The 58,077-nt window shown below is 57.2% G+C and overlaps 2 protein-coding genes and 1 long non-coding RNA gene across 7 annotated transcripts; 2 read left to right on the plus strand and 1 right to left on the minus strand.

The window, feature by feature from the left end:
• Positions 1–13,026: 13,026 nt before the first annotated feature.
• On the plus strand, positions 13,027–14,628 carry LOC100358922 (insulin growth factor-like family member 1). Of its 2 annotated transcripts, XM_002723591.5 has the most exons (4): positions 13,035–13,206; positions 13,613–13,666; positions 13,782–14,025; positions 14,282–14,628. In XM_002723591.5, exons 1-4 carry the CDS (start codon positions 13,182–13,184, stop codon positions 14,301–14,303), a joined length of 345 nt encoding a protein of 114 aa, XP_002723637.2. In that variant the 5' UTR covers positions 13,035–13,181; the 3' UTR covers positions 14,304–14,628. The 2 variants fall into 2 exon arrangements, with proteins under 2 accessions (XP_051693384.2, XP_002723637.2); XM_051837424.2 differs by lacking the exon at positions 13,613–13,666 and having other exon boundaries at positions 13,027–13,206.
• Positions 14,629–20,498: 5,870 nt separating this feature from the next.
• On the plus strand, positions 20,499–42,159 carry LOC138846584 (uncharacterized). The gene is made up of 3 exons (XR_011384112.1): positions 20,499–21,304; positions 28,950–29,116; positions 38,609–42,159. It is a non-coding gene; the product is annotated as an uncharacterized lncRNA (long non-coding RNA).
• Positions 21,462–37,943, minus strand: LOC100358137 (insulin growth factor-like family member 4). 4 transcript variants are annotated; one of them, XM_051837422.2, is made up of 5 exons: positions 37,742–37,862; positions 27,718–27,860; positions 27,318–27,368; positions 26,963–27,221; positions 26,260–26,347 (listed from the first exon to the last, which is right to left on the minus strand). In XM_051837422.2, the coding sequence occupies exons 2-5, from the start codon at positions 27,734–27,736 to the stop codon at positions 26,275–26,277; spliced, it is 402 nt and encodes a 133-aa protein (XP_051693382.2). In that variant the 5' UTR covers positions 27,737–27,860; positions 37,742–37,862; the 3' UTR covers positions 26,260–26,274. The 4 variants fall into 4 exon arrangements, with proteins under 4 accessions (XP_069918884.1, XP_069918885.1, XP_051693382.2 ...); XM_070062783.1 differs by lacking the exons at positions 26,260–26,347; positions 27,718–27,860 and adding an exon at positions 21,462–24,352 and having other exon boundaries at positions 37,742–37,870; XM_070062784.1 differs by lacking the exons at positions 26,260–26,347; positions 27,718–27,860 and adding an exon at positions 24,359–26,212 and having other exon boundaries at positions 37,742–37,912.
• Positions 42,160–58,077: the final 15,918 nt, after the last annotated feature.

The following is a 58,077-nucleotide window of genomic DNA, read 5'->3' on the forward strand; positions in this document are numbered from 1 at the left end:
GCAGCCCCACGATGTCACGTCGCTGGGAGAGAGAAGGACGTCACACTCCTCATGCAAGACCTAGTCAGGCAGCACTCTGTGCTTCTCACAGTGTTTGTGGAACATCCCGGACCTCCTGTTATGAAGCAGGTGCACCCGAAGGTTGACCGGAGGCAGGAGCCCGGGGGGAGGCTGCGGGGGCAGAGATGGCCGTGCAGTCCCCAGGGTGCTGTAGGTCCAGTCTGAGCCCGGGGCTGGGTTGTAGGCCACAGGCACCGCCCAGCCCCTATCTCTCCCTGCCTTCCCCCACCCCTTCTTGACAGCCACAGGATGGAGCAGGTGTGTCAGGACACTCGCCGGTGGGTGTGTCCCAGTGGGTATTTTTAAAATCAGACTGGAATAGTTGGAAAGTGGACAAGTGCTCACAGCACGGAAGCTTGTCAGCCATTGTGAAATTAACCTTGCTTGTGGCAGATGTCGTCACCACTCCGACGCCTCCTGTGGAGTCACGGCCACGGTTAAGGATCACAGGAAGGGAGCGGGCTCCTGGCCCACGCACAGCGCTGCCTCTGCCCCTGCAGCTGCCTCACCATCCTCCCCGCCTACGCTGTCCACGCTGGGTGGTCGCTGTCTCGGGGCAAGTCTTCCACCTCCGCTGGACCTAGAGCTCAGCGGGGCAGGAATCGGGGCCAGCCACATCAGTCACAGCCATGTCCCCTGCTACTGGGGACCCCGGGCCAGAGGATGCTCATGGGAAATGAGCGCTCAGCCAGCTGGTCCCCTCCACGCAAGGCAGACACTGGACAAGGCCCACTGCGGGTTGCCCAGCTCAGCGACCTGCACATACCCTGGCCCACACAGCCTAGGAAGGGTGAGCAGGCCTTGGGCTCAGGTACTTCTGGGCCAGTCCTGGTGAGGCTTCCGGGGCCTCCAGATGGAGCTGGGAGATCCGCACTCCTGGGCCGGGGAACACAGGGCGGGAACCTCGGGACTTCCCCTCCTCACCAGCACCAAATGAGACGCGTCCGCCCCCTGGCTGCAGCACCCGGCCGCAGGCAGGGGTTTGGTGGGAGTTCTGGGTTTCAGGAAGAATGGCAGGGATGCAGGACATTATGGTGCAGGGGAGGGGTCTCCCAGGCGTCACAGAGGCACCTCCCTACGGGTTGGGTGGGGCAGGGGCTCTCAGCTCCACCTGCACACTGCCAGCTCACAGACTGCTCCAGCCACGGGGTCTCGGGGTCCAGTACCTGCGTGGTCGGAGGATCCCCGCTGGCCTGCACCGCTACCCAGCGGCAGCAGTGGGAACAGCAGCCAAAGCGAGGCTGAGACCCACATGGGGAGGTTTCCTGCAGGGACCTGGTGCTGACCTGGGTTTCTCAGCCCTGCCCGGGAGGGGCCGTGGAGGCTGACACTGCTGCCCCGAGGTAAGGTTCTCCACCCCGGAAGTCTGAGAGCACCCTCTGTGCCCCCTGCAGGACACGGCACCTGCTCTGTGCCATGCACAGGTGCAGGGGGATCCCTTTGGTCTCTCCTGCACCTGCCACCTGCCCTGCCCAACAGGGGACAGTGCTGTGGAGCAAGCACAGAGGCACTGGCTCCCTGGCTCTGAGCTGATCTCTGGGGCTGGGGGACGGCCAGCTCTATGCCCACACAGTCCTGCATCAGGCCAGGTTCTGCCAGGCCATGGCTGGGTGACCCTGGGGAGGTGACTTTGCCTCGCTGAGCCCTGGGTTCCTTCCCGCTAAGTGGAGTGGAGCCTGCCCAGGTGATGCGTTGTCAGCAGGACTGACAGACATCATGTGTCTCAGGGCCTGGCCACGGAAGGTCACCGAGGACCACCACATGCCCAGGACTGGACCCTCTGGTAACAAGGACACCCGGCCAGTGGAGGACGAGAGAGACGGTGGTGCTGGCTGGAAAACAGCAGAGCAGACGATGGCGCCTCCTGCACTGAGGGCTGAGCTGTGTCACCTGTGACAACCCTGGAGGAACCTGAGGCTGGTGATGATGTCATCGCTATTTTTCCCACAGCGAGTCACAGCCAGCGCTCCTGCACTGGGGATTCTAGAAGGTTCCACCATCCTCCTCCTCGGCCAAGAGCCAAGACACAGCTGCCCTGTCACGTCTTCCCAAGAAGTTCCGGTTCTCAGGTTCTCGTTCCAGCATTTTTAGAGTTCTGGACTGGGGCCATGGGACAGGACATGCTGTCTCCCCCGGGGTTGGGGAGGCGGGCCTGACTGGAACCTGGGTGAGGCAGAGGCCCCGTGACCTGTGAGGGCTCCTGGCCGCCCTGCTGTGGAGGAGCCCGACCACACTGCAGACCCTGCATTCTGCTGTCTCAGGGCTGCTGGGGCAGACCAGGCTCAGTCCCCGCTGCTGCGGGCAGGGGCTCTGGGCTGGGGTGCGGGAGGGCGGCAGGCACAGCCCAGGCCTCCGTGGACGCTGACAGCCCAGACTCAGTGTCATGAGGCTTTGGGGTCAGAGAGCCCTGGGTCACATCCTGTCCCTGCCCCTTTTCACATGGCTAAAACGCTGCCCACACACTGCCCACTTCCTCCCCCAGCACCTCGAGCCCCTGCCCGATCCTGCCTGCTCTGGGGTCACTCTCTGGGGACAGGTCTGCCTTGCACACGGGCTCCAGCTCTGAGACTGTTGTTAGGTAGGAAGTCAGTTATGAGCTTATGTGTGTGTGACATAAAGGCCTAAATAGAAGACATCTATGTCCAGCATATGCTTCTGCATCTCAAAGTCATCCTGACAATGTTTCAGGGGCAGCCCGGTATTCGCGTCCTGCCCTGCCCCCTTCTACCTGATGACCTGCCAGGTGGAGATCCCCCCCACTTCTGCCTGACAAACCTTCCACAGTCTCCCAGGTGCAGTCCAGTATCTGCACTTCAAACACCCTGCTTCTCCGAATCCCTGTTCTCCAGGGGTCTTGCTCACCCTTCCTCTGAACCCAGAATGGTGCCAGCTAGGCTTCCTCCTGTCTGATACCTTCAGGGGAAAACTCAAATAGAAGTTTTTCTATTTACATCCAAAAAGCCCTTTGTTCCAAGAGGAGCAGAGGTGGGGAAGCAAGACCTATCTCCTTAAAAACCCTCGGCCTCAACTGGACTGTGCGCTCAGCCCTCTGCCTCTCTGCTGAGCCGCCCACCTGGTCTCGCCAGGTGTACTCTCTCTACTCAACCATGTAACCTGCCCCCCCCCACCCAGTCCGAGCGACTGTGCACTATCTCTCAGGTCCTGTCTGGAGAGGTGCCCATCCATCCTTACGGATGTCCCTTCCCTAATAAACCTTGCTATTTTACCTCCCACTACTCTCTGTCTTATATCTGAACTCTTTCTTGCGCGAAGACAAGAACCCTGCAGTTTCTCCGGTAACAAGACCAGGCCCCGGGCTGTGCTAGCTGCCATGGACTCTCAGGTCTTGGTCCCTGGCTGTCCCAGGAGTGAAGAAGGCCCTGTATTCCCAGATGGTCAATGTGAGATCCTGACCTTATATGGCCCTGGGTTTAATCCTCCATCTCTGGATGCCACCTAGACCCTGGCCGAGGTCCCACTGCTGGTCAGTGTCTCGGGCTGCACTGGAGCCCAGGGGCCTCCCAAAGCCTTGCAGGAGAGCCCTGCTCACAGACACCCCTGGAGGAGACCCAGGGAGGAGGTCCTCGGTCTCCTGGGTGGGGCTGGCAGAGCCAGGCTCCTGGGTGTGAATCTGGGTCAATGCAGACTCTGCCTGCTCCTACCTGCTCACCCTTCCCCCAGGAGGCAGCAGGAGTCCCCCTCCTGGTGGTGGGGCAGTTCTCTCCACCTGCCCCAGCGAGCCCCGCCCAGGGCCCAGGGAAGAATGTGCTGGGGAATGTCAGGTATGCAGCAGGAGGGGGAGGGCTCCCCAGGCCCAGGAGTGCCCTCCCCTCTGGCTGCCCAGGAGGAGGCCTTGTCAGTGTTTGCTCAGGCTCAAGGTCAGCATTTCAGGGACTGAAGAGCCTGCTGCCTGTGGAGCCTGGTGGTCAGGCTGGACCCCTGCCCTGGTTGTGTCCTCATAATGTGGTGAGGAAGGACCCCATGTCCCAGAGGGGCTGTGTCTCCAGGAACGAGGCCAGCACAACCTGCTGGGCTGTGACCCAGGACCCAGAGGCCACTGCTGCAGCCCCAGTGTCTTCTCAGCAGGTCAGGGCTGGTGGGGGTGAGCTGTGGAGACCCCGGTGTCCCCATGACTGTGCTGCCCAGAGCGGCAGAAGCACCTAGGACCCCAGCTTCAATAGCCCTGGTAGGGGTGTCCTAGGCTTCCAGCCTCTGTAGACAGGGAGGCCCTGACGGGTGTGGGCAGGGTGCCAAGTGCCACCCACCCCATCCTGCACACCCCCAGGGCTCCCTCTCCCCTCCTCATCACAACCCTGTCTCCTGCCTCACCCCAGCCACGTCATCGCCCTGCCATCTTCAGACTTCAGTCTCAATCTCACCCCCCTCCCATCCCCCATGAGGGCAGCCCAGGCTCAGATCAGACTCCTGTCAGTCCTGACAGCTCCCGCCCAGCTCTTGTCTCCCCTCTCTGTGGCTTTGCTGTCGGGGCCGACACTTGGGAGTCACGGGCGGCTGCGGATTTGATCGTCACTGAGAAGGGAACTACTTCAGTGCCCAGGGTGGTGCAGGGCTTTCCCTTCTTGAACCTGAACAAGTCGGTCAGCACCAGGGGCGTGGACAGCTCCTCTGCTCCGCCTGCTCCTCATGTCCCAGGATTTTACTTAATTTGTCTTTATGGGTCTGTATGTTTCTCTGTGTGTTTATGTGTGTGTACTTGTCAGTGTGTGCCTCTGTGTGTGTCTTATCTGTGTGTCTTTGTGTATATATGTGTGTGCATGTATGTGACTTTGTGTCTGTGTGCGAGTGTTCGTCTATATGCATGTATGTGTGTGTGCGTATGTCTGTGTTTATGTGTATGCATGTGTGTGCATGTCTGTGTCTGTGTGTATATATGTGAGTGTGTGTGTGCATGAGTCGGTATGCATGTGTGCATGCGTGTGGGTAGCTGTGTGTGTATCTGTGTGTGCATGTGTGAGTTGTGTTTCTGTGTGCATGTGCGAATGTGTGTGTGTGTGATAAAACACAGCCACAGAACGACACCTCACAAGGTGCCTTGTGTCTGGATCTGCAGTCAACACCGGGTCTGTGTTCTCAGGGTTCATCCCCGCGGTGGCCTCCATTGGGCTTCATTCCTCCTCATGACATTCCCTCACATGGATGTCGCATCTTCTGCCTTCCGGTCGGCAGTTGGTGGCCACCGGCGGTGTTTGCATTGTGGACATTGTGGCTGATGCGACTCTGACCACCAGCGTTTCTTTGAGCACCTGTTTTCCGCTCTCTGGGGGCACACGCTGCGGGAGCAGGGCCTGCTCAGGTGATGTCTGTCTAAGGGGGAACCACCTGTCTCCAACAGGGACTGCACCATCACACACTCCCGGCAACAAGGCACAAGGCTTGTGGCTTCTCCGCTTCCTGACCAGCTCCGTCCCACGTCCCCCAGCCCCAGTTTTGAAGCCTCACCCTCCCCGTGGTGCAAAGCGGCCGTTCCTTGTGGCTTTCAAGCAGTTTCAGTCCATGCAGGGTTCGCGATATTCCTCATGGATCTGGAAATCAGCGGAGACACTGCTGCACAAAGCAAGGGTGTGGGGCTCCCGGAGGGGCCGTGCTGGGTCTGTGGGTTGCGTTGGGGGTATCGCACTCTCAGTGACATTAGCTGTCCAAGGAGAGGTCACAAAGGTGTGTTCCTTGCTTACCCTGCCCTGAACCACTTCCCTACCCTGCACTTGATTCTGGCATTTCCTTGTAAAATGCATTGGCAATGACTTTGTTTTCTTTGTAGGGCTCTAATTGTGAGCGCTGTGTGGGATCTTTTTAGTAGGACAGAGTCACTGATGTGTGTGGGTGGATGCCGTGTCCCTGGTCTCCATCAGCTCCCTGGCCTGCCAGGACCAGCCCAGGACCCAGAACTCAGGGGCTGTCCATCAACAACCCTGGCTGCTGTCACTCAGGGGAAAGGCACCGTTGCGGCTGTGTCCACACGTGGGGAAATCCCAGTCTGAATGAACAGCCAACTGGGCGACCTCTGAGGACACTGCGGGCCTCGCTCACACACACTCACACACAGGACTGGGACTCTGATGCCCACCGTCAGGGCCCCGCTGTCCTCAATCCCGATCCCGGCTCCCCCTGGTGGTCAGTGGTGGGAGCGCACGCGCGCACTCAGCGCCGGGTGCGTGGACCCAGGGCAGGTGCTCATTCCTGGCCCAGAGCCCGCCCTGGGGGAGTCCCTGCTCTCATCCCGCACACGGGGGACGGGAAACGAAAAACAGAAAACCAGGCCTTGCGCTCGGGAAGCCCCCGCGGACGCCAGAGCCAGGGTCCTTCTCCGACTTTATTCGTCTCTGGGACTTCTGGGCAAAACCCGCACCCCCTGCACCCCACCAGACTCAGCCAGGGGACAGCGGGGTCTCCGCGGTGCTGGACCACGCTCCCAGGGGGCGGGGGGGCTGAGGGAGGCCGCCAGGACCAGGCTCCCAGGGGGCGGGAGGCTCCGAGGCCGCCAGGGCACGCTGGGCCCATGTACCTCTGCCTGCTTCTGCTGTGTGTGTCTCCTGATGACCTCATAGCTAACTTTGCTGGGAACTGCAGCCTCAGGGCAGGAACCCAGCACTGAGAAGGCTCTGAGCCCCGCCCCGCCCCGCCCCGCCCTCTCCTGCGGGGGCCCTGGAGCTCCTGGTGCCTGGGTCCCTGCAGCTCTGCACGGGGTTGGGTGAGCAGGGGAGGGGCCATGCCCAGGGCCCAGATGTTCCCCAGCTTCCCAGGGAGCCCGGGAGGTGCAGCCGCTGTGTCAGGGCAGGCAGGGTTGAGTCAGCACACGCGGAGCCAGGCCTGTCAACCATCCACTCCCTGCTCATGCCTGGAGTTGGACTCTGTGTTCATTGACGCTGGGCCACAGTGCACTTAGTGCCAGGCCTGCTTCTCTTCCCAGTGGAGACCTGGAGTGGGCGGGGCCGGGGCAGGGGCTTAGGGCACCAGGGAGGGCTTCCTGGAGGAGGGGACTTGGAGGGACCTGGGCAGCCCAGTTTTGTCCTCTCCTTTCTGGACTCTCAGGGTAGAATGCAGTGTTCTGAGCTACAGGGGAACCCAGCAAGGAGCCCCTCCCTGAGAGAGAGGTCCATGGCTCCCTGCTCGGGTGCCTCATGAGCGCCCATTCCCGCAGTGCAGCCTTGGAAGGGCGCTCAGGGTGGCCCTGAGGGAAGCAGGAAGTCCTGCGCTGGTCTCCGAGGTGTTGTGGGGGTGGTGGGTGGGCTCATTTCCCTCTTTAAGGAAACCTGTGGCTGCGGGCTGAGCCCAGTCCCATGCTCATCTTCCCAGAGAAGTTGATGCGTGTAGGGGCCGTGGAAGCGAAACAGCAGGGAAGCCCTGCTGTCGTGGTCATTTGGGTGCTGGTGATGAGGCCAGGTGCTGTGCTGAGCTGAGTGGTGACCCCGGCAGAACGGGCTCACAGCCCCGTGCAGCCGCCACACGCCATCAGGCTCATCCGACAAGCCCCGGCCACCGACCCGACAGCCCAGGACCCGCAGTCGCTGCTTCTTTGGCCGCACCTGGCAGTCCGGCTGCCTGCCCCGCCCGGAGGATGGGGTCTTGTGCAGGGGCGCAGGCCCCTGGCTCCCACGCCCAGCGTCTCCACATTATCTAGATGCAACAGCAAGGAGTTCCCAGCCTGGGGCCCTGCCTCCGTCTCTGGCATCGGCCTTGGTAAAGCCGTGGACAAACCATTCCCATGCAGCCCGCATCACAGCAGAGGGAGGACTGGACCTCACGAGTGTGGCAATGAAAACGCAGCAGGGCAAACCCGAGGGTGGCACAGGAGGCCGGCTGGGTGGTCCTGCAGACACATCAGTGGGGCTGGTGGTCGCAACAAGGGCATGGTGAGTTAAGCCCCCACCCCCTGCCTGGCAGCCCACACTGGAGCACAGGTTCAAGTCTCAGCGGCTTTGCTTCTGATCCAGTTCCCTGCTATTGTTCCAGAAAGGTAGCTGATGATGGCCCGAGTGCTTGAGTTTCTGCCACCCATGTGGGAGACCCGGATGGAATTCCAAACTCCAGTTCACAGCCATTGGGGCTATTTGGGGAATGAACCAGCAGGTGGAAGATTCTTCCTCTCTCTCTCTCTCTCTCTCTCTCTCTCTCTCTCTCTCTCTCTCTCTCTCCTCCCCCTCCTGCTGCCTATAACTCTGCCTTTCTACTTTAAAAAATCTTTAAAAAGGAGTTCCTAGGGGAGAGAAGGTCCTGCATCCCCACCAGGTGTGGGTAATTGGCCCCAGGCAGAGGGAGTGAAGAGCGGAGCTGGTGCAGGAGGGAGACCCAGAAAAGGAGGTGATGCCCCCTGGTGGACTGGAGGACTCTGCACCCACTCCTCTCCAGATTGAAACAAGGGTCACAGTGGGGCCTGGGGCTCCTCCACCTGCTGCCCAGGCACCGAGGCCTGGATTGCATGGATATTTCTCCCAGGGGCTTCATCTGGGTCTCCCACATGCATGCAGGGACCCAAGCCTTTGGGGACATCTTCTGCTGCTTTCCCAGGCACTTAGCAGGAAGCTAGATCAGAATTGGAGCAGCTGGGACTCACACGGGCTCCTATATGGGTAAACTTTTATTCATTTTATTTGAAAAGCAGAAAGAGAGAACACAGAGAGAGAGAGAGAGAGAGAGAGAGAGAGACAATGATCTTCCATCCACCAGTTCACTCCCTAAATGTGTGCAACAGTCAGGGCTGGGCCAGGCCGAAGCCAGACTACAAGAGCTCAGTGCAGGTCTCCCATGTGGGTGGCAGGGACCCAAGTATTAGAGCCGTCACCTGCTGCCTCCCAGGGTGCACACATTCCCAGGAAGCTAGAAATGAGAGCAGAGCTGAGGATGGAACCCAGGTACTCTGCTATGGGATGCGGGCAGCTCAAGTGGCACCCTGGGCTCTAGGCCAAACACACCCCTAAAATAGTGAACTTTATGTGAGTATTATAACACACACAGTCACACACATGCACACACACAGAGAGACACATGCACACAGAGACAGACACACATACACTCATGCACACACACACAATGGTAAGGTTAAACCTTCTGACATGCGGTGGGGAGGGTGGAGGTCAGAGCAGAGGAGCTGTCCACGCCCCTGGTGCTGACCGTCATGATCAGGTTCCATTGAATCTCGGTGATGATCAAATCCGCAGCCACCCCTGACTCCCAAGTGTCGGCCCCAACAGCAAAGACACAGAGAGGGGAGATAGGAGCTGGGCGGGAGCTGTCAGGACTGACAGGAGTCTGACCTCAGCCCTAGCCGCATTCCCAGTGATGAGGGGGATGGGATGATAGGGAGACTTAGGGCTGAGATGAGGAAGAGGACGGGGAGTCAGCTGACCTGCAGCTGGGGTCCTGGGTGCTTCTGCCGCTCTGGGCAGCACAGTCGTGGGGACACCGGGGTCTCCACAGCTCACCCCCACCAGCCCTGACCTGCTGAGAAAACACTGGGGCTGCAGCAGTGGCCTCTGGGTCCTTGGTCACAGCCCAGCAGGTTGCGCTGGCCTCGTTCCTGGAGACACAGCCCCTCTGGGACATGGGGTCCTTCCTCACCACGTTATGAGGACACAACCAGGGCAGGGGTCCAGCCTGACCACCAGGCTCCACAGGCAGCAGGCTCTTCAGTCCCTGAAATGCTGACCTTGAGCCTGAGCAAACACTGACAAGGCCTCCTCCTGGGCAGCCAGAGGGGAGGGCACTCCTGGGCCTGGGGAGCCCTCCCCCTCCTGCTGCATACCTGACATTCCCCAGCACATTCTTCCCTGGGCCCTGGGCGGGGCTCGCTGGGGCAGGTGGAGAGAACTGCCCCACCACCAGGAGGGGGACTCCTGCTTCCTCCTGGGGGAAGGGTGAGCAGGTAGGAGCAGGCAGAGTCTGCATTGACCCAGATTCACACCCAGGAGCCTGGCTCTGCCAGCCCCACCCAGGAGCCCGGGACCTCCTCCCTGGGTCTCCTCCAGGGGTGTCTGTGAGCAGGGCTCTCCAGCAAGGCTTTGGGAGGCCCCTGGGTGGCAGCTCAGGAGACCTGGGCTAGTGCAGCCTGAGACACTGACCAGTAGTGGGACCTCGGCCAGGGTCTAGGTGGCATCCAGAGATGGAGGATTAAACCCAGGGCCATCTGAGGTCAGGATCTCACATTGACCATCTGGGAATACAGGGCCTTCTTCACTCCTGGGACAGCCAGGGACCAAGACCTGAGAGTCCACGGCAGCCAGCACAGCCCGGGGCCTGGTCTCAGAGCCGGAGCCCATGTGCAAGGCAGACCTGTCCCCAGAGAGTGACCCCAGAGCGGGCAGGATTGGGCAGGGGCTCGAGGTACTGGGGGAGGAAGTGGGCAGTGTGTGGGCAGCGTTTTAGCTATGTGAAAAGGGGCAGGGACAGGATGTGACCCAGGGCTCTCTGACCCCAAAGCCTCATGACACTGAGTCTGGGCTGTCAGTGTCCACGGAGGCCTGGGCTGTGCCTGCCGCCCTCCCGCACCCCAGCCCAGAGCCCCTGCCCGCAGCAGCAGGGACTGAGCCTGGTCTGCCCTAGCAGCCCCGAGACAGCAGAATACAGGGTCTGCAGTGTGGTCGGGCTCCTCCACAGCAGGGCGGCCAGGAGCCTGCCCGGGTCACGGGGCCTCTGCCTCACCCAGGTTCCAGTCAGGCCCGGCCTCCCCAGCCCCGGTGGAGACAGCAGGTCCTGTCCCATGGCCCCAGTCCAGAACTCTAAAAATGCTGGAACAAGAACCTGAGAACCGGAACCTTCTTGGGAAGACGTGACAGGGCAGCTGTGTCTTGGCTCTTGGCCGAGGAGGAGGATGGTGGAACCTTCTAGAATCCCCAGTGCAGGAGCGCTGGCTGTGACTCGCTGTGGGAAAAATAGCGATGACATCATCACCAGCCTCAGGTTCCTCCAGGGTTGTCACAGGTGACACAGCTCAGCCCTCAGTGCAGGAGGCGCCATCGTCTGCTCTGCTGTTTTCCAGCCAGCACCACCGTCTCTCTCGCCCTCCACTGGCCGGGTGTCCTTGTTGCCAGAGGGTCCAGTCCTGGGCGTGTGGTGGTCCTCGGTGACCTTCCGTGGCCAGGCCCTGAGACACATGATGTCTGTCAGTCCTGCTGACAACGCATCACCTGGGCAGGCCCTCTACACTTAGCAGGAAGGAACCCAGGGCTCAGCGAGGCAAAGTCACCTCCCCAGGGTCACCCAGCCATGGCCTGGCAGAACCTGGCCTGACGCAGGTTTGTGTGGACATAGAGCTGGCCATCCCCCAGCCCCAGAGATCAGCTCAGAGCCAGGGAGCCAGTGCCTCTGTGCTTGCTCCACAGCACTGTCCCCTGTTGGGCAGGGCAGGTGGCAGGTGCAGGAGAGACCAAAGGGATCCCCCTGCACCTGTGCATGGCACAGAGCAGGTGCCGTGTCCTGCAGGGGGCACAGAGGGTGCTGTCAGAGGATCATGGACATGGTGGAATCTGAGTGACAGTCCTGGCACTTGGGAGTAGTGCCAGCCTCCACTGCCATCCCTGCGTCTGGCTGGGGACACCTGTGCCTCCACCTGGGACCACTGGAGCTCAGACATGGATACCCCCAGAAATGACCACCCAGTGTGCTCCTGAACCTGGCTTCCTGCTGAGTCTGGACCCTTGAGTGGCTCCCTCATCCCAGGATGGCCCAGCTCTGTTCCTGCTCCGTTGGTCCCTCTGCTTATTCGCGACTGGAATGGATGCAGGTCCCAGAGCAGCCTGAGGCTGGGCTTGGGCTCCAGACGGGCGGGGCTGGAGTCTGGGTGTTGAGGGCCTGCTGTATGAGCCGCGGCACGGGGAAGGGGGTCTCCAGGGGCAGGTGGGTTGGAGAGGAGCTGGGAGGCACCCTGTGCGCTGGGAGAACCTGTGAAAGCATTGCATCTGGTTGTGGCCTCTCTCCCGCGGACCCTGACCGACAGATGTACGACAATAATGACATGGAGCAGGATTACCAAGCGACGACTCTTTACTTTCCCTTTCTGTCCCTGCCTGTGTGTCTCTTCTGTGCCTCAAGCATCATGAAGACACGGCCTTGGAGTAGCCTGCACAACCTCAGCAAAGCCGGGCACTGCAGACTAAATGGACAAGCGCTCCTCATCCGATGGGCATTAGTGAAGGGACAGGAACCACATGGGAAGAACCGTGGTGGATTCTGAGGCCCCGGGGTGTGCCCAGGTCTGTCCCCACTCCAGTCTCCTGAGCTACCCAAGCAAACTTCGACAGGACCCCCTGCCTGGCCCAGCCTTGTGCTACCTGGGATTCCCAGTGGTACAGAACTCAGCACGGTTTCTTTTTTTTTTTTTTTTTTTATTTTATTTTTGACAGGCAGAGTGGACAGTGAGAGAGAGAGACAGAGAGAGAAAGGTCTTCCTTTGCCGTTGGATCACCCTCCAATGGCCGCCGCTGCAGCCAGCGCACCGCGCTGATCCGATGGCAGGAGCCAGGATCCAGGTGCTTTTCCTGGTCTCCCATGGGGTGCAGGGCCCAAGCACCTGGGCCATCCTCCACTGCACTCCCTGGCCATAGCAGAGAGCTGGCCTGGAAGAGGGGCAACCGGGACAGAATCCAGCGCCCCGACCGGGACTAGAACCCGGTGTGCCGGCGCCGCAAGGTGGAGGATTAGCCTATTGAGCCACGGCGCCGGCTCAGCACGGTTTCTTTGTCCTGAATGCCACAGGGGCTTGGGCTGTGAAGTCAGAGGGGAGTGGAGAGGCCCCTTTGGGAAGATGTCAGGAATCTGCAGCCTGGCACAGGAAGTGGGGAAATGCAAAGACCGAATGGGATGGGGGGGGGGTGAGTTGTTGGGCTGTCTCAGGGTGAGTGGACGGGGAACCACCTGCCCTGCTGTTGGCCAAGGCAGCCAATGCAGTTCCGGGAGGGAGAGGGAGGCCTTTGGGGCAAGTGATGGAAAAACACTGGTCCTCTCTCCACTCTCGCTGTTCAGCCACAAGATCTGCCCCAGGGCCCCACAAGTCTCTACATGTTGAGCAGCGGGGCTGAGATCCAGTGACGTCACCAGCTGATCTGTGGATAAAAGGACCTGCTGAGATGCACAGGTCACCCCCGACTCCACGGCAGCCGCTCTGAGCCATGAGTCCCCGCTGCTGCACCCTGGGTAAGGAGACAGGGTCCTGGGCCCAGCTGACCCCCTCCTCCCAGCCTTCTCCCAGGCCCCTGCATCCCAAGCCCTGCCTGCCCTCACAGGCGACTCCAGCACAGCACTGCCTGAGCCACAGCCCCTGAAAAGACCCCACCCCATCCTGCTTCCCACCCTCACCCCAATGCCCACGCAGCCCCTCTAGCTGCACCCCCGTCTCTCCAGCCTCTTCCTCCCAGTGCTCCCCTCCTGCCCAAAGCTCTTAGCCCTTCTTGTGCTGTACAAGACCCTGGACCACAGGGAGTCTGGACCCCACCCTGGGTCTGCCTCTAAGGCTTCCCCGAGCCTCAGTCCCCGGCCTCAGGCTGGGCTCAGGAGGCCGGCCCAGGCTGCCATCCCCCATCCCGCCCTCTGCCCTCCACAGCTGTCTCAGCCGCCCTCTGCCTCCTCATGGTCCTCTGCTCCCAAGGGGCCCCAGGTGAGCCGGGAGGGGCAGGGATGCTGGCGGGGTTGGGGGGATTCCTAGAGGACCTCAGGCTGGGACCAAGCTGCCCCCCTGCTGCCCCGGGCCACACCTGCTCTGTCTTCCGCAGTATCCCCCATGGGGGCTCGCCGGATAGTGTGTGAGCTGTATGGGAGGTGCGGGGACGAGTTCTACGACCCGGCACACTACTGCTGCCATGACCAGGCCGTGGTGCCCCTGGCCAGGACGCACGGGTGCGGCAACTGCACCTACAGGGTGTGCTTCGAGCAGTGCTGCCCCTTGTCACTGACGGTGAAACTCAGAGACCAGGACTGCTCGGCGGCCGCGGGCCCTGGGGACCGGCTGTGTCACAGGTGAGGGCCTGGACCCCACGGGGTGAGGGCTGCCCAGCAGCGGGGAGGGCCCGTGCCTGTCCTGTCCATCATGGAGTCTAACCCTCCATGAACCCCGGGGCCTCTGTTCACCCCCCTCCCCCATACTTCTTTCTTCTCTGCTCCTGTTTCTCTCCGAGGGTCCCCCTCCTCCATCTCTCTCCCCCACTCCTCTGCACCTGTTCTGCCCACCCTGTGTCTGCGACCCTGTCCTGCTCACTCCTGTCTCTCTCTGCAGCATCCGCTCGCGAGTCAGCTAACTCCCTCCTCATTGGGTCTCCTCGGACCTCAGCCTGCACCTTCCTAGGAGAGGCAATGGGGGTGTCACCGACCAGGAGCCCCGAGGAGCCCTGACCTGACGCCAGCCCCCAGGCCAATGTCCACACGCACAAGGTGCAGCCGGCCCAGTCCCTCTCCTCCAGCCCCGGGAATAAAGCACAGGCACTCTCTAAAGGTTGCCTCCTTTATGTCGTGATCAGGGGCGCTGGGGCGTTGGGGAGGGTCCTGAACTATGACCCGGGGCTGCTTGTTCCTGGCAAGCGCGCATTTTGGCACCAACAGCCGGGTCTCCTGGGTTCGCGAAATAAAAAAAAAAAAAAAAAAAAAAAAATCTCAGGCGCGATTCTTCCCTCCACTTCGACTTCGCCAAAGCGGAGGGGGTGGTAGGGGGCAGGGTAGGGGCTTCAGCGCGGAGCCAGCGCCTCACCTGCGTCCTCAGGTGGAGGGGGCGGGGCCCATGCGTCCTCCACAGCCTGAGGGGCGAGGGGCGCGGGGTGGACCAGAGAGGGGTCGCTCGCGCTGGGAGAGACAAGTCGCCAGCTCTGGGTCCTGGGGACGGATTCGGAGGCCTTTGAGGAGACTGAGCGAGAGCGAGGAAACCATCGCGACCCACCTCAGCGCCCCCCGCCCGCCCGCCCGCCAGCGCGAGGCCGGGGACGCTGGTCCCGCCCCTGTCTGATGCCCCACACCCTCTCCAGGCCCCAGGCCTCTCTCTCCTGGACCTGTGCAGACCGCCCAGCCCCTCCCACGCCCAGGGCCGCCCTGTCCACTTGTCATCGACTGCCCAGTGTGGTGAGGGGGGGGTTGAGACCCTCCCAATAGGAATTATTTGCCTCCAAACGGATTTGCTTGAAATGAACCCGGAAAGTGCTGGCTTATGGCATTCTGGAAGCCAATGAGAATCGATTTAGTGGGGCCAGCGCTGTGGCGTAGCAGGCAAAGCCGTTGCCTGCAGTGCCGGCATCCGATATGGGCGCCAGTGCTAGTTCAGGCTGCTCCTCTTCTGATCCAGCTCTCTGCTGTGGCCTGAGAAAGCAGTAGAAGATGGACCAAGTGCTTGGGCCCCTGCACCACGTGGGAGACCTGGAAGAAGCTCCTGGCTTCTGGCTTTGGATTGGTCCAGCTCCTGCGGTTGCAGCCATCTGGGGGGAGTGATCCAGCAGATGGAAGACCTCTCTCATTGCCTCTCCTTCTCTCCCTGTTTAACTCTGATTTTCAAATAAATAAATAATTAATTAAAAAAGAAAAGAAAATCAATGTAATAACAGAGCACAGCAAACAGGCCGTGACATGGTGGGGCAGGGGGCTCTGACTCCCTTTCTGGGAGGAATAGATTCAGGGTCTCTAGGATCAGCTCTGCTGGGGAGGGGGCGGGCTGGCAGTGTCAGGATGTCTGAACCACCCCTCCCCCATGCCACTCAGCTCAGGCCCCCAGGGGTCTCCCCCAGAAGCCAGCTCTTCCCTCTGGGTAGGAGACCCCACCCCAGGTGAGCCCTAGCATCTCCTAATTGCTTCACAAACAGAATTATCACAGAGCAAATCTTGCTGCTTCCATCACAGGGAAAGAGTGAGCCCCTAAGTCCTGGGCAGAGGAGGGGAGGGGCCGGGCCAGGCAGGGTCCCTGGAGTGGGAGGAGGCTGGGCCCCCTACCCCCCGTGGGGAGGGGGAGCTGGGTCCTGCTTCCAGCCCGGGGCTGACAGGAGTGGGCTCTGTTGAGAGCTGAGCTGAAGGCAGGAGTGGGGGGAGGGGAGGCGGAGGGCTCTGGCTCAGCTTTGGGGGTGGGCTCCACACTGGATTCAAGTGCAGGAGCCAGGGCTCAGTCTCAGAGGCTCAGGGGCGGGGCAGGGCAGTGAGAGGGTGATGGGCGGCCCGGGGTCGGGGTGGGGTGGGCACCTGGCGCTCAGATTCAGCTCCCCGGGGCCCCACCCCTAGGGTCTCCAGGCCCCACCTCTCGCCTCTGCCTCTGCTGTGTCTCCCATTTCCCCTCTCATTCTCCACTCTGCAGTTTCTTCCCGGTGGGAAGAAGGAGCCAGGCCCAACAGGGAGGGTGGGAGGAGGGGCTTTGGACTCAGGATGGGGGGGGGGGGCTGAGGCCCCATTCCCAAGGTGGAGAGAGACCTGCCTGCCGCCCAATCGCCCAATCCCTGCCGACACAGCCTGGAAATGCGGGTCTGGGAACGCCCCGGGCTCTGGGGCCTGCTGTAAGACCACAGCTGTGCGGCCCTGATGGATCCGTCATTGACAGAGAAGCTGAGAGGTGACCGAGAGGAGGGACGACCCAGGGAGGACGCTGTGGCCACCCTGGCTCTCTCTCGGCTCCCCGTGACCCGGGGAGCGCTGTGCAGAGAACTCCCCGTGGACCTCCTGGTGCGCCCTGGTGCAGAGCCTGCTGTTACTGTGCTCAGCGCTTTCTGGAGAGTTCCATGCTTGTATACACCGTCCCAGCGGACTGACAAAATGCCACTGAACGTGTCCAGTGATGTCCTGGGGATCCTAATACATTTCTTCTAAATACTGATTTTTTAAAAATTTTTTGACAGGCAGAGTGGACAGTGAGAGAGAGAGACAGAGAGAAAGGTCTTCCTTTGCCGTTGGTTCACCCTCCAATGGCCGCCATGGCTGGCGCACCGCGCTGATCTGAAGGCAGGAGCCAGGTGCTTCTCCTGGTCTCCCATGGGGTGCAGGGCCCAAGCACCTGGGCCATCCTCCACTGCACTCCCGGGCCACAGCAGAGAGCTGGCCTGGAAGAGGGACAACTGGGACAGAATCCGGCGCCCCGACTGGGACTAGAACCTGGTGTGCCGGCGCCGCAAGGCTGAGGATTAGCCTAGTGAGCCGCGGCGCCGGCTCCGATGTCTTCTCTGCACTTGCTGGGCGACAGGGACAGGACACCTGGCTGAGTGACTGTCTTGTTCATTTCTGCATCAGGGGTGGGGCTCACACCACACACACACCATGCACATCCCTGAAATACCAGGCTGCTCAGTTCTTTCCTAGGGGAGTTGCCACCCTGACCCCACACACAGGGCACCCTAGGGCTTCAGGCCACCCTGCCCAGTGGGGGCAGGACCCTCCAGTCCCAAGTGACCACTCAGATCCTTCCTGGCGTGGAGCAGAGGTGCACCTGCCACCCCGGACACTGGGGTTGGTGCCTCCTTCCCTGCAGGTTTCTGTGAACAACCGAGGGCCCCCTCGGGCTTTAGGGGGCTGCAGGCAGGGTCAGGAGGGGCCCACAGCCACACCCACGTCACCGCTGGGAGGGCCGTTGCTGCGGCCTCGGCTGCACTTGCTGCTCCTCTGGCTGCTTCCACTCTGCTCCCTGTGTTGTGGCCTGGAGGAGCCCAGGTGAGACGCACGCCACGTGCAGTGGGCAGGAGGTGGACTCTGATTTCTGCCTCGGCTGTCACTGGAGACAACGCTCTGTTGTCTCATCTTCTCCCTGCACTGATGGGCGAGGAGTACACCAGGCTAAATTAATTGCATTAGCACCCTTTTTGCAACCTAACCACTCCCGAATGGGTGAAGGGATTTAAGCAGTAACCACACAGGGTTTCCAACATTGAGCTGAGACAACCGTGTGTTTGGCGCCCCCTGGTGGAAGCGCAGAGCACTACCCACGATGTGCACCTCCGAGGATTCCCGCTCTCCTACAAGCAAAGGGCCAGGGGCATACTAGAACATTCCACTGACCCTCGAGCTGACATTTCTTACTTCTTCCCCTTCCCTTTCTTTGAGTTAATTTGCCCTTTCTCTTCTAGTTCCTTACAGTGTAAGTTGCAGGTAGCGATCTGAGACCTTTCTTTTACAATGCAACATTTCCGGCTGTAAAGTCCCCCCGGGGACCTTCGCTGCCTACCTGCTGGTGCTGTGCTTCCCCCTCTAAATCGTCTTGAGTATTTTCTAATTTCTTTTGAAAGCTGCTTGTGCTCCTCGGCTGTCTAATTGCTCCTTTTCCAGCTTTTTCTCGTGTGCTGGCGTCTGTGTTGTTCCGCGTGGCCGGGGGAGACGACTGGCTGCCTGCAGTGTTGTGAGTCCACGGAGACGCTCTGTGGCCCGCAGGTGCTGGCCCCGAGGGAAGCCCCGTGTGCGTCGGAGGAGAGTGTGTGTCCTGCGCTGATGGAGTGGGGGCTCTGACCACGTCTGTTAGGTCTGACAGTTTGTGTTTTTGTCCAAATCCCTGTTATACTGAGCCTCTGTTGATTCTTCCACCATTGTTGAAAGTTAAGTATTGAATTCTCCAACACTTATGATAGGACACTACCCACTTATCTCTTAAGCTCTTTGTATTCTTCCTCATATAGTCTGTGGTTCCATTGCTTGGTTAATATAGATATATATTTAAATTCCTTTATCTTTTTAATGTATTGATGCTTTTTTTATCAATACATATTGCCTTTATTTGTCTTTTGTAACCATTTTTGACTTAAATTATACACACGTATTTAATGATTTATCTATTTGAAAGGCAGAGAGAGAGAAAAAGAAATCTTCCATCTACTCTCAAATAGCTGCAATGGCCAGAGCTGGGTCAGGCCAAAGCCAGGAACCTGGAACTCTATCCAGGGCTCCCATGTGGGTGGCAGGGTCCAAACCCTTGGGCCATCTTCCACTATTTTCCTAGGCTCATTAGCAGGGAGCTGGATCGTAAGTAGATCAGCCGGGACTTGAACCAGCTCTCCTATGGCATGCTAGTGTCGCAGGCAGCCGCTTAACATGCTGCACCACAATGCAGACCCCAATTTAAAGTGTATGCTGTCGGGGTCGGCGCTGTGGTGTAACAGATAAAGCCACCACCTGCAGAGCTGGCATCCTATATGGGTGCTGGTTCGAGTCCCGGCTGTTCCACTTCTGATCCAGCTCTCTGCTGTGGCCTGTGAAGGCAGGAGAGGTTGGCCCAAGTCCTTGAGCCCCTGCATCCACGTGGGAGACCCGGAAGCAGCGCCTGGCTCCTGGTTCAGATCGGCTCTGGCCATTGCAGCCATCAGCAGATGGAAGACCTCTCTCTCTCTCTCTCTCTCTCTCTCTCTCTCTCTCTCTCCGCCTCTCTGTAACTCTGCCTTTCAAATAAATACATAAATCTTTAAAAAATGCATAAATGAAATAAAATAAAGTCTATGCTGTATTATTTCACAAAGGTAACAGAGTGAGGTGTGTTCTCCAGCTGTGGATCACGACACTGAGGTTGTAGAACCAGTTGAGTTGTGTCATAGCTAACATCAAGTCAGAACCTGCTACCGTGGTCCTTTTCTTTGGGACTGTGTGTCAGCCAGCAGGCAGCAGGGGGCGCCAGAAACCCAGAAGAACCTTCCCAGAGCAGGTACCTGGTCATCCTCCCTCCCTGAGGTGCCCGCCCTGGCTTTGTCACCATCTGAGGACGAGTCTGCCTGCCTCCCTCCCTGGGACAGGAGCTCTCTGGGGACAGGAACCTGGGGCTGCATTGGTCACTGCTGCGTCCCCAGGTTGTTGGGGGACACTTTCTGGTGCTGGGGCCGGAGGATGGGAAATAAGAGTAAACTCAGCCCAGATCATGGGATCTGTCACCCTCCATTCCCCACCCCGCCCTGAGGGCTGACCCTGGCCCGAGGCCACTGCGCTCACAGACATCACTCCCAGACACCAAGCTCCCAGCCCTGCAACCTCCACCAGGGACTTTTTTTTTTTTTTTTTTTTTTGACAGGCAGAGTGGACAGTGAGAGAGAGACAGAAAGGTCTTCCTTTGCCGTTGGTTCACCCTCCAATGGCCGCCACGGCCGGCGCACCACGCTGATCCGATGGCAGGAGCCAGGTGCTTCTCCTGGTCTCCCATGGGGTGCAGGGCCCAAGCACTTGGGCCATCCTCCACTGCACTCCCTGGCCACAGCAGAGAGCTGGCCTGGAAGAGGGGCAACCAGGACAGAATCCGGTGCCCTGACCCGGACTGGAACCTGGTGTGCCGGCGCCGGCGCCGCAAGGCGGAGGATTAGCCTAGTGAGCCACGGCGCCGGCCCCACCAGGGACTTTGGGGCCAGCCGCCCACCCACCAGTGAGACGTCCCACGCCTCCAGTGGAACTGAGAGACCTGTGCTGCAGGACCGGGGTGGGGGCACGGGGAGCTCTGCCGCCCCTCCACACAAGCAGCGAAACAGCCCCGTCTGTCTCCTGGTCCCCCCAGGTGCTGCTTCCTCCTGGCTGCAGGGAGCCACTCCCAGGTGCAGGCCAGAGGGGAGGCTGGTGGACTCCCAGGGTCTCATCTCAGAAAGAATGTCAGCTATGCAGGACGCCCTCTGAGAGGGAGGGGGGCTCTCCTCGCTGAGAGCCAAGAGGCCACTCCCTGTCAGGTTGGGAGGGGCAGGGGCTCTGGGCTCCACCCGCACCCCACAAGCTTGCTGGCGGCTCCGGCCACCTGCCACAGGGCCTTAGGGGCCAATACCTGCTTGGCCAGCTAGGATCCCTTCCTGCCTATATGGTCGCACAGCGGCAGCGGCAGGAACAGCCGGAGAAAGCTGGGTGAGACCCACGGGAGGAGGCGCCTCTGCGCAGGTGTTGCGAGCCCCACCCTCGCCCTCTTGCAGCCCAGGAGCGAACGCTGCAGATCCCTGCCAGCCAGTGCTGCCTTTGGAACCCCGTTCCGCCCAGCAGCCTTGTCACTGCCTTGCCGAGCTAGCGTGGAAAAGCAGAGAAAGACAAAGGATCGGGCTTGCCTCAGCCCGTGTGCGTGAGTAAGCCGTGCCTGTCCTCCCGAAGCCTCGGCGCCGTTCGGCTTCTGCGGTCTTCTGTCTGTAAGATTTGGTTCCCTGACCGGGAAATGGACCGCGCTGGCCCTGAGAGCCGCCGCTTCGGGGCGTGGGCGGAGCGAGGTGACCCCGGCGGGGCGGACGCCTTGGCGCCTCTGCCCGGACCTCAGGGAGAAGTCCCCCAACGGCGGGGGTCGCGGCTGCCCAGGCCGCAGCCACCAACCCGGACGCCGGGAGACTCGGACGATGGGACCTGGGAATCGGAGGAGGTAAGGGTCCCCGGGACGGAAGCACAGGTCAAGGGTCCCGCGGGCGCGGGGGACTAGACCCCGGACCGGCCCTGGTTTTGCGGAGCGGCCCCTCCAGGGAACCTCAGGAGAGACACAGACGCCTCGCTGACCCTTCGCAGGCAGAAGGAAATTTGGGAATGCCGCACTGGTCTTTCTTTATTCTAATTTTAAATTAATTAATTAATTATTTTTTCAGACAGGCAGAGTTAGTGAGAGAGAGGGAGAGACAGAGACAGAGACAGAGAGAAAGGTCTTCCTTCCATTGGTTCATTCCCCAAATGGCCACCACGGCCCGCGCTGCACGGATCCGAAGCCAAGAGCCAGATGCTTCTCCTGGTCTCCCATGGGGTGCAGGGCCCAAGCACCTGGGCCATCCTCCACTGCACTCCCGGGCCACAGCAGAGAGCTGGACTGGAAGAGGGGCAACCGGGACAGAATCCGGCGCCCCGACCGGGACTAGAACCCGGTGTGCCAGCGCCGCAGGCAGAGGATTAGCCTAGTGCGCCGCGGCACTGGCCTATTTATTTATTTTTATAGTCAGTTACAGAGAGGCAGAGGCAGAGAGAGAGCGAGAGAGAGAGAGAGAGAGAGAGAAAACCTTCCACCCTTTGGTTATTCCCCAAATGGTCGCAACAGCCAGAGCTGGGATGATAGGAAGCCAGGAGCTGGGAGCTTCTTCCGGGTGTCCCGCATGAGTGCAGGGGCCCAAGCACTTGGGCCATCTTCCACTGCTTTCCCAGGCCATAGCAGAGAGCTGGAGTGGAAGTGCAGCACATGGGACTGGAATTGGTGCCCATAGGGGATGCCGCCACTGGCAGCCACAGATTTAACTGCTGCACCACAGCGTGGGCCCCTGAGCTGGTTTTTCTCCTCTGATAAGTGGATAACACTCGCTCCACATCCCGGTGTGCCTCTCTGTAGTCCTACCTCCTCAGCAGGGCTCAAGGCCCACGGGCGACACGGCTGTTCTGGGTTGGCAAGGCTGCTGTCTGTGTGGGGAGCCCCGCTTGGTGCAGTGCAATCCCAGGGAGCCAAGACACAGGTTCAGATGGTCACTGTGCAAACAGGGTCTGTGCTGAGCTGCCAGCCCCAGGGGGGCCTGGGTGCTGTGTGTCCCCCCCCCCCCCAGCTGCTCTGGGTCATGGTCAGGGAGACTCAGGGCTCCGTACAGGAGTCACGGTCTCCACACCTCAGCTCTGGCCTTAAGTAGCCCCGGCAAGACACCAACGCCCACTCCTGGGTGAGCCAAGAGTTGCTACAGTAATTAAATACGAGAGACAACCTCCCCTCCCAGTTCAGAGCTGCAGCCAGCCCTGCTCAGGCCCTCCTCCTCCCCCAACCCTCCTCCATGTGCCAGTGCCCACAGCAGCTCCTTTCGGGGAGGAAGTCGCCAAGGACGGGGCCCCACCAGGATCCACTTTGTCTCAGATGAGGAGGAGAGGGGAAGGAGACTGGTGGGGAATCCAGATCCTTCCACGGCACCTGGATGTGTGCCCAGGCCCAGCCCTGGGCCAGGCCTGCCCCAGCCAGCCATAGCCTGGGGACAGCTGTCAGGACAGAGAGACTGGGTGTGAAGCCACAGCCAGAGCAGGTTTATGCAGAAGACTGAAGCCTGGGTGAACGCACGCACGGCGGCAGAGTTGCCAGTGAACGCACAGCAGAGAGAGAGCCCCTTCCCTACAGACCAGCGATTTAAACAGTGCAAAGCACTGGGAAGGGGCTTGGGGGTCTGAGCTGAAGCTGGGCTGCTGAGATAGAGGGAGAGCCTGGGCTCGTTCTGAAGGTCCCGCGAGATCACAGTGGGAGCTGGGAGGGGTTCGGGCTGAGGCTGACGCTGGACTGTGGAGCCCAGCTGCTGAGCTCGGGGCAGAGACAGGCTGCTGGCTGGGCTCTTCAGACAGGGGAGTGTCCAGCAGGCCGGGCAGGGTGCGGCTGTGTTGGCAGGGCAGAGAAATGGGGCCTGCTTGCTGCGTGTAGGAGAAGACGCCCAAGTCCTTGGGCCCCTGCACCTGCGTGGGAGACCTGGAAGAAGCTCCTTGCTGCTGGCCTCTGACTGGTGCAGCTCCAGCCCTTGCGGCCACCTGGGGAGTGAAGGAGCGGACAGAAGACCTCTCCTTCCCTCTCTCTCCCTCCCTCCCTCCCTCTCTGCCTCTGCCTCTCTGTAACTCTGCCTTTCAAATTAACAAATAAATATTTTTTAAGAAATGGGAAAATGACTCCACCCTCGAGTTTGTAATCAGGACACCTGCTGCCTGCGGTGTCCAGAAGCCCACGGGGTAGGGAGGAGGGTTCCAGTGGGATCACCCGCCTTTGCTCCGCCTTCCACGCCTGTAACCTGCATCTGTAGTCACCAGAACAGCTGCAGGGAGAGCCTGCTAGAACCCGGACTGCTGCCTGGAGCGAATGATACTGTTGCTGCTTTGTGCCCGTGCAAGGAAAGAAACAGTTGCCTCGCACCGCCTCACCTTGACCATGTCCTGTGGGCCTGAATTTGAAAATGTGCCCCCATGATAAGAACCATAAATCGGGTGTTTCAAGCAAGAGTTTGGAGGGAGGCACCAGTCCTTGCCGCCACTCAGGCTGGTGACTGAGCACTGAAGGAATAAAGGGGCACAGTGGGGGGGGGGATACAAATCCTCCCCAGTGAGCTACCTCTGAGGTATAGACTGCACGGGAACGCTGAGGGAGGTGGACCCAGAAGAGGGAGGGGCCTGCAGAGGAGGGAGGAGACCTGCACCACAAAGGAGCATCCAGGGACCAGGGTGTGGTGAGACCAGCAGAAAAAGAGAGGGAGATCTTCCAGGGCCTGGGGTAAAGTAAGGGCTCACTGGGGCACTGAGGCTCAGAGCCCGTGGCCTTGCTCCACCCCGTGCCCAGTCTTGAAATGCTGCTCCGTGCCCAGCACCCTTCCAGACTGTGCGAGTCTGGTGTCCAGCCAAGAGACATCAGGAAGCACTAGGATGCTCCATGGCCAGGATCCGTCAGTCATCTCAAGGCCTTCTCCCAGTCCCTCGCAAAGGGCTGGTCCTGCAAGGAAAGAGATAGAACAGAGTCTCAGCTCTGGGGGACTGATCCAGCCCAGGTCAGCAAGCCCGCGCCCTGAGTCTTAAGGCTGGCAGCTATGGTGACCACTCTTAACTGACAGGGACCTGGTGAGAGAGAGACAGAGAGGGGAGAGAGAGGGAGAGGGGAAAGAAGGAGAGATGGGGAGAAGGGGTGGAATGAGAAGGCCATGCCAAGATAGCCACTAGCAAGCAAGCATCAGTTACTCAGGAGTGGCTTCGGAAATCCACTGAGAAACCATCTGGCAACAGATCCTGCCTGGCAACAGGCTGTGATTGGTTAGGGTATAGATCGCCCCTTGACCAGATTGGCTGCCTTGGCTATATAACCTACTGCACCAACTGAAATAAAGGAGTCTGCGGGCTGCTGGCCTCTGGCCCACTTTCAGCCAACTCCTGGGGTCTGTGTGGTGGCTCCGTGCTTCTTGCCCCACCACACTCCTCCTCTCAGAATGAATCCACAGCAACAGGGAGAAGGGTTGAAGGCGGAGGGGAGAGGGAGAGAGAGAAGCAATGGGTGAGAGAGGCTCTCTGAAAAACAGAGGCGGGAGCAGTCTGCTTGCTCAGCCGTCTGCCCAGGCGATCTGATGCTGCTCAGAGTCAGATCTGAGTTGAATCCTGGCCATGGCACCAAGCTGTTGCGGGAGAGTGAAGACAAGTCCCCTCTCAGTTCCCATCTCACGGCTGGAGAGGAATTCCCAAGCAGACAAGGAGAGCGAGCAAAGTCGGTCTATTGCAAGTGAGGAGCCTCCTGTCACAGCAGCCAGGAGGGAGGCTCCCAGGGCGCTGGCTCTTTTATACACAAAGTGGCCCACTCTGGTCTCCTTCTGAAAACCAGACCCAGATTTAACCAATCAGAGGAGGAGCAGAATAACAGCTAATTGAAGAACCTTAAAAATCAAACCAAGATGGAGTGACTTAAGCCAATACCATTAAAAACAAGAAGTCACCTTTGCCCCAAATAAAAATTAAAGTTTAAAATTACAGCCCTAAACTTTTTCCCCCAAAGCTAAAATTAGGTGCAGCTATAAAATAAGGGACCCTATGCTTAGCTAGCTGTGACACTTGTGCCTGGCTGTGCTAAGACCTAACCCAGTTTGTATACCTCCTAATACTCAAATAACGGTGTGGGAAGCGGGACGCCGCTCTCCCACAAGGGGAACAAAGGGAGCGAGATGTCGCCCCCCTCAGGGTGAACAAGATGGTGCTGGCAGGGAAAGGAACTACTAAAGAAGTAAACAACAAAGTGGCGATGAGGTGCATGCCTCCCGTGTGATCTCGTAGCTGATTGGATAGAAGACGCACGCCCTTCACATGATCAGCTCACGGATTGGACTGCTGTGTGCATGGACTCTATAGTGCTTTTGATTGGTCGCTGCGGGTATATAAACCGTGTGGCTTGTACTGGGGGTGTACTGCTGAGTTCAGGAGGCCCGTCTGCGCAGACGCCGAATAAGTCCTCTTGCTTTTGCATCAGCTGGTCTGGAGTCTGAGTCTCTGGGGTGTGCCTCTCAACGTGTTACCATCCTCACTCCGAGGGTCTAACGCTAATCAGAAGACAGGGATTACAATCCAGTGTAGCCTTCATAAAACTCAGTGCAGTTAGTGGACTGAACTGTTTTCCGATTGACCTAACTGCCGGTCAGCCCGTCTAACTCCTCACCACGATTCTCAGCCCAGAGCAGTTGAAGGACCACTGGCCCAGGCCCAGAGGGGCACTCGGTGTGCACAGAAGCTACCATGATACCAGGCTCTGTGGAAGTTGGCTGCTGAGCAGGGGCACACCATGGGTCTTCATGGCTGGCGTACATTCCTAAAGCTGTACCTATGAAAAGTGCATTCATTAAATAAAAGCTTTAAAAGAAAAAAAGAATTCCATGGGGATTCTTAAGGGACTGACCGAGGCTGGGTGGGTGACCCCCTTCTTGGGCTGGAGGCAGGCAAGAGGTTGTTGGGAAATCTAGCAATCAGAATAATTAGTTACCAGTTACCATTTGAAATCCACTCCGGTTCTCTCTCTCTCTCTCTCTCTCAAAATTTATTTATTTATTTGCGAGGCAGAGTTATAGACAGAAAGACAGAGAGACAGAGAAAGAGGTCTTCCATCCACTGGTTCACTTCCCAAATGGCTGCAACGGCCGGAGCTGGAAGCTTCTTCCAGGTCTCCCACGTGGGTGCAGGCACCCAAGCACTTGGGCCATCATCCACTGCTTTCCCAGGCCATCAGCAGAGAACTGGATCAGAAGTAGAGCAGCCAGGACACGAACCAGCATCCCTATGGAATGCTGGCACCATAGGTGGAGGCATAGCCAACTGTACCATAGCGCCGGCATTGCTTCCACCCCTGCCCCTCTTTTTGGGTTGCCTTAGTGGAAGTTGATTTTCTGGGAAAGCATTCTTCCATGTAGGAAAAACCAAGAGATTATGAATCATAGATCAGGAGAAGAACAACCACACGAAATCCGACTGCAGGACCACAATTCTACAGAAGCAGAGATGTCAGCATATGGACTACCAACCCCCCTCCACCCTCCCTGCCTCAGCCCAATGCCATGGCCAGGGGCCACGCCCTTACCTGTCACAGACCCTGGAGATGGGGGATGAGTGGCACTGGGAGCTGACACCCAGGACTCTCAGCCGCACAACAAGTCTCGGGTGACCGACTGACTCAGGACAGCACAGCTCAAAGCAGGGCCAGTAGCGGCAGTGGGGGCCACAGAGGCGGGTCCGGTTCAGGGGCAGGATGGTGTCGTCATCACAGCACTGCTCCAGGGGGTTGTAGACCTGGTCCCCGCACCTGGGCGCCGGCTGGCACAGCCACAGACCGTCAGGCCCTGCAAAGCCAGAGCTGGGTGGGCTCCGGGGTTGTGTCCAGGACCAGCCCCAGCTCCGAGATGCTGCCTCCTCCCGCCTCATGCACCTGCTCTCACCTGGGACTCCTTCCGAGAGCGAGCCCAGGAGGGCAGAGACGAAGACGGCAGCTGTGAAGCAGAGGGGATGAGGACGGCGCTGGGACACCTGGTCCAGGCCCCAGCGACGGCACGGAGCTCCCTGCTCACGGACGCCGCTCAGAGTGGGTCAGGGTCCTGGGGTGTGGGTGGGCAGGGGGGACACACAGAGAGGCTCCGGGAGGAGTTAAGGTTCTGGGGCTGCAAGTGCGAGGGAGGTGGCAAAGCATCAGAGAGGACCGGGGTGATACGAGGAGGGAGACAAGAACTGCTTAGGGGAGAGAGTCAGGCTGGTGCCGTGCAGAGGTTAAGCTGCCACCTGAGACAGTGGCATCACGCACGGGTCCTGGTTCAAGCCCCGGCTGCTCCACGTCTGATGCACCGAGCACTCCGGGCACCATGCTTCTGAGCCGGCTGCAGGACAGTGGGTGGCGGAGCAGCTGCACCTCTGGGTGGGACCTGGCTTTGTGGTCTATATAGGAGCCCAGGGACCTGCCAATCAGGCAGCAACACAGGCAGCAGGACCTGGGAGGGTGGGGACGGCACAGACAGCAGTCATTGAGTAACAGCTCCTGAATCTGGCCCAGGAGGCAGCCGCCTTCTCACACCCTCCGCCCTGAGAGCCTTTTCTGGGCACAGCTGAGGGGGCGCCCAGCTGGGAGAGACACCTGGGCCCTCCTTCCCCTGAAGGCACCCTCCCTCCCCAAACACTGGCTGTTTCCAGGCTCCCCACATGCCTTATCCCAGAGGTTTCAAGGCCCCCCTCCATGTCCACTCCTGCAGGGCTCCTGCTTCTGCAGAGTCAGGTGTGGGAGACCACGAAGGTGCAGCAGGATCGGGGGCTCCTCCGGGGCTGCAGACTCTCCACCAGGGAGTCGCCAGGGACAGAGTCACGGGGGACCCTGGGGTCCACGGTGCCTTTTTCTTTTTGCTCTAAGGTTTGTTTTTTTTTTTTTTTTTTTTGACAGACAGAGTGGACAGAAGAGAGAGAGAGAGAGACAAAGAGAAAGGTCTTCCTTTGCCGTTGGTTCACCCTCCAATGGCCGCCACGGCTGGTGCGCTGCGGCCGGTGCACCGTGCTGATCCGATGGCAGGAGCCAGGTGCTTCTCCTGGTCTCCCATGGGGTGCAGGGCCCAAGCACTTGGGCCATCCTCCACTGCACTCCCTGGCCACAGCAGAGAGCTGGCCTGCAAGAGGGGCACCCGGGACAGAATCCGGCACCCCGACCGGGACTAGAACCCGGTGTGCCGGCGCCGCAAGGCGGAGGATTAGTCTAGTGAGCCGCGGTGCTGGCCGCTCTAAGGGTCTTTAACAAGACAACTGTTACCCCGTGTTTGTCATTGCTGTCTGCCCGTCAGCATCACTCCGTCCGTGTGAGTGCAACGCCTGTGGGGTTCTCAGAGGCCGCCCCTCTGTGTTCCGGGGCTCCCCAGGGAGGCTGACACAGCACTGGGGCAGAGGCCTTAGGGGGCATCGCCAGCGGCAGGGACTCTCCTGTCCCGGGTCAGAGGAGGAGACTCCACCTGCAGGGTCTGACGCCTGCGTACAGAGCCGCCCGCTCCCTCCTCTGCGGGTGTCAAGTCGGTGCCTCTGCTTCCCCTGCACCCTAACAGGAGTCCCCTGGTCGCCGGACGTCCCCAGCTGACAGAGCAGCTGCCGGGAAGTCAGGCCTGCGAGAGCCACGGTCCCAGATGCATTCGCCCGATGACTCCTAGGAGCCCTGCGCCTGCACCAGGGAGCTCCTGACCACGGATGGAGACGTCCCCCCGGGGAGGGGCAGGTAGGTCACACGGGCGGAGGAAATCGCAAAGGTGGTTCCTGGAGTTCCTCTGTGCCTCCCTGGACTGTGTGCAGGAAATCCACGGAGCCTGCGGACACGGAGCAGCCAGGCTGAGCAGTCATCCCTGAGCACAGAGCCCGTGTGGCCCAGGCCGTTTGTGACCTAACAGAGAAGGAAGACCAGGCCCAAGGCCGACCCCGTGGGCCTCACACGGAGTTCCGCTAGACAAATGCAGCCAGAATGCCGGGCAAGAATAACCGGACACAGGGCCGGTGCTTTGGGACAGTGGGTGAAACCGCCACCTGCAGTGCCAGCAGCCTTTGTGGGTGCTGGTTCAAGTCCTGGCTGCTCCACTTCCAGTCCAACTTCCTGATAATGTTCCTGGGAAAGCAGAGTGTGTTCCAACTGCTTGGGCCCCTGCACTCATGTGGGAGACCTGGAGGAAGCTCCTGGTTCTGGTCCAGCTCTGACCATTGCAGCCATTTGGGAAGTAAACCAGCAGATGGATTTTCTCTCTCTCTCTCTCTCTCTCTCTCTCTGTAATTCTGCCTTTCAAATAAATAAATAAATCTTTTTTTAAAAAATGGGATACAATTTATTTTTTTAAAGATTTATTTGTTTGAAAGTCAGAGTTACACAGAGAGAGGAGAGGCAGAGAGAGAGAGAGAGAGAGAGAGAGAGAGGTCTTCCACCTGCTGGTTCACTCTCCAGATGGCTCCAACAACCAGAGCTGCAACGATCCAAACCCAAGAGCCAGGAGCTTCTTCCAGGTCTCCCCAAGAGTGCAGGGTCCCAAGGACTTGGGCCATCTTCTACTGCTTTCCCAGGCCACAGCAGAGAGCAGGACTGGAAGTGGAGCAGCCGGGACTCGAGCCAGTGCCCATATAGGATGCCGGCCCTGCAGGCAACGGCTTTACCCACTATGCCACAGCGCCAGTCCCTCCCTCCTCTCTTCTCCCTCTCTTACAATCTGCATTCGTGGTGAGGTGATTGTTTCCTCTCTGATGGACTTTGATTCTTTGCCTGTTGCTTTTGGGGAAAGTCTGCTGCACGCTCTTGCTCTGTGCCTACCAGGAGGCTGACAGAAAGACTTGTTTTGGCGATAACAAGCTACCTTGAAATGACAACAGCTGGACATGGATTGTAAAGATTAGGAGGGAGATAAAAAACAGAAATCCTAGGAAAGAGCTCTGCACCTCTGCCCCATTCCCCTCTACGTTTTGAATTTTTGATGTTATATTTAACATTTTTTGTGTGTTTATTTGAAAGACAGAGTTACAGACAGAAAGGGAGAGACAGACAAAGAAAAAAATACCTTCCCTTCACTGGTTCACTCCCGAAATGGCCACAATAGCCCGGGCTGGGCCAGGCTGAAGCCAGGAGCCTGGAATTATTTCATCTGGGTCTCCCACGTGGGTGCAGGGGCCCAAGCACTTGGGTCATCTCTTGCTGACTTCCCAGGTGCATTAGCAGGGAGCTGGATCAGAAGTGGAGCAGCCGGGACTCCAACAGACGCTGATATGGGAGGCCAGCGTCCCAGGCAGTGGCTTAACCCCCTGCGCCACAGCACGGGCCCCTCCTCCTACAACACTGCCTGTCCCTTACATCGCGATGTGGGCACCATCACTCCTCAGCCATCACAGTAAAGATGCACACGGGAAGGTGTACCCTGCCTGCAGCCTGGGAGCACTCGGAGCTGCTTGCACAGCGACGCCGCCAGTGAGTTTTCTGCCTTCCGATGTCTTCTGTTTAACCCCTGATTTCTCTCTGCCTGGAAGTGCTGGGGTGGGGTGGGGGCTTCATCTGAGCTGCCTCCACCTGGCATTGTTTACAAGGAGGCGACGGGGACAGGACACTTGGTGTGACTCTGTCATGTTCATTTCTGCGTCTTGGGCGGGACTCACACTCTCATCCCATGCACACTGCGCACCTCCCTGAAATACTGGGCTGGTCACTTCTTTCCTTGGGAAGTTGTAGCCCTGACCCCACACACAACTCACCCTAGGGCTCAGGTTGCCCTACCCAGCGGGGGACAGGACCCTCCAGACCAAAGTGGCCAACCAGATCCTTCCTGGCACTGGTTGGCAGATGTGTACCTGCCAACCCAGACACTGTAGGTTAATGCCTCCTTCCTTGTAGGCTTTGGTGAAAAATTGGGGGCACCCTCGGGATTTAAGGGGCTGGAGGAGGCTGGTGGTGACTGGAGACAGTGCTCCTGTCTCATCTTCTCCCTGCAGGAACGGGAGAGGAGTACACCAGGCAGAATTAATTGCAAAGCACCCTTTTGCAATTCCCCCATGGGTAAATGGATTTATTCATTTATTTATTTTTGACTTTTATTTAATAAATATAATTTTTGAAAGTACAACTTCTGGATTATAGAAGTTTTTCCCCCCATAACCACCCTCTCACCTGCAAACCATCCCATCTCCTACTCCTTCTCCCATGCCATTCTTCATTAAAATTCATTTTTAATTATCTTTGTATACAGAAGATCATCTTAGTGTATACTAAGATTTCAACAGTTTGCACCCACACAGACACACAAAGTATAAAGTACTGTTTGAATACTAGTTTTACCGTTAATTCGCATAGTACAACACATTAAGGGCAGAGATCCTACATGGAGAGTAAGTGCCCAGTGACTCCCGTTGTTGATTTAACAACTGACACTCTTTTTTATGACGTCAGTAATTGCCCGAGGCTCTTAAGATGCCAAGGGATGAGGACGGCACTGGGACTCCTTGTCCAGGCCCCAGCGACGGCATGGAGCTCCCTGCTCACGGACGCCGCTCAGAGTGGGTCAGGGTCCTGGGGTGTGGGCGGGCAGGGCGGACACGCAGGGAGGCTCCGGGATGAGTTAAGGTTCTGAGGCTGCAGGTGCGAGGGAGGTGGCAAAGCAGTCAGAGATTACAAGGAGGGAGACAAGAACTGCGTAGGGAAGGGAGAGTCAGGCTGGCGTTGTGTAGAAAGTTATTCACCACCTTTGATGATTTGAGTCCCAGCTGCTCCACTTCTGGTCCAGCTCCCCGCTAATGCACATGGGGAAGCAGCAGAAGATGGTCCAAGAGCTTGGACCCCTGCATTCATATGGGAGACCCGGTTGGAATCCCTGACTCCTGGCCTTTGCCCAACCCAGTTCCTGCCATTGGAGCCATTTGGGGAGTGAACCAGCAGATGGAAGATCCCTCCCTCCCTCCCTCCCTCCCTTCCTTCCTTCCTCCCTTCCTTCCTCCCCCCCACTCCTTGTTTTTATCAGTATTAATCTTGAATGTAAATAGCCTCAACTCTCTAGTTAAAAGATACAGACTGGGCCGGTGCTGCAGCTCACTAGGCTAATCCTCCACCTTGCGGTGCCAGCACACCGGGTTCTAGTCCCGGTCGGGGCGCCAGATTCTGTCCCGGTTGCCCCTCTTCCAGGCAAGCTCTCTGCTGTGGCCAGGGAGTGCAGTGGAGGATGGCCCAAGTGCTTGGGCCCTGCACTCAATGGGAAACCAGGAGAAGTACCTGGCTCCTGCCTTCGGATCAGCGCGGTGCGCCGGCCGCAGCACGCCGGCCGCGGCGGCCATTGGAGGGTGAACCAGCGGCAAAGGAAGACCTTTCTCTCTGTCTCTCTCTCTCACTGTCCACTCTGCCTGTCAAAAAAAAAAAAAAAAAGATACAGACTGGCCAAATGGATTAAAAGCAAGACCAATCTATTTGCTACCTATAAGAAACAAATCTCAGCAACAAAGATACCCACACTGAAAGTGAAAGGATGGGTAAAAGATATTCTATGCTAGCAGAAACAAACAAAAAAAGCTGGTGTAGCCATCCTAATATCAGACAAAATAGACGTTAACACAAAATTTTTTAAACAAAAACTGTTAAAAGAGACAAAGGGCACTATGAATGATTAAGGGATGAATTCAACAGGAAGATGTGACTACAATAAACATATATGCACCCAATTACTGGGTACCTGGCTATTTAAAAGAAATATTAATGGATCTAAAGAAAGACATGGACTCCAATGCAGTAGTAATGGGGCATGTCAATACCCCACTTTCAGCAATAGACAGATTAACCAGACCAAAAAATCAGTAAGAAGACAACAGTAAGTAAACACTACAGACCAAATGGACCTAACGGATATCTACAGAACTCCTCACCCTACAGCTGCAGAATACACACTATTCTCTCCAGTACATGGAACTTTCTATAGGATAGACCACATGCTAGGCCATAAAGCAAGTCTCAGCAAATTCAAAAAAATCAAAATCAAACCATGCACCTTCTCTGACCACAAAGGAATGAAGCTGGACATCAACAACTCAAGAATCCCTAGAGCATATGCAAAACACATGGAGACTGAACAACATGTTCCTGAATGAAGATAGTGGTGGTAGAAGAAATCAAAAGAGAAAAAAATTCCAGAAACGAATGAAGACGACAACACAACATGTCAAAACTTATGGGAGCCGGCGCCATGGCTCACTAGGCTAATCCTCTGCCTGCGGTGCTGGCACCCCAGGGTTCTAGTTCCAGTTGGGGTGCTGGATTCTGTCCTAGTTGCTCCTCTTCCAGTCCAGCTCTCTGCTGTGGCCCGGGAGTGCAGTGAAGGATGGCCCAAGTGCTTGGGCCCTGCACCCGCATGGGAGATTGGGAGGAAGCACCTGGCTCCTGGCTTCGGATCAGCGCAGTGCCAGCCGTAGGGGCCATTTTGGGGGGTGAACCAATGGAAGGAAGACTTTTCTCTCTGTCTCTCTCTCTCACTGTCTAACTCTGCCTGTCAAAAAGAAAGAAAAAGAAAGAAAGAAAGAAAGAAAGAAAGAAAGAAAGAAAGAAAGAAAGAAAGAGACGGAGGGAGAAAGGGAGAGAGAGAGAGAGAGAAAGAAAGAAAGAGAGAAAGAACGAAAGAAAGAAAGGAAGGAAGGAAGGAAGGAAGGGAGAAAGGGAGAAAAGGAGAAAGAGAGAAAGAGAGAGAGAAAGAAAGAAAGAGAGACAGAGAGAGAGAAAGAAAGAAAGAAAGAGAAAGAGAAAGAGAGAGAGAGAAAGAAAGAAAGAGAGACAGAGAGAGAAAGAAAGAAAGAGAAAGAGAAAGAGAGAAAGAGAGAGAGAGAAAGAAAGAGAGACAGAGAGAGAGAAAGAAAGAAAGAGAAAGAGAAAGAGAGAAAGAGAGAGAGAGAAAGAAAGAGAGACAGAGAGAGAGAAAGAAAGAAAGAAAGGAAGGAAGGAAGGAAGGAAGGAAGGAAGGAAGGAAGGGAGGGAGGGAGAGAGGGAGGGAGGGAGGGAGGGAGAGAGAGAGAGAGAGAAAGAAAGAAAGAAAGAAAGAAAGAAAGAAAGAAAGAAAGAAAGAAAGAGAGAGAGAAAGAAAAAACTTATGGGATGTGGGGTAGAGCCTGGTGCTGCTGGCCGCTGCCTCCCTGCCCACCGCTCTCCTTGGGCTGCCATGGGCTCGGAGATGGAGCCACTGCTCCTGGCCTGGAGTTATTTCAGGTGCAGGAAGTTCCAGCTCTGTGCCGATCTGCGCACGCAGGTGCTGGAGGAGTCCCCTTGACCAGGCGGCTTGGATATTAAAAGCATGAGCTCTAACTGAGATGGTGTACATAGACGAAGCTGCTGTAGATCAGGAAGGAATTGCAGGAGGGATTCTGGATGAAAATGTTCTTGCTCAAGTGCCACGCCCTGAGCATCCTTGAAACTCCCTGGAACTAGTCAAACGGGAGGGCCCAGTCACGCTGAAGGCCAGTCACTCAAGCTTGAGACCCATTACAGGTTATCTTAGGCCCAGCACACAGAGTGGAAGGTGAGGCACTATGGAGCAGGCCATCAAAGCACCCAGTACTGCCTACACAGCCCGCCCCATCACCAGCTCTTCCGGCAGGTTCAACAGGCTGGAAACAGCTTCCATGCTTACAAGTCCTGATGGGCCATTTATAAGTTTGTCTCGACTGATTTAACAAAATACTCCCAGAAACCTAAATTGGCAAAGGCTTTGTTTGAGTATACTTTTTATTTATTTATTTAATTTTTGACAGGCAGAGTGGACAGTGAGAGAGAGACAGAAAGAAAGGTCTTCCTTTGCCGTTGGTTCACCCTCCAATGGCCACTGCAGCCAGCGCACCGCGCTGATCCGAAGGCAGGAGCCAGGTGCTTCTCCTGGTCTCCCATGGGGTGCAGGGCCCAAGCACTTGGGCCATCCTCCACTGTACTCCCTGGCCACAGCACAGAGCTGGCCTGGAAGAGGGGCAACAGGGACAGAATCCGGCGCCCCAACCAGGACTAGAACCCGGTGTGCCGGCGCCGCAAGGTGGAGGATTAGCCTAGTGAGCCACGGCACCGGCCAACATACAGAATTTAATTAAACAATTAAAGCAGCATTTTGCTATGCTCTGATTGTTCCTTAGACCAAATATGTTCTGATGAAAGGGCATTATACAGAGGGAAAAGCACTATGTGATTCTGTGTCTGTAATACAATGGGCGCGCATCACACGGATCTGGGCTTGATCTTCATGAAGGTGACATCGAATGGAGTATTATGTATATGGAATGAAAACTTTATAATGATGATCACTGTGTATGATATTGGAAAATTATGGTAGATGCTTGTTTATGATAGTTATGAAGCATTTTAATGATCTCATGTTTTTATAAATATACATTTTTATAGACCTTGAGCTGTTAATCCTCATGAAGATCTGCCTTTAAAACTGCACTTTCATGGCTGAAAGTGTGTGTATTTATCCTGACTGCAGATTTTATTTAGAGCTAAAGAATTGTACTTTAAACTATTTTCAGTCCAATACCTTGTGACTATATATTGTGATTTAAAAGTAAATCAATGCAAGGCCGGCGCCGCGGCTCACTAGGCTAATCCTCCACCTGCGGCGCCGGCACACCAGGTTCTAGTCCCGGTCGGGTCGCCGGATTCTGTCCCGGTTGCCCCTCTTCCAGGCCAGCTCTCTGCTGTGGCCAGGATGTGCAGTGGAGGATGGCTCAAGTGCTTGGGCCCTGCACCCGCCTGGGAGACCAGGAGAAGCACCTGGCTCCTGGCTTCGGATCAACAGGATGCACCGGCCGCTGCGAACCGGCCGCGGCGGCCATTGGAGGGTGAACCAACAGTAAGGACGACTTTTCTCTCTGTCTCTCTCTCTCTCACTGTCCACTCTGCCTGTCCAAAAAAAAAAAAAAAAAAAAAAAAAAAGTAAATCACTGTGTAAGACACCAAAAAAAAAAAAAAAACTTATGTGATGTAGCAAAAGCAGTGTTAAGAGGAAAGGTACCAAATAAATGAGCTATCAATGCATTTTAAGGATCTAGAAAAACAACAACAGACCAAATCTCAAATTAGCAGGAGAAAAGAAATAATTAAAATTTGAGAAGAAACAAAATTGAAACAAAAATACAAAATATCAGCAAAAGGAAGAGCTGGATTTTTGAAAAAAAAAAAAAAAAAAGACAAAATCGACACACCATTGACCCAATTAACCAGAGAAAGAGGGAGAAGATCCAAATCAATAAAAGCATAGGTGAAAAAGGAAGTGTAACAACAGACATCAGAGAAACAAGAAGAACCATCAGGAATAACTACAAAGAGCTGTATGCTGGGCTGGCACTGTGGTGCAGCACGTTCAAGTCCTGGCCTGAAGCTCTGGCATCCCATACGGGCACCTGTTCCAGTCCTAGATGCTCCACTTCTGATCCAGCTCCTTGCTAATGCGCCTGGGAAAGCATCAGAAGATGGCCCTCTTTGGGCCCTTGCACCCATGTGGGAGGCTCAGAAGAAGCTCCTGGCTCCTGGCTTCAGATAGGCCCAGCTCCAGCTGTTGCAGCCAATTGGGGAGTAAACCAGCAGATGAGAGATTCTCTCTCTCTCTCTCTCTCTCTCTCTCTCTCTCTCCCTGTAACTCTCTGTAACTTTCAAATAAATAAAATAAATAATAAAAAAAAATAAAGAGCTGAATGCCAACAAATCGGGAAACCTGGAAGAAATGGATAGATTCCTGGACACATACAACATACCAAAATTGAGCCATGAATACATAGAAAATCTAAACAGACCCATAACCAAGACAGAAAATGAATCAGGAACAAAAACTCTCCCAACAACAACAACAAAAAAGCCCAGGACCGGATGGCTTTGCTGCTGAATTCTACCAGACATTTTAAAAAGAACAAAGCCAAACACTTCTCAAGCTATTCAAACAATTGAAAGGGAGAGAATCCTCCCAAACTCCTTCTATGAACCCTCTGTTACATTAATTCCTAAACCAGAAAATGACACAACAGAGAGAGAAGTATAGACCAGTTTTCCTGATGAACATAGATGCAAAAATCCTCAACAAAATACTAGACAATCGAATCCAACAACACATCAGAAAGATCATTCATCCAGACTAAGCGGGATTTATCCCTAGTATGCAGGAATGGTTCAACATTGGCAAATCAATCAATGTGATTCACCACATTAACAAACTGAAGAACAAAAACCACATGATTGTGTTTCTTTCTCTCTCTAAGTCACTCTGACTTTCAAATAAATAAGTACCTCTCTACAAGTGAAAAGAGGGTCAGGTTTCCCACCCAGCAGGGTTAGGGACACCGAGGCTCCCCCCCCACCCTGGGGCTGGGGTCTCCTCACCGAGCACTCCAGGCACCATGCTTCTGAGCTGGCTGCAGGACAGTGGGTGGCAGAGCAGCTGCACCTCTGCGGTGGGACCTGGCTCGGTGGTTTTTATACAAACTTGGACCTGTGAATCATGTGGCAACACAGGCAGCAGGGCCTGGGAGGGTGGGGACGGCATAGACAGCAGTCATTGAGTAACAGCTCCTGAATCTGGCCCAGGAGGCAGCTGCCTTCTCACGCCCTCCACCCTGCGAGCCTTTTCTGGGCACAGCTGAGGGGGCGCCCAGCTGGGAGAGACACCTGGGCCCTCCTTCCCCTGAAGACACCCTCCCTCCCCAAACACTGGCTGTTTCCAGGCTCCCCACATGCCTTATCCCAGAGGTTTCAAGGCCCCCCCCCTCAATGTCCACTCCTGCAGGGTTCCTGCTTCTGCAGAGTCAGGTGTGGGAGACATCGAAGGTGCAGCAGGATCGGGGGCTCCTCTGGGGCTGCAGAAACTCCGCCAGGGAGTCACCAGGGACAGAGTCACGGGGGACCCTGGGGTCCACGGTGCCTTTTTCTTGTTGCTCTAAGGGTCTTTGACCAGAGAATTGTTACCCCGTGTTTGTCATTGCTGTCTGCCCGTCAGCATCACTCCGTCCATGTGAGTGCAACGCCTGTGGGGTTCTCAGAGGCCGCCCTCTGTGTTCCGGGGCTCCCCAGGGAGGCTGACACAGCACTGGGGCAGAGGCCTTAGGGGGCATCGCCGGCGGCAGGGACTCTCCTGTCCCGGGTCAGAGGAGGAGACTCCACCTGCAGGGTCTGATGGCTGCGTACAGAGCCGCCCGCTCCCTCCTCTGCGGGTGTCAAGTCGGTGCCTCTGCTTCCCCTGCACCCTAACAGGAGTCCCCTGGTCGCCGGACGTCCCCCGCTGAGAGAGCAGCTGCCGGGAAATCAGGCCTGCGAGAGCCACGGTCCCAGATGCATTCGCCCGATGACTCCTCGGAGCCCTGCGCCTGCACCAGGGAGCTCCTGACCATGGATGGAGACGTTCCCCCGGGGAGGGGCAGGTAGGTCACACGGGCGGAGGAAATCGCAAAGGTGGTTCCTGGATTTCCTCTGTGCCTCCCTGGACTGTGTGCAGGAAATCCACGGAGCCTGCAGACACGGAGCAGCCAGGCTGAGCAGTCATCCCTGAGCACAGAGCCCGTGTGGCCCTGGCTGTCCGGTCTGTCTGATCGCAGGCGCCTCAACGTGCAGCCATGGGAGGCCTGGGGAAGCAGCAGAGTGAACGAGGCTCTGCCGCCAACTGCATCACCTGCAGCAAAGCCGGGAAGAAGCTGCAGCGGAGCCTGGTGATCCGGGCACTGTGCATCCGGGAGGGCATTTACTCGCAGGAGCCCAAGCACAGGACGATGGGGAACAAGGGCTCCAGACACTGTTTATCTCATCAAAGACATCAAGTTCCTCCTCCCGGAGCCCAGAGCCCAAGAGACAAGGGTTTGGGAGCCCTACGGGAAGAGAGTGCAAACCGTGGAGCGTCGGAAAGACAAGCCCGACCATAAACTTGACCACAGCATCAAGGAGCAGTGCTCCACGCTCACTGATACTCTGCAGGACCAGTGGTGCCCTGTCCACGTGCCGTCCACTTGCTGCGGACGGGCAAGTGCCACGTGCAGACCCCTCAGTTCTGCCGCCGGCTCACCGTGGAGTTCCTGCACAAGGCCTTCCTTGTCCTTCATGTCCATCCAAGGCATCTGCGTCCAGGCTGGGGTGCTGGGCCCCACCAGCGTGTGGATCACGCCCTATGCCTTCTCCCACGGTCACCCAAAAGACAGGGACTACGGGTGGTGCCCCCTCTGCCGGGTTCTACATCGCCTGCTGGAATTTGCCGACTTCCGCCTCTGCTGGCTGCTCTACCTCCTCTGCTTGCCCAAGCTCCAGGGTCAGGCCCTCACAGAGGTGACAGCCAGTGGGGACACGTGTACGCTGGGCTCATTCAATGGAGAAACGTGGCTGAGTTGCCGCCTGATGGGGAGTCCCTGACGGATTGTCACCTGCTCCACCCCTCACACTGGCTTTCCTCCCCTCTTGCACACTTGGGGGCTGTGATGGGTAGAGGGCAGGGAGCATTTGTTATGAAATGGCTAACTTTTGCACCGAATTGGAAAAAAAATTGAGTTCGTTACCTACACAGAGAAAGGAAGACTAGCCATAGGTTCCTGGTACCCATGTCCCTTGCACCAAGTGACACTGAGACAAACGCAGCCAGACAGCTGAACGGGAATAATAGGACATGGGGTCGGCGCTGTGGGACAGCGGCTCAGCCCCGTCTACAGCACCGGCATCCCATATGGGCACAGTTCGAGTCCCGGCTGCTCCACTCCCAATTCCAGCTTCCTGCCAAGCACAGGACATCAAGGGGGAGGTTCTGGGAGACGGGGCTGCTCTGTGCAGAGACCACATCGCCAGAGCCTGACCCATAGGCGGGGCTTCACCAAGGCCAGTCCCTGCCCTGCCGCCTGGCAGCCTCGTGCAACCTGTCCACTCATGGGCCTTGAAGGTCACTCTCTGGTTCTGCAGAGGATGGATACTCTTCAGTACAGAAACCTCTAGTGCACACATATGTGCTCTGAGTAACTAACAATGCTGATGAAATGAGCCCACGTGAGTCAGAACTGCCCCACTACATATGCATGAGCCAGTTGGGCTGGGCAGGTGCAGGGAGCCCCGTGTGAGTGCTGAGGGCGTGTTCCTCGGTTCACTTTGCAGCCTGCAGGGCCCAGTGTGCGTTTGCTGGCATCGCCCTCCACACCTGCTTGTGTCCATCGCTCGCATCAGCACTGGATTTCATTCCTTTTTTTTTTTCCTAAAAAGGGAATGTCGCATTGTTAAGAAAATACAGAGAGCATCGGGAGATCAAAATAAACACACAAACTCCCTTTCTCAGTGCAGGCTCGGTCAAGGTCAAGACACTGATTCTAGAACTCCAGGGCATTTCTGAGAACTGAGGGTCCTGGGGCTGAGCCGCGGTGGTGGTGCCGTCTTGATTAGCTGAAGAGAAAGGAGCTCCATTAAATAGTTAAAGCATTACAATAATTTGTTCTACCTGAAAGGTGCCGGTGGAGGTGCAGGTGGAGCTAGTGAAACAGGGAGTGACCTCCCACCCAAGGGCCCTGCCCAAACGCTGGCAACAGCTGGGGTGAATCCGGCCAAAGCCGGTGCTGGGACTCCCGCACAGGACAGACCCAGCTATGTGGCCTCATCTCCGCCCAGGGTGTGAATTCCTGGGCTCAAGGGTGGACTCCCCCTCAGGCTCTCAGGTATGGGACCTGGGCGCCCAGACAGCTCTGGAACCACGCCCACGACAATGCTCCTCTCGAGATTAGAAAACAACACAGCACCAGGAGGGGCGGAGTCAGGGCCACCAGGGGCTGCGTGGTCACTTCCCGTGCAGCGCACGCAGGGCGCCGCCTTGGGTGCTGGGGGCGCCGTCGGGTGGAGAGGACGCTCGGGGAAGCTTCCCGGGTGCTCTTCCTGCTGCGGCTGAGGCGAGATCTCTCATCACCGCCCCAATAAGCAGGAGCCATCAGACTCGGCGCCCAGAGAGCCCAGGAGCCAACACCTGAGCGTCCCCAGAGCTCCGCGGCCGCGACTCGCAGCCGCCCAGCCCTTGATTTAATTTGTTGATTTTAGTAACTAGCAATCCTCACATTTTCTGAGTACAGGACAATATTCAACCCTGACACAGCGCCAGCTGATTAAACTGAAGCGAGTTGGCCGCCGTCCTGCTGGGTTAAACTCCCGTGGGAACTCAGGTCCTCTGTGCAGCTCCTGGGGGCGGAGCCAGCGCTGGTTCCCACAGAGAAGGCAGCGGCTGCTCTGTCAGTGTGCGTGGTCAGCTCTGCTGTTATCTGCGCCGTCTGTCATGTGTCCTCGGCTGTAGGACTTGGTCAAGATTAATTGTGCTCAGTGTGCAGGTTTGGTCTGGCTCTGTGGACCTCAGCTTCAGTGCTGGCCCAGGCCGCTTGAATGGACTCCTTTGTAAACTACTGAGGCCCCAGGCGCGTTGTCCCCTCCAGGAGTCCCGGGAAGCAGCAGCGAGTTCGTGGTTCTCCCCGGTAAGCTTCCCGCGCATGGGTGTCCGGGTTTCACATGGTGGGAGCGCCTCCTCCCCAGTGCCGCCAGCCACATCCTGTTCAAGCCATCAGAACAAGGGAGTCTGAGTTTATTTTGCAGCAAAACTTTCTCACGGCGCTGCGTTGTGGCACAGAGGGCAAAGCTGCCTCCTCGGTCCTGGCGTTCCACACGGGTGCCGGGAACGTCCTGAGGCTCCACTCCCATCCCGCTCCCTGCTAATGTGCCTGGGAAAAGCCACAGAGGAGGGTCCGAGTCCCTGGGCTCCTGCACCCACCTGGGAGACAGGGAAGAAGCTCCTGGCTCCTAGCTTTGGCCTCGCCATGGTGGCCATCTGGGGAGTGAACCAGCAGATGGAAGATCTCTCTCCCTGTCTCTGTCTCTCTGTAAGTCTGACTTTCAAAATAAGGAATCCTGAAATGAAATTTTTTGAAATCAGTATATGGCTTTCCAGTTTTCTGTTTAAAATTTTGTTTTCATTTTATTTGAAGGTAGACAGATAAATCTCTCACACACACATTTACCATTTATTTATTTATTTTGACAGGCAGAGTTAGACAGTGCGAGAGAGACAGAGAGAAAGGTCTTCCTTCCGTTGGTTCACCCCCCAAATGGCCACTACGGCTGGAGCTGCGCCGATCTGAAGCCAGGAGCCAGGTGCTTCTCTTGGTCTCCCATGGGGGTGCAGGGCCCAAGCACTTGGGCCATCCTCCACTGCACTCCTGGGCCACAGCAGAGAGCTGGCCTGGAAGAGGGGCAACTGGGACAGAATCTGGTGCCCCGAGTAGAATCACTACAGGAAGCAAGAAAAACAGGAACAGACGAGAAGAGCAGTAACACCCGCTGTGGGAAGAGACGTGGGAAACTGGGAAGCTCATTCCCCTCCTGGTGGGACCTGCGTGATCACATCCACCTGGGAACTCCTGGCTGTGTCCTTTAAAGCCACACGTTTTTGTAATGTAGAAATTCCGCTCTAGACCTGTGTAGCTGAGGTGAGGTGTGTCGGGCGGGGCCAGCCGTGAGTGACTGAGCTGGCCGAGCCGGCACCGCAAGCTGGGGCTGCAGGAGCTGCCCCGGCACCGACTCCTGGTGCAGCACACGCAGCCTGGGGATGCGCACGCGGCAAGGGGCTCGTGGGTTTCTGAAGAGCGGACCACGCAGGATGAAGGGGAGCTCTCCGCGCAGACTGCTGCCGCGCCGCCTCTGACGGCCACAGGAACACTCAGGGAGCATCCAGCTCCCTGCTCATGTGCCTGGGAAGGCAGCAGATTTGGGCTCAAGTCCTTGGGCCCCTGCCACCCACATGGGACAGAGTTCTGAGCTCCTGGCATCAGCCTAGCCCAGCCCTGGCCATGGTGGCCATTTGGGGTTTGAAACACTAATGAAAGATTCTCTCTCTCAAATAAATAAGTAAATCTGAAGAAAAAAAGTCAAATCAAGGCTAACAATTTTTCTTTGCTTTCTTTTTTAAAAAATTATTTATTTATTTAAAGGCAGAGTTACAGAGAAAGAGGATGAGAGAAGGGGGGGGGTTGTCCATCTGCTGGTTCACTCCCCAAATGGCCACAATGGTTGGAGCTGGGCTGATCCAGGAGACAGGAGCTTCTTCTGGTCTCCCACATGCGTGCAGGGGCCCAGCATGTGGTCATCTTCTGCTGCTTTCCTAGGCACAGTAGCAGGGAGCTGTGTTGGAAGAGGCACAGCCAGGACATGAACCGGCGCCCACCTGGGATCCCAGTGCCACAGGCAGTGGCTTTCCCGGCTACGCCACAGCACCGGCCCCTCTTTGCTTGTTTTTTTGGATACATTTGCATTGTCTTATGACTTCTGTATTTTTATAAACTCAAGAAAGTTCAAAATCTGCCCTTTATTTCTCACAAAGTGTTTCTGGAGACAGTCTAGTGTTTCTAAGTTCTGCAGCAGGGTCGGTGCCCACAGGTTGCAGGCAGAACCGAACGCTGGCTGGAAAAAGGCAGATCCGACTCAGACTCGATGCCCAAACTCAGGCCCTGGGAGGGGCTGATTCTTATTAAAAACTCGTGGGTGGCTGGATGAGTAAGTCGCAGATAATTCTATGATGTGTCTATTTGCTTCACAGGAAGACCTATTTCTTTATTTAAAAATAGATTTTTCTATACTTTTTTTTTTTTTGACAGGCAGAGTAGACAGTGAGAGAGAGAGACAGAGAGAAAGGTCTTCCTTTGCCGTTGGTTCACCCCTCCAATGGCTGCCGCGGCCGGCACGCTGCGGCCTGCACACCGCACTGATCCGATGGCAGGAGCCAGGTGCTTCTCCTGGTCTCCCATGGGGTGCAGGGCCCAAGCACTTGGGCCATCCTCCACTGCACTCCCTGGCCACAGCAGAGAGCTGGCCTGGAAGAAGGGCAACCGGGACAGAATCCGGCGCCCCGACCGGGACTAGAACCCGGTGTGCCGGCGCCGCAGGCAGAGGATTAGCCTAGTGAGCCACGGTGCCGGCCACTTTTTTTAAAAAATTTGTTTGAAAGGTAGATATATGCATAGAGAAGGAGAGAGAGAGAGAGAGACAGAGAAAGAGAGAGAGAGAGGTCTTCTGCCCACTGGTTCACCATGCAAAGTCCACAGAGGCTGGACTGGGCTGATCCAAAACCAGGAGCCAGGAGCTTCTTCCAGGTCTCCCACTGGGTACCAGGGGCCCAAGCACTGGAACCACCTCCTACTGCTTTCCCAGGCACATTAGCAGGGAGCTGGATTGGAAGTGGAGCAGCCAGGACTCGAACCAGCGCTCATGTGGGATGCCAGCACTGTAGGTGGAGGCTTAACCACCGACGCCACAGTGTCAGTCCCAGAAACACTTGCTCCCAAAGTTCCTTGCTTGTGTGAAGTTTGAATAAAGAAACTATTTGAAAGGACTTTCAAAGACACCAGGGAACCGCAGCCGACAACGACAACGGTGATGGATGTAATCCAACATTGGGTGTAATCTCACACCCGGCTCAGCCAGGTTCAAGTCTAATAGAGCTGTAGCTCTTCACCCTGGTTCAGCTGGAGCAGGCGTCAGTCCAATGACCTTATCTCATCCCTGGTACAGAATCATGCAGACCACGCCCTCTGCGCACACAGCCCCGCCCATGAGAGGGACCCAGGGACGCTGCCCCAGCCCCAGCTCACGCGGCCTGGAAGCTGCAGCCTGGAGCCCCCGGAGGCCCCTGCGGTGTCCAGGCCAACAGCAGCCTTGCTGTCCACACCCGGAGCAGCTGGGAACCCTCTGCCCCTCGGGGACCTCAGGACAAAACACACAACGGTGCGCACCGGACCCCTCCCTGGACGCGCGGCTGTGGGAGGTGGCGTCCTGCTGATCTCCAGCCTGGCTGTGTGCCCACGGCTGCCCGCGTGCTCACCTGCGCCCCACAGCGGGGCACAAACAACGCGGGAGCAAGACGGGGACGCAGGGAGCCACAGTTGGGCTTCTCTGCCCGCAGAGAGTGGAGGGGAGCCCGAGGGTGCTGGGGCAGGGGGGAGGGCGAGAGCGAGGGCGAGGGCGAGGGCGAGGGCGAGGGCGAGGGCGAGGGCGAGGGCGAGGGCGAGGGCGAGCTGACCCGGCGAGAAGGCACGAAACGTGGGCGTCCTCGGTGGTGGAAGGTGCAGGAACATGGCGTGCAGGGTGCTGCCGTGGGCACTGCGCCTGCGCACAACTTGGACGTCCCCCAGCACGTGTGTTCTGGGCTCCCGTGAGCACACGGCGAAGCAGGCCTGGCTGTGCTTTGTGAGCTTGGGGAGCGTGGGCTGTGTCCGTGCCCGGGAGCCAGGGCCCCAGGAGACAGAGCTGAGTGAAGGCCGTCACGAGGTCCTGCCTGCCTCTCACAGGGAGGTGACAGCACCTGTCACCTGGACGCCCCCCCCCCCAGGACAGCAGCTCTGTCCTCAGTCACGCGCTCTGTCCCGCTGCCTGCACCGCACCTCAGGGAGTCCCTCCGTGTCTGCAGAGCGGTGGAGCGGGGATATTTCAGTTTACAACCAAGTGTGCACCTGCGCCCAACCTCAGGGCTTAGGGCCAAAGCTCTGCACAGGGATTTACTCACTGGGGTGCCCTGGTCCTAGGAACACCTGCAGATATCCCTGCTTTCTGGAGAGACTGTGTGTGTGCGTGTGTGTGTGTAATGTGTGTGCGTGTGTGTATGTGTGTGTCTGTGTGTGTGCATGTGTGTGCGTGTGTGTGTGTGCATGTGTGTGTGTGTACTTACTTATGAAGTGACCATGGCAGAAGTTTGATTAACAGTGGGGACCTGCCTTGTGCCACTGTGGCTCAGACCCCTGCTGGCAACACCAGCACCGCACAGGGGGCGCCCGTGCAGTCCTGGCTGCTCTGCTTCTGATCCTGCTTCCAGGTGCCGCCCCGGAAAGACTCTGGGCCATGGCCAACGCGCCTGGGCCCCTGCACCCCGTGAGGGACCCGGATGGAGTTCCTGGCTCCCGGGGACATTTGAGGAGTGAACCAGCAGATGGAGGATCTGCGTTTCTGTCTCTCTCCCTCTCTTCCTCCTATTTCTGTAAAACTGCCTTTCAAATAGAGAAATAAATCTATAAGAAAAGACAGAAACTGCACACTAATTGCATATTCAACACGGGCTTCTATAAATATAACGAGAGCTTTAGGGATATTAGGAAAGAGACTGCTGGCAGCATCACCCATTTTTATGTTCTCGCTTCTGCCCACAGCTGTCTGGTAAACAGAGCTCAGGGAACCTGTGAGTCATCGGAACTCCGGCCCTAGGGCACCCCTGAGCCCTGGCCCAGGTCCCTGCTGCTCCCTGCGTGTTGGGCTACAGGGAAGGGGCCCACTCACAGCTCTCGGTCTCTGCAGGGCGCAGTCGGGTGAGGAGCAGTGAGGAGAACGGAGCCCCCCTCCCCCGACCCTCACATGCAGCCATGGGGTTGGCAGCCCTGGTGGAACAGGAACACGGGGTGCTGCACGCCCCGGGACGCCCGTGGAAATGAGATGAATGAAGATGCCGGCTGTCAGCGCCCACTCCTGTGTCCAGCGCTCAGCACCCTGCGGGGCCGAGGTCAGGGCATGGCCTCCGCCCACGGGGCACTTGGTCACCGCGGGTCACCCCACAGTGCAGCTCCCGCCAAGGCTCCCCATGTGAGCCCCTCAGGAGGCGCCCCCTCCTCTGCAGTGCACTGGAGGTCAGCGGTGTGTCCTGGCCAGGAGCCCCCACGTGTGGCCCAGGTCCCCGTGAGCTCCCGTGTTTTCTCCAGTGCTGCAGGCGCCTCCTAATGCATCAAGAAGTGCGGGCGAGGGCGAGGGCAAGGTCTGGGGGCCCAGGCTTGGGTCACCCTACCCCGGACCCTCAGATAGCTGATGCGCGAGGTGGCAGAGACGGATCGGGGCTGGGGCTGGGGCTGTTTGGCTCAGTGCTGGCCGTGGGTCAGGTCCTTCCAGAGGTTGGCACTGGTTTCAGATCCAGCCCGGCCCCTCCCACACTTAGCCCAACTTGCATTGTTTCTCACGGTCCTTGCCTCAGCCGCCCTGCCCCGCACAGAGGTGGGACCCACAGTTCCACACCCCTCCTCTACCCCTGTAATCAGCCAGCTGATCATATCTGCCCTCTTCCTGTTTTGTTTTCTAGATTTATTTATTTATTTGAAAGGCAGAGTTCCAGTGAAAGAGAGGTATGACAGAGACAGAGAATCTGCCATCCGCTGGTTCACTCCCCAAAGGCTGCAATGGCCGGCGCTGAGCCAATCCGCAGCCAGGAGTCTGGAGCTTCCTCTGGGTCTCCCACATGGGTGCAGGGGCCCACACTTTTGGGCCATCTTCTGCTGCTTTTCCAGGCCATTAGCAGAGAGCTGGATGGGAAATGGAGCAGCCAGGACTCGAACTGGCACCCACATGATGTGCTGGCGCTGCCGGTCCTAGCTTAACCCACCGCAAGACAGCCAGCTCCAAGCCTCTTCACCTTAACCCTCCGAGTCCCAGAGGCTGTTACGATTTTCTCTTGTGGACAAGAAAGTCTGCAAATTGAGGAAATTATTAGTCTTTCCCCAGGATTTGGCCCAAAAGAGCTTTAGGCTTTCAAATCTAGAAAGGGCAAGAAACACCCATTTTTAAAGTAAAATCCAACCGTACCTGCGACTCCAGAGCTGAGGGAGGCGCTGGCTGGCGACTGGGTCTGGATGGGCTGGAACAGCAGAGTGGAACACAGCTGCGTGTGGAAGTGTCGAGTGCACAGCGGTCAGCCCCAGTCTCCCGCAGCCCTCCCCCCGCGGAGGACAGAGCCTCAGCTGATGGTTCACGGCCCGCTCAGCTCGGAATCCCGTGGGCACAGGCTGGGCGCTCAGTCAATCACTTACATTCATTGGAAACCACAGAGGTGCCCACAGACACCACTAATGTTCCATTTAACCTTTTCTTTTCTTTTTTTTTTTTTTTTTTTTTTTTTTTTTTTTTTTTTTGACAGGCAGAGTGAACAGTGAGAGAGAGAGACAGAGAGAAAGGTCTTCCTTTGCCGTTGGTTCACCCTCCAATGGCCACCGCGGCCGGCGCGCTGCGGCCGGCGCACCGCGCTGATCCGATGGCAGGAGCCAGGAGCCAGGTGCTTTTCCTGGTCTCCCATGGGTGCAGGGCCCAAGCACCTGGGCCATCCTCCACTGCACTCCCGGGCCACAGCAGAGAGCTGGCCTGGAAGAGGGGCAACCGGGACAGAATCCGGCGCCCCGACCGGGACTAGAACCCGGTGTGCCGGCGCCGCAAGGCGGAGGATTAGCCTAGTGAGCCGCGGCGCCGGCCCCATTTAACCTTTTCAAAAGAAACACACACACACCCAAACACACACATGCAAACACACACAGGCATATAACTGATCTCCCGCCCACTCCAGCCCTGTGTCATCGCTGGCTCAGTTCAAGCAGCTCCTCCTGGGGCGGGCGTTAGGCCTCGTGGCTGAGATGCTGCTCCCGCATCCCACCCCAGAGCTCCTGGCTCCAAGTCCTGACGCTGCTCCCGACGGCCCCTCCCTGCTAACGGAACCCTGGGAGGATGCAGGCCCCTCCCACCCATGGATGGAGTTCTGGGTTCCTGGCCTTGACCTGACCCAGCCCTGGATGTGAGAGGCATTTGATGAGTGACCCAGGGGTGGACGATTCTCTCCCTCTCCCTCTCCCTCTCCCTCTCCCTCTCCCTCTCCCTCTCCCTATCCCTCTCCCTCTCCCTCTCCCTCTCCCTCTCGCTCTCTCCCTCTCTCTCCCTCTCTCCCTCTCCCGGATTCTCTCTCCCTCTCTCTCTCTCTCTGTCTCCCTCTCTCTCTCTCTCCCTCTCGCTCTCCCTCTCCCTCTCCCTCTCCGTCTCCCTCTCCTTCTCCCTCTTGCTCTCTCCCTCTCCCTCTCCCTCTCGCTGTTTCTACCTCTAAGTAAATACAGAAGAATCTGCAGGCTCGTCCTCAGAGCAGTCCCTCCCCTGCGCTCATCCCTGGTCCCAGTCAGCTCCGCTCTCCGGGGAGCACTTGCAGAAGTGATGCCTCAGGGCCCGCGTGCAGCCTGGCGGTGGGGACACGGTCACAACACCCGCAGACTAAGCTGCCACAGCTGCGTTGGAGTCCAGCCCTGGCTCCTGACTCCAGCTAACGTAGACCCCAGAAGGCAGCGGCGATGGCTTTAGTAGTTGGGTCCCTGCCGCCCATGCGGGAGACCCGGCTGGAGGGCTGGGCTCCCGGCTGTGGCCTGGCCCTGGTGGTCGCCGCATTCATGGAGTTGGTACGAATGGGAGTTCTCTCTGTCGGGGTGTCGCCACTTAATAATGAAAGATATTTGAGGAATGACTCGGCCCCTACCCCTTCACGGCTCCTGTCCCAGGTACAGTCCTGTCTGTCTTGTCTGCACCCACGCACTCTGCATCCAGACCAGGGCCTCGGGGCTCGGGCGGCAGCACCAGTGGTCAGGACGGGGGGCGGCAGAGGGGACCCGAACTTAATTTGATGACCACGGCCAGGAAGGACCTAATACACAGCGATCGACCCAACAGAAGGGAGCCAGATCGGGGCAGACGGCTTCACTCCACCGCCGGGGAGTCAGGGAATAAGAGGTCGAGTGGGGAGACATTCAGCGCTGGGGACGGGGTACCTCAGCATCCTTTCTTCCCGTTCGCAACAAAACGTTCATCTCAAGGACTCAGAAAAGCATGTGACACGGGACAGCGTGGAAACTCGCCCTCCACGGTAACGCCAAGCCCAGCCCACTGCGCCCTGAGCTGCAGGAGCCCGGCCGTTTATGGAATCGCCAGTCCCCCCGTAGGCCCCGTGATGGCAGCTGCGTCTTATGGACTATCATGGAAATCAATCACGGATTGAGGAATCGTGTCACTGACAGGGAAATAGTGGTCATTATATTTAACCCCCACTCTGCTGGTCAAGGTTGTCCCTTGCCGCTCCTCCGCACGCGGAGGAGCCGCACCGGACCGGACGCTTGTTGTTCCCTTTTTCACAAGTCCTTTCTATAGTAAAGTAAGAATAAGTAAACAGCAAACTCCCAAAGCAAGAATGAGTAGAGAGAAATGAGAAAGAACGAAGCAACGAACTTCCCCGCGAACTCTCCAACGCACTCTCCAACCAACCCGCACCACCATGTCTCTCTCCTCCTGTATAGTCCTCTCCACCAATCCGTGCTCTGCTACCCACACGCCGAGCGCGCCGCTCTCCTCCAATCAGGAGCGGCTCCTGCAGCCTGTCAAGTTGGTGAGAGGCAGCTGGGTAGAAGCTGTACGCTCCTCCCCCAGCGCCACACTGTGGGAGAGCAGATGCATAGAATAAGTCTTAATTCCAGTAACAGTATAGTCCGAGTTGCTCCCCACAGTCCCTAAGGCATGACCAGGTTTAAGAGGAGGGTAGTGGAGTCTACCTACTGGTAATGGGAAGAACAGAAGGAATTTGAGCCCATTAAGTTTAAAATATTTATTTATTTATTTGAAAGGCAGAATTGCTGAGAGTGAGGGAGAGATCTCCCATTCACTGGTTCATTCTGCAAATGGCCACAATGGCTGGGGCTGGGCCAGGCTGAAGCCAGGAGCCAGGAGCCAGGAGCCAGGAGCCAGGAGCTTCACCTGGGTCTCCCACACAGGTGCAGGGGCCCGAGGAGTTGGGCCGTCTTCTGCTGCTTTCCCAGGAGCATTAGCAGGGAGCTGGATTGAAAGTGGAGCAGCCAGGACTCCAAGTGATGACCACTTGAGATTCTAGGATTGCAGGTGACAGCTTAACCTGCCATGCAGAAACGCTGGCCCCGAGGCTATCTTTAACTCAGCACATATTGGAGTTTTCTGTGTTAGTTAACTGTGTGACGTCAGGTTAGTCTGCTGTCTGTGTAGACGGTTTTAGGATTATGTCGAGGTGAACATTAGGGGAACCGATTAGAATGAGACTGAAACTGCTGTCCTCACAACTTTTTTCTAAATGTGAAATTCACTTTTTAAAAGTTTGATTATGGGAAATTGAGAAGTTCCTATGGTTTTCATAGGCACTGACCTGTTTCTATTACTAATTCCTCATATTTTATTGTACATTTGTTATGAATGAAATAAAATGAGTACATTTTTAAAAATTATTTATTTTTTAATCTATTTATTTATTTCATTATTTGAAAGCAGTGTTACAGAGAAGCAGAGACAGAGAGAAAGAGGCAGAGAGAGAGACAGGTCTTCCACCTGCTTGTTCACTCCCCAGATGGCCAAAATGGCTAGAGCTGAGCTGATTTGAAGCCAGGAGCCAGGAGCTTCTTCCAGGTCTCCCATGTGGGTGCAGGGGCCCAAGGATAGCAAAGAGCTGGATTGGAAGAGGAGCACTGGCGCTGCGGCTCACTAGGCTAATCCTCTGCCTTGCGGCGCTGGCACACCAGGTTCTAGTCCCGGTCGGGGCGCTGGATTCAGTCCCAGTTGCCCCTCTTCCAGGCCAGCTCTCTGCTGTGGCCCGGGAGTGCAGTGGAGGATGGCCCAAGTGCTTGGGCCCTGCACCCCATGGGAGACCAGGAGAAGCACCTGGCTCCTGCCTTCGGATCAGCGTGGTGCGCCGGCCGTGGCGGCCATTGGAGGGTGAACCAAAGGCAAAGGAAGACCTTTCTCTCTTTCTCTCTCTCACTGTCCACTCTGCCTGTCAAAAAAAAAAAAAAAAAAAAAAAAAAGAGGAAGTGGAGCATCCAGGACCCAAACTGGCACCCATATGGGATGCTGGCACTGCAGGGGGAGGATTAATTATTAGTTAAATTTTAAAAAAGATTTATTTATTTGAAAGGCAGAGTTACAGAGAGAGAAGGAAAGGCACACAGAGAGTGTACATTGTTTCCAACTAGAGGGGCCAGTGCTGTGGCACAGTGGGTTAACGCCCTGGTCTGAAGTGCTGGCATCCCATATGGGTGTCGGTTTGAGACCTGGCTGCTCCACTTCCAATCCAGCTCTCTGCTATGGGCTGGGAAAGCAGTATAAGGTGGCCCAAGTGCTTGGGCCCCTGCACCCTTGTGGGAGACCTGGAAGAAGCTCCTGGCTCCTGGATCAGCTCAGCTCTAGCCATTGTTTCCAATTGGAGAGTGAACCATTGGATGCAAGACCCCCCCGCCGCCGCCTCTCCTCTCTGTGTAACTCTGACATTATTTTTAACTAGAGTTCATAGTTTATTACAATTTCCTTCATTTGTACCTAATGTCCTTTAACTTTTCCAAGACACTCATTGTTTATTGTCTTCAAAGATTCTGGTTTTATTTTTCACTTTATTTGGTGAGGTGGGGGGAGAGATAGAGAGAGGAATCTGTTGGCTCACTCCCCAAATACTTACTGAAGTGACCCCCTGACAGTGGGGACTCCATCCTGAGAAAGCTCCCCCACCGTGAGACTCTGGTCCCAGAGTGACCGTGGTCTGGAACTAGGACAATGACAGCAACTGCATCCCGCTTCCCAGAACACAGAAATCCCCTGCCACGACTGCTCAAGCGTCAAAGACAGGCTGCCCTGGAGTAACGCCAAGACTGTAGCTTGTCTGCGTCCCACACGTGATTTAGGCGGTACCTGGACTAATGTCAAGACCATAACTGGTATTGTCAAGATGTGATTGACACGTTTCCCCGTATACTTTAGGTCAGCTTGACCCTAGCAACCACGTATTCCCCCTCCCCTCCTTAAGGGCTTTGCCTTTATCAACCCCATTGCTTTGAGCTTCGGGGTCCAGAGTTCTTTAGGACATGAGCCCGCTCTTGGCAGACGGCTCAAATAAAGGACTCGATCCAGATTCTCAGTGTGTGGAGCTCCTCTGTTTCATCTCCCTTCGGGTATCACTTCACAACACCCATGAGTCACCGAGTCGGTGCCCTTGCTGCTGTCCCGAGTGCCCACTCTCAGCCTCCGCTTGGGCCTGGGCCAGTGTCTCACACCCCCTGGCTTCTGACGATGCGACAGGGCTGAGCAGCCCCGGTAAGGTGTTTTGCAGACTCTCTCCCCGTCAGGGCGTGTCTCTTTTTCTCAGGATTGCACTGGGCTCTGCGGGGAGGATGCCACAGAGGGAGGTGCCCTCTCTCTGGCACCACATCATGGCCACCTGCTGGCAGAATGATCCGTCCCTGGGAGGGGACCCTGGGACCGGGCTGATGCAGTCATTTGCAGGTTTCCCCCGTGTGGTCAGGTTTTTCTCCCCTTTCAGTACCTGAAGTAACACCTTAACAGTAGGGACTCTATTTTTTTTTAAAGATTTATTTATTTACTGAAAAGTCAGGGACACAAAGATAGAGAAGGAGAGGCAGAGAGAGAGGTCTTCCATCCACTGGTTCACTCCCCAGTTAGCTGCAACAGCCAAGCTGCGCCAATCCGAAGCCAGGAGCCAGGAGCTTCTACCAGGTCTCCCACGCGGGCGCAGGGGCCCAAGGACTTGGGCCATCTTCTACTGCTTTCCCAGGCCACAGCAGAGAGCTGGATCGGAAGTGGAGCAGCCAGGGCTAGAACTGGCGCCCATATGAGATGCCAGCACTGCAGGTGGCGGCTTTACCCTCTACACCACAGCGCCAGCCCTGAGTACATTATTTTTAACTAGAGTTCATAGTTTATTAAAATTTCCTTCATTTGCACCTAATGTCCTTTAACTGTTCCAAGACACTCACTGTTTAGTCTCTTCATAGATTTTGTTTTAATTTTTCACTTTATTTGGTGAGGCGGGGGGAGAGATAGAGAGAGGAATCTCTGTTGCTCACTCCCCAAATACTTACTGAAGTGACCCCCTGACAGTGGGGACTCCATCCTGAGATAGCTCCCCCACCATGAGACTCTGGTCTGAAACAAGACCTAAACACCCCGTCAATAACAGTACTCCCACAGTAACAGTACTCACACAGTAACAGTACTCAACAGTAACAGTACTCCCACAGTAACAGTGCTCCCACAGTAACAGTCCACTGCACCCACCGGGCAGAGCACAGAAACTCACTGGCATGACCACTCAAGCTTAAAACCTACAGGCGCTTTTTGGATTGGCCTTTTGCCATTGCAGCAGGTGCTGCCCCTGCGCCTCCAGGGCGCCTGGCCTTTGGGCCGCCCGCTCCATGCTTCCTGGTCTGTGCGCTCCTCCCCGTGGCTGGCTCCTGGTCCTCGGTATGAATCCAGATTTCTCTTAGATAGGGCCCTCACTCTCCCATGCATTTCTCCCAGAAAGCTTAAAAATTTTAAATGAATGAATGAATAATAATAATAATAAAGCAGATAGGCTGGGGCCAGCGCTGGGGCCCAGCCTGCAGTGCTGGCATCCCATATGGACGACAGTTCGGGGTCCAGCTGTTCCTTTTCGGATCCAGCTCTCTGCTGTGGCCTGGGAAAGCAGTAGAAGATGGCCCAAGTGCTTGGGCCCCTGCACCCGTGTGGGAGACCCGGAGGAGGCTCCTGGCTCGGATTGGTGCAGCCCCGGCCGTTGAGGCCATCTGGGGAGTGGACCAGTGGATGGAAGACCTCTCTGTCTCTCTCTCTCTCTCTCCCTTTGACTGTCTATAACTCTGCCTCTCAAATAAATGAATAAATCTTTTTTTTAAAAGGTTACACCTGGCTTAATGTTAAGTTGTAACTTGTCTACTGTCAAGATTGCAATTGGTACCAGTTTCCCATAGGCCTTAGGTCAGCTTGACCCTAGCCACCATGTATCCCCTCCCTTCCTGTGGTTAGTGCTGCTCTAAACCCTGCGGCTTTGAGCTTCGGGTTGCGTTCTTTGGGGCATGAGCCCGCTCCCGGCCGCCGTCCCCCAAATGCTGTCGGGGTTCGGAGCTCCTCTGTCTGCACTCGCTCGGGTGCACGGGAAGTATTTCAGGAGCCAGGGCTGTATCTGCCGCCCGGGGCTGGGTCTCAGCGTGAAGCCGGGAGGCACGCAGGTGCACCTCGATGCCGCCCGCCTGCGCCTTTCGGACCCACGCCCGGCCGGGGCCGCCCTCCGGGGCGCGGCGTGGGGACCCCGGCCCGAGCGAGCGCCCGGCCGAGGGTGACTCGGCCTCGCTGCGGCCACGGAGGGGAGCGCGGACCGTCCACGCGGAGGGTGCGCCTGGTAACTCGCACCGGGGCAAAGCCAGGAGCGCGGAGGCGGGAACGCCTCTTCAGGCTGCGTGTCCACTCCACACGTGGGCGGCCGCAGCTCAGGACGCCCAAAGCAGCAGCAGCGCCCACTCCGCTCCGCCCCGGGCGCACCGCGGCTTCTCCCACTTCAGAATCCAGTCTGCGCCTGCGCGAGCTCTGCCGGAGGCGCCTGCGCACTGAGGGGCTGCGCCTGCCTCCCTCCACAGAGCGGTCGCCTATCGCCCTCTAGCGGTTCCTACTGGGACGCCGGCTCTGAACCCCGCAGAGCGGTGAACTCGGGGACTTTGAGTGACGTGAGCGCCCTACACTCCGAGCACCTGCCAGTCACGCTCTCCCGGGTTTGGGGCGGGCGTCCGGTATTCCTCAGTAGATGGCAGCAGGAGACCGTCAGAGGAGGGAGGGAGGCGCGGCTTCTGTGACGCGCAGGTGCGCGCAGGTACGTCCCATCCAGCTGGCGCTCGGGCGCGCGAGTGGATGCAGTGTTTGTCGTCGGTGTCACCACTCAGACGCCGGCTGCTGCTCTCAGCCGTCCCTGACGCTTGCAACGCCGTGAGTACCGTGGCCGGGGCATCCGCTGCTGTGGGGCTGACACGTGGGGGTGCCCGCGGCCGTCGGTGCAGGGCCAGGCTGCCCAGGTGCCGCCGCGGACAGGCTCCCAGAGCGCGGGGAGTCGCAGCGCACCCGGTACTGCCGCTGAGCCTGGCACTTCGTTATGTCCTCAGGAGGGACTGGGACCAGCGAGTCTGACCGAGATCCACGTCGCGTCCTCGGGGCTCCGCGCCCAGCCTGCCCGGGACTCCCCGGGCCGCAGCCCGCGCTTCGGCCACGCCGCGCCTGGGAAGACTGCCCCGGCCCGTGGGCTGCGGCGGCTCCTGCGGCCGGGCGTGGGTCGGGAAGGCGCAGGCGGGCGGCATCGAGGTGCACCTGCGTGCCTCCCGGCTTCAGGCTGAGTGAGACCCAGCCCACAGCGCAGTCGCACTAGGAGGGGGTGAGGTGGTGGGCAGTGCGTCCCCGGCGTGGGCTCGGTGCCCTCCTAAAGCTGTTCATGGAGCCTGTTTGTGTCCGTTTTCCACCTCCACCGCGTGAGGGGGAGGTGAGAAGGCGCCGTCTCGGAAGCCCAGAGCAGCCCTCGCCGGGCGTGGAGTCTGAGTTGGCCTTGAACTGGGGGAAGTCAATTTCTGCTGTTGATGAGTTACCCAGTGGATGGTGTTTTGGACCCTCTGGAATGGACTAGGACCGCCCAAAGTTTAAAACACGCATCCGCGAGTCTGTACAAGATTAATAAATAAGGAATAAATAAATGAGTAGGAAAGTGGCAAATTACCAGTGCAAAAGAACCCAACGGCACTGAGCAGATGCACTACCATGAAACAGGGAGTGGAACTCGGCGGCCCCGGGCTGCAGATCTACCCTGGCCCTGAAATACGGCGTGGTACGGGGAGAAAAACCGACGACACAGGGGAAACCTGCAAATGACCGCATCAGCCCGGTCCCAGGGTCCCCTCCCAGGGACGGGTCATTCTGCCAGCAGGTGGCCGTGATGTGGTGCCAGAGAGAGGGCACCTCCCTCTGTGGCATCCTCCCCGCAGAGCCCAGTGCAATCCTGAGAAAAACAGACACGCCCTGATGGGGAGAGAGTCTGCAAAACACCTTACCGGGGCTGCTCAGCCCTGTTGCATCGTCAGAAGCCAGGGGGTGTGAGACACTGGCCCAGGCCCAAGCGGAGGCTGAGAGTGGGCACTCGGGACATCAGCAAGGGCACCGACTCGGTGACTCACAGCCCCGTCAGACTGCCGGGCTCCATCAAGCCCTCTTCCTGGGAGTGCACACCTGAGAGGCAAAGGCTTGGGTCCCTGCCAGCCATGTGGGAGACCTGGGAGAAGGTCAAGCCTCCTGCATCCAGCGTGACCCAGCCCTGGCTGTTGTGATGTGATAGCCGAAGGGAGATGAAACAGAGGAGCTCCACACACTGAGAATCTGGATCGAGTCCTTTATTTGAGCCGTCTGCCGAGAGCGGGCTCATGTCCTAAAGAATTCTGGACCCCGAAGCTTTATAAAGAGGGTTTATAAAGGCAAAAACAAACAAACAAACAAAAATAAACAAACAAAAAAACCCCTAGGGAGGGGACGGGGAATACGTGGTTGCTAGGGTAAGCTGACTTAAAGCATGTGGAAAACTAATATCATATACGATCTTGATACTATCAGTAACAATCTTGACATTAGTCCAGGTACCGCCTAAATCATGTGTGGGACACAGACAAGCTACAGTCTTGGCGTTACTCCAGGGGCAGCCTGTCTTTGACGCTTGAGCAATCATGGCAGGGGATTTCTGTGTTCTGGGAAGCAGGATGCGGTTGCTGTCATCGTCCTAGTTCCAGACCACGGTCACTCTGGGACCAGAGTCTCACGGGGGGGAGTGGGGGGAGCTCTCTCAGGATGGAGTCTCCGGCGCTCTAAAATGATCCCTGCTGTCAGGTGTCACTTCGGTGTTTGGGGAGTGAGCCAACAGTAGGAATTCCTCTACCCCCCCCCCCACATCACCAAATAAAATGAAAAATAAAAACAAAATCTATGACCCATTAAAACACAAAAAGGAGGCTGAAGAGACTAAACAGTGAGTGTATTGGAACAGTTAAAGGACATCAGGTGCAAATGAAGGAAATCTTAATAAACTATGA

Source organism: Oryctolagus cuniculus, chromosome 18 (genome assembly GCF_964237555.1).
Source record: "Oryctolagus cuniculus chromosome 18, mOryCun1.1, whole genome shotgun sequence".
Taxonomy (NCBI): Eukaryota; Metazoa; Chordata; class Mammalia; order Lagomorpha; family Leporidae; genus Oryctolagus; species Oryctolagus cuniculus.

Bases quoted from the DNA above. Each gene is read 5' to 3' on its own strand.
- LOC100358922 (XM_002723591.5), top strand. From the start codon at position 13,182: ATGAGTCCCCGCTGCTGCACCCTGG. The intron at 13,207-13,612 runs GTAAGGAGACAG...TGCCCTCCACAG, and splicing joins TCCCCGCTGCTGCACCCTGG to CTGTCTCAGCCGCCCTCTGC. The intron at 14,026-14,281 runs GTGAGGGCCTGG...CTCTCTCTGCAG, and splicing joins GGGGACCGGCTGTGTCACAG to CATCCGCTCGCGAGTCAGCT.
- LOC100358137 (XM_070062782.1), bottom strand. From the start codon at position 37,904: ATGCCGTCCCCACCCTCCCAGGCCCTGCTGCCTGTGTTGCCACATGAT. The intron at 27,369-37,741 runs GTGAGGAGACCC...TCTGCTTCACAG, and splicing joins CATGGTGCCTGGAGTGCTCG to CTGCCGTCTTCGTCTCTGCC. The intron at 26,348-26,962 runs GTAAGGGCGTGG...TCTGATTGCTAG, and splicing joins ATCTCCAGGGTCTGTGACAG to ATTTCCCAACAACCTCTTGC.